At 39.1% G+C, this 71257-nt stretch overlaps 5 protein-coding genes across 9 annotated transcripts in view; 4 read left to right on the forward strand and 1 right to left on the reverse strand.

Annotated features, from left to right (window-relative positions):
- Window positions 1-14848: 14848 nt before the first annotated feature.
- On the forward strand, window positions 14849-31701 carry parp4 (poly (ADP-ribose) polymerase family, member 4). The gene is made up of 34 exons (XM_087267686.1): window positions 14849-14971; window positions 15235-15374; window positions 15561-15756; window positions 16146-16260; window positions 16375-16453; window positions 17837-17935; window positions 18046-18204; window positions 18296-18433; window positions 18517-18675; window positions 18860-19011; window positions 19112-19243; window positions 19740-19838; window positions 20008-20191; window positions 20289-20430; window positions 23408-23550; window positions 23809-23940; window positions 24026-24112; window positions 24222-24386; window positions 24460-24497; window positions 24621-24699; window positions 26066-26203; window positions 26320-26527; window positions 26674-26744; window positions 26815-27002; window positions 27092-27191; window positions 27274-27444; window positions 27980-28060; window positions 28304-28384; window positions 28490-28585; window positions 28894-29013; window positions 29117-30397; window positions 30490-30592; window positions 30886-31018; window positions 31093-31701. Exons 2-34 carry the CDS (start codon window positions 15249-15251, stop codon window positions 31292-31294), a joined length of 5397 nt encoding a protein of 1798 aa, XP_087123812.1. The 5' UTR covers window positions 14849-14971; window positions 15235-15248; the 3' UTR covers window positions 31295-31701.
- A 154-nt stretch (window positions 31702-31855) lies between these two features.
- On the forward strand, window positions 31856-44625 carry LOC147842336 (protein mono-ADP-ribosyltransferase PARP4). The gene is made up of 34 exons (XM_087267685.1): window positions 31856-31940; window positions 32203-32342; window positions 32647-32842; window positions 33069-33168; window positions 33303-33381; window positions 33502-33600; window positions 33711-33869; window positions 33961-34098; window positions 34182-34340; window positions 34525-34676; window positions 34776-34907; window positions 36187-36285; window positions 36378-36561; window positions 36659-36800; window positions 36898-37040; window positions 37426-37557; window positions 37646-37732; window positions 37842-38006; window positions 38080-38117; window positions 38241-38319; window positions 38396-38533; window positions 38696-38903; window positions 39050-39120; window positions 39191-39378; window positions 39468-39567; window positions 39651-39821; window positions 40356-40436; window positions 40546-40626; window positions 40732-40827; window positions 41120-41242; window positions 41346-42686; window positions 42779-42881; window positions 43174-43306; window positions 43381-44625. Exons 2-34 carry the CDS (start codon window positions 32217-32219, stop codon window positions 43571-43573), a joined length of 5436 nt encoding a protein of 1811 aa, XP_087123811.1. The 5' UTR covers window positions 31856-31940; window positions 32203-32216; the 3' UTR covers window positions 43574-44625.
- A 4376-nt stretch (window positions 44626-49001) lies between these two features.
- On the reverse strand, window positions 49002-53384 carry LOC147835301 (uncharacterized). The gene is made up of 2 exons (XM_087267689.1): window positions 52944-53384; window positions 49002-49556 (listed from the first exon to the last, which is right to left on the reverse strand). Exons 1-2 carry the CDS (start codon window positions 53382-53384, stop codon window positions 49131-49133), a joined length of 867 nt encoding a protein of 288 aa, XP_087123815.1. The 3' UTR covers window positions 49002-49130.
- A 10679-nt stretch (window positions 53385-64063) lies between these two features.
- Window positions 64064-68675, forward strand: vtcn1 (V-set domain containing T cell activation inhibitor 1). Its single transcript, XM_087267690.1, has 5 exons — window positions 64064-64249; window positions 64341-64405; window positions 65185-65544; window positions 67313-67567; window positions 67824-68675. The coding sequence occupies exons 1-5, from the start codon at window positions 64218-64220 to the stop codon at window positions 67931-67933; spliced, it is 822 nt and encodes a 273-aa protein (XP_087123816.1). The 5' UTR covers window positions 64064-64217; the 3' UTR covers window positions 67934-68675.
- Window positions 68676-70649: 1974 nt separating this feature from the next.
- The window catches only part of trim45 (tripartite motif containing 45), an 11803-nt gene continuing 11195 nt past the window's right edge, over window positions 70650-71257 (forward strand). For all 5 annotated transcript variants that reach the window (XR_015499335.1, XR_015499333.1, XR_015499334.1 and 2 more), the window contains exon 1: window positions 70650-71192. Coding sequence is in view for 2 of the 5 variants with exons in the window: in XM_087267687.1 (XP_087123813.1) it covers window positions 70744-71192 (449 nt within the window). In the remaining 3 variants the exon portion in view is untranslated. The remainder of the gene's footprint in view (window positions 71193-71257) is intronic.

Raw genomic sequence — 71257 nt, forward strand, 5'->3', positions numbered from 1 at the left:
AAACATTTTAAATTGCCGTTATCTGGATTCATTTTGTGTCAAAGCAACAAGAAATACGTTAACTGTATAGCCAACAAAGATGGATGTTGGGCTAATTGTGTTAAGAGTTGAGAAAACTTGTTAAATGTACTGAAAAAACTGTCATAGCCAGTGTAAAAAACATATATGTTATATAGAAATGTACTTTTGTTCTTTAAAACATGCTATGGCAGGATTGTCTACCATTGGTTAGGCTATTTTTGTGTGACAGAAGACTACTGCTAACACTCAGCCATGAATAATTTGTAGTAAAGGTAAAATACAAAAGAGGACATGACTTTTAAAGCTAAAATAAAGGACTGTCCCAGGACAAAACGAGAGGTTGTTGCCCTATATCAGTCATGCAATGATTTATTCAGAACACTGACTCAGGAACAAAATTATTTGTTATTCAGGAGTCATACAATTTTTCACATAACTAATTTAATAATATAAATCAATAAAAGATCCAATTGCAGATCCTGATGTGGTTTTGTTTTAATCAAGGCGAGGTAGTCAGTTAGTTGATAATCAATAATATCATCTTGCTACAATATTATTCTTTTAAAATGTCTGATAAATATGTATGTTCATTCATTCATTTATTTTCCTTCTGGTTGGTCCTTTTATTTATCAGGGTCACCACAGCCAAATGAACCACCAGAATACGTTTTACACAGCGAACGCCCTTCCAGCTGCAACCCAGCACTGGGAAATACCCATACACACTGATTCACACACATACACTACAGCTAATTTAGTTGTCTCTGTTTAGTTGCCGCATGTCTTTGGACTATAGGAAAAACCAGAGCACCTGTAGAAAACACGTCCAAACACGGGGAAAACTTGCAAACTCCAAACAGAATGTCAACTGACCCAGCCGGGGCTCAAACCAGTGACCTTCTTGCTATGAGGTGACATCCCTATCCACTGCGCCACTGTGCTGCCTAAACATCATTCATTCATTCATTCATTTTCTTTTTGGCTTAGATTCTTTATTCATCAGGGGTCGCCACAGAAGAATGAACTGCCAACTTATCCAGCATATGTTTTACACAGTGGATGCTCTTCCAACTGCAACCCATCACTGGGAATTACCTATACACATTCGTCACCCAAACATGTAAATATTAATCATAAATATCAGTTGGACAAGCAGTACAATGACCTTTTCTTAAAACATTTTGTAATTGCCTTTGACTAAATTAATTTTGGGAAACGTATCAGTTTCGCTGAAAATAACAGCACAAATGTGTCCAAATATTTAAATATATTACCAAAATTTACATATTGACATTGACATAATTTGAAAAAAGTTACCTGTTGTTGAATTCATTTGAACCCAACTTTTAGTTCTAGTTTAGTTTTAGTTATTTTGCTTGGAAAGTGGAATGCGTAGCTGTCATAATTCAATGACATTAATTCATACATTTTATTTTATGTTTTGAGGGCACAACAAAATATATTATAAACAAAAACATCCCCAAAAGTTTTGTGAACTATACTGGAAGCTGAATCTGGAATAAAGAATGTTTGTTGGGTTACAAAGGAACGCTGAGGGAATTGTCCATGTTGGCAGGAGCTCTGGCCTGGGGAAAGAAGCTGTGCAGGTGTCGATGTGCCCTAGTTTTCAGGGCATAACTGTTCTCTGTTGTGAAGGGAGACGGTGAAAAAGAAACTGGCTATGCTGTTGACTATGATTTTCCACACCTTCTTTTTCGTCCTACTGTAGATGCTAATGTCTGTGAGTGAGAAGAGCTGGCAGCCAATTATTTCCTCTTAGAGTGCAGTGATTTGGAGCCAAACCAGACGAACAGAGAGGTTGAGAGGACAGATTCAATCACAGCTGGACCAGCAGCCCACATTTTTCTCAGACATGTTGTCTTGGAAAATAGCACATTTCCGACATGTCTGTAAAAAGAAACCTTTTAAGAAGATTTCAGACTTATCAGAGGGTCAAAGCGGCCTTGAACAAAATAAAAGAGAAGAAAAAAAGCAAATACATATACTTTCTCACAAGGGTATTATATTAATTCCATGTAATTATAGAAATTTAAGATTAAGTACACTAAAAGAGAGGATGTCAGTCTACTGCAAGGGGGTTAGATTTGCGCTTGACATTTGTGGGGACCTACAAATTAAACCCTTTCTGCATGTCTAGGTTAATGTTGACAGCACAGTCTGTGGATATAGGTGGGAACACGTTCCCTCCATTCATGCAATTCTATGCCTCTGGTATATTCACAGACAGTTATTGTGGGTTAGAAACCCTACCTAACCCTAGCTATACTAATCCCCTTACCCTTTGTACAGCCCGGGCTCATTGGAAACATCATTCAACCTTAATTTTTCACCAAATGCAAAATTTATTACTCCAGATAATCCTCCTTTTGTTGCATGTTTTAGATGACAAATTCAGTAGGAGGTGCTGTATACATTTTTGCGCATATAAAACGCATTACTCACAGGATGTTTTGGTATACACATCCCTCTCTATGTCAATGTAAAGGCAGAGCTTGTGGTATCCTGAACCACTACTGAACCACTGACCTAAACTTCTCCCTAAAACCAACCAATAGTGTTTTTAAAAGCAAACACAAAAGAAAAGTGCACTGCAACTACAGTTTTACCTTGAATTTACATTGCTTTTATCCCTTTTTTTGGAATTGTGCTTCACTGGACTTGAACATGAGTACTGTAATTCACAAGCATAACACTGTACAAGGTGAGGTATTGAGCAAACTGACCAAAAAAGTTGTTTTTTGGTATTTATTTGGTGTTTGGTACAAAGAGCTGCACAAATTTTATTCTTTATTAATGTCATGGTCCCTGTAAATATGATTAGTGTGAAAGGGTGGGTGGGAGGGTGGGGTTGGGTTGAGGGTTTGTTGGCAGCGTCATGCTGCCCTCTAGTGTTCATTGTACCCATAAACTGCAGTCACCTGTGTGTTGAAGTACATTTTGCAGTTTGAGTAAAAATGTAGGCTGAAGCAGAAATGTCCAATGAGTCTGTTTTGCTTTTAGGTTCAGGAAACAAACCTTAGGTGTTGCTACGTTTTGCCATTATAACATCAATGCTTTAGATCTGTCAGCTGTAAGTCCTTGATGTGAATCTCCCAACCTATCACATCTCACTGGTGATGGTGAAGGTCTTTAAGTGTAGCGAGCTCACTGTCAGGTTCAAGAAGCTAGTTTGATATGATCTGAGCTATGGACATGGTGTGTTGTTATTCTGCTGGAAGTAGCCAGCAAAGGACTGGCAGAATGTGGTCATAAAGGGATGGACAAGGAACCTTTGCCTTATATGACAAATTCTGACCTTGCTATCTAAATATGGCAGCAGATATAGAGACACGTCAGACCAGGCAACCTTTTTCTATTTTTATTTCCAGTCTTAGTGAGCCTGTGCAAATTGATTGACAGGAATGTCATCGGTGTGCTATTTTTCTGCTGCTGTTGCTCATCTACTTCAAGGTTTGGTATGATGTGTGCTTTGTGATGTGGGTTCTTCTGCAGACTTCAGTTATAATGAGCAGTTATTTGAGTTACGGCTGAACCCGTTCATCCATTTTCCACTAATATTTCCTCTTTATTTCCAATAATATTTTTTCATCTGACTTTCATTCATTAATTTTCTTGTCGGCTTAGTCCCATTATTAATCCGGGGTCACCACAGCAGAATGACCTGCCAACTTATCCAGCAAGTTTTTACGCAGCGGATGCCCTTCCAACCGCAACCCATCTCTGGGAAACATCCACACACACATTAACACACACATAGTCAAACACAACGGACAATTTAGCCTACCCAATTCACCTGTACCGCATGTCTTTGGACTGTGGGGGAAACCGGAGCACCCAGAGGAAACCCACGCGAAGGCAGGGAGAACATGCAAACTCCACACAGAAACGCCAACTGAGCTGAGGCTCGAACCAGCGACCCAGCAACCTTCTTGCTGTGAGGCGACAGCACTACCTACTGCACCACTACCTCGCCCATAAAGATCATGCTCAAGAAAAATATTTTGTTAATTTCCTAGTGTTATTCTATTAAAACTTAACTAGACTACTAATGTGCATTGCTGCATTATCTCAATTTTGTGATTTGCACCCTCAGATTTTAAATAGTTTTATCCCAACTAAATATTGTCCTAACAAACCATACACCAGTGGAAAGCTTATTTATTCAGCTTTTGTGTGATGTATAAATATCAGTTTTCAAAACATTGACCCTTTTGACAAGTTTTGTGGTGCAGGGTCACATTTATTCTACAACACTAAGCCGTTTTACAAAATGTGCACAAGACTAAATTGCGCCATTAAAGAAACAGTTCACCCAAAATTGAAAATTCTGCCATTATTTATTAACCCTTGAACTGTTTTTTCTTCTGTTAAGCACAAAAAGGGTATGTTGAATGCCAAAAACCTGTAACCTTTAAACCATGTAATAAATAACCCTTGTTAATGGTAAAGTATGTCCAACATTATTCAAAATATTTTCCAACATTATTCAGAACAAAAACAACAACAAAAAACAACAACCTCAAAATGGTGAGTAAAAGATGCCAATTTATTTCATTTTTGGATGAACTATCCCTTTTAAAACACACAAGTAACCAGGAGAAACATTTCTTACGAGGGTCAACAGCTCCCTCTAGTGTTCAAGAAGCACCAGACAACACAGTATTAGTTCATCCCTTCTAAGAAAACCATTTAAAACATGATCACAGTTGTCTGTTTGATGTCCTAAAATTACAGATGATGTGAAGAGATACTTGGCACTGACCTTTTGCTATTAATGTCAAAGTAATGGATGACGCATTTCTCACAAAAGGGACACTATTTGCAATGAAATGTAAAAAGCTGCATGATGTCCTCTGAGTCATATCATTATCTGAGATCACTGAAGCTTCATTATGTGAAGAGCGTAACAGAAGAGCTTTCCTTTGAAGTACAGACCCTCTCTGACCTTCTGAAAGCCACAACTGTTGACGTGAAGCACAGCATTTTTGAAAGCGCTGAAACTGATTTGTCAAGTTTTGCTTAAGGCAGAGTTAGTTCATTACAGTGAACATGATGTGAAAGCCAAAAAACAGATGTAGGATATTAAGGGCATTGTACTTTTTTAAAGTATGTTATTTTATGCTCTTTATATTTATTTTTTTGTTTGTTTGTTTGTTTTATACAAAAAAGGTTATTTACTTTTGTTTTGATTCTTTTTTTTATGCATGCTGAGCAAAATATGTATATTTTTTTCTAAATATTCATTATTTAATCTAATAAAGCTGGTTTCAGTAGTTTGTAATTGGAACACCATCTGGACCATGTACAGTTGAAGTCAGAATTATTAGTCTCCCTGTTTATTTTTCCTCTGTTTTCTGTTTAACGGAGAGCAGATTTTTTCAACACATTTCAAAACATAATAGTTTTAATAACTAATTTTAACTAAATTTAACTAATAACTTTATCTTTGCCACGATGACAGTAAATTACATTTTACTAGATATTTTTCAAGACACTTCTATGCAGCTTAAAGTGACATTTAAAGGCTTAACTAATTAGGTTAACTAGGCAGTCACGTTTGTATTAAATTTAACATCAAATGCGTGCAATTTACGTTTAAGATTATGATTCGGAACTGAGATCATTTGATGGAGAAGAACAGAGCTCACAGTGATCAGGGATGCGTTCTAACATTGAACTGTATGATTTTAAGCTTGTTTTGTATTACTTTCTTGGCAACAATGAGTTTAAGTCAGGCCCTGTCAGATATTTTATAAGTGAAAATGTACTTTTCTGGTAGAATGTCCCTTATATATTCTGATAGGCACTGCCAATTTAAAGTTAGAGAAATTAAAGATTTAGTGGTTAGAGGTGTTGGAAAAAGACATTTATAATGATAACAACTTGTCCCATATATGTCAGAAACATGTCTCATATATGTCCCCTACATTTAAAGCACATATATGGCCCATATTTGTCAGAAACATATGTCCACATACAGTTGAAGTCAGAATTATTAGTCAGAATTATCGAATTTTTTTGTTCTTTTTTAAATATATTCCAAATCATGTTTAACAGAGCAAAGAAATTTTCACAGCATGTCTGATAATATAGGAATAGAGATAATAGATAGAGATAATAGAGAAAGGCTTATTTGTTTCATTCGGCTAGAATAAAAGCTGTTTTTAATTTTTAAACACCATTTTAGGGACTAAAATCTTTAGAAATGTGTTAAATAAACCTTCTCTCCGTTAAACAGAAATTGGGGAAAAAATAAACAAGTGGTCTAATAATTCAGGGTGGCTAATAATTCTGACTTTAACTGTATTTACCAGAAACATACAGTTAAATTCAGAATTCAGAGTCAGAAGATTTTTTCAGCACATTTCTAAAGATAATAGTTTTAATAACTCATTTCTAATAACTGATTTATTTTATCTTTGTCATGATGACAGTAAATAATATTTGACTAAATATTTTTCAAGACACTTCTATACAGCTTAAAGTGACATTTAAAGATCTAACTAGGTTAATTAGGTTCACTAGGCAGGTTAGGGTAATTGGGCAAGTTATTGTATAACAGTGGTTTGTTCTGTAGTTTATCGAGAAAAAAATATAGCATAAAGGGGCTAATAATTTTGTCATTAAAATGGTGTTTAAAAAAATAAAAACTGCTTTTAATATCTGAAATAAAACAAAAAAATCTTATCAGACATGCTGTGAAAATTTATTTGCTCTGTTAAACATCATTTGGAAAATATTTAAAAAATAAGAAAAAAAAATCGAAGGGGGCTAATAAGTCTGACTTCAACGGTACATGCCAGAAACAAATATGTCCACATATATGCCATAAACACAAATGGCCATATATGTAAAACACATATATATCCCATATATGTCAGAAACATATACAGTTGAAGTAAAAATTATTAACCCCCCTTTTATTTTATTTATTTTTTTTTAAATATTTCCCAAATGATGTTTAACAGAGCAAGGAAATTTTCACAGTATGTCTGATCATTTTTTTCTTCTGGAGAAAGTCTTATTTGTTTTATTTATTTATTTTGGCTAGAATAAAAGCATTTTTTAATAAAAAAAAAAAACATTTTAAGGTCAAAATTATTAGCCCCTTTAATCTATTTTTCCCGATACTCTATACAGAACAAAACATCATCATTTAATAGCTCACCTACTTACCCTAACCTGCCTAGCTAACCTAATTAACTTAGTTAAGCCTTTAAATGTCACTTCAAGCTATATAGAAATGTCTTGAAAAATATCTAGTCAAATATTATTTACTGTCATCATGGCAAAGATCAAATAAATCAGTTATTAGAAATGAGTTATTAAAACTATTATGCTTAGAAATGTGTTGTAAAAAAATCTGCTCTCCGTTAAACAGAAATTGGGAGGAAAAATAAACACGGAGCTAATAATTCTGACTTCAACTGTGTGTCCATATATGTAAAACACATTTATGTCCCATATATGTCAGTAACATATGTCCACATATATGCAAGAAACATATATGTCCCCTACAACACTTGTCCCATATATGCCAGAAACATATATGTCCAAAAAAGTAAAACATATATGTCCCATATATGCCAGAAACATATATGTCCTCTACATGTACAGCACATATATTTACCATATATGTCAGAAACATTTTTGTCCTTATATCCAAAACACATATGTCTTAAATATGTCAGAAACATACAGTAAGTCCACATAAATTGAATAAATAAAACTTAAATGATGTTTAACAGAGCAAGGAAATTTTCACAGTATGTCTGATAATATTTTTTCTTCTGGAGAAAGTCTTATTTGTTTTATTTCATCTAGAATAAAAGCAGTTTTATTTTTTTAAAACCATTTTTGGGATATATATATATATATATATATATATATATATATATATATATATATATATATATATATATATATATATATATATATATAAGCAATATCACATGAGTAGCAGTGTGATATGGCTGTATATCGGCACTGGTGGGAGACTTGCGTTGGCACGAGGCCGCATGTCTACTGCTACGAGTGTGATATTGCGTTTATATAACAGTTTGAAGGCCATAATTGTGTATATAAAAACAAAATCAAACATTCAAACGAGTCTCAAAAACCCTTTTGTATCAGGAACTACTTTCTTCCGCGTTGGATTCAAATCATAAGCTGACAGTTAAACAGCTGAGCAAGCATCTTTTAAACTTTAAACTCTGTAGTATTTGTTTTTTGCTGGCTGTATTTGGGTGGAGTAATACACAAAGGGTAAGGAGGCTGTATGGGTGTTGACATTATTTAAGTATATCACGGCTATCAGCCAATCAGATTCGAGAACCAGACAGAACTGTTGTTGAACTGTTGTATATATATATATATATATATATATATATATATATATATATATATATATATATATATATATATATATATATATATATATATATATATATATATATATTAGATTAGATTAGATTAGATTAGATTAGATTCAGATACAGGAATAAGTTATAAAGTGCAGTTATAGAAAACTATAGTGATATTTACAGATGGATGTACTATGAACATTATATACAGGTTGGATAAGCTATGAACAGATTTACAATATATGAATATATGTGCAGGTTGATATTAATAATCAGTAGTGTGCAGATAGATAAACATGATTACAAGTGTATATGTTACAATATATGAATATATGTACAGGGATAGATAAACATGATTACAAGTGTATATGTTACAATATATGAATATATGTACAGGTTGCTATCAATAATCAGTAGTACGCAGATAAATAAGCATGATTACAAGTGTATATGTATGGTGGGTGTGTACATAATTACAAATGTCCATATGCAGTGGTTATGTACAGTTCAGTAAGTAAACAGTTCAATGTGGTGCAGTGAATGTGCAAATTTTAAACGTGCAAATGTTAAACAGTGCAGTTATTGCGAGGAGTTTAAGTTAGAGGAGAGTGGGTGGTGTATTGGGGGGGCAAAAGAGTCAGTGTGGGGCAGAGTTCAGGAGGGAGACAGCTCTGGGGAAAAAGCTGTTCCTCAGTCTGCTGGTTTTTGTCCGGGGGAGCCTGAAGCGCCTGCCGGAGGGCAGGAGAGGAAACTGTCTGCGAGCGGGGTGAAAGGTGTCCTTCAGAATACTGCATGCTCGGCGCAAACAGTGTTTCTTCTGGATGTCCTCTATGGCTGGCAGTGTCGTCCCTGTGATGCGTTGGGCAGTTTTCAACACCCGCTGCAGTGCCTTACGCTCAGCAACAGAGCAGCTTCTATACCAGACTGTGACACAGTTTGTCAGGATGCTCTCTATTGTGCAGCGTTAGAAGTTCACCAAGACGGCTGATGAAAACTGGTTCTTCTTCAGTTGCCTTAAAAAGAATAGGCACTAGTGAGCCTTCTTGATCAGGCTGGAGGTGTTGGTGAACCAGGAAAGGTCCTTTGAGATGTGGGTCCCCAGGAACTTAAAGGATGAGACAGGCTGAACGGCCATCCCATTGATGTGGATGGGATCATGTGAGCCTGTTCGTCCCTTTCTGAAGTCCAAAATGAGCTCCTTGGTCTTGTTGGTGTTAAGGAGCAGATTATTGTCGGTGCACCAGGTGGCCAGATGCTGTATCTCCTCCCTGTAGGCCGTCTCATCATTGTTGCTGATTAGACCAATCACTGTGGTGTCATCTGCAAATTTGATGATGGTGTTAGATCTATTAACAGGCCTACAGTCAACTGTAAAAAGGGAGTAGTGGAAAGGGCTCAGCACACAGCCCTGTGGTACACCAGTGTTGAGTGTGACGGTGGTGTAGCAGATTTGACCTTATCTAACATTCTGAGGTCTGTTAGTCAGAAAGTCCATAATCCAGTTGCAGAGTGATGTGTCGATATCCAGGTCTCTGAGTTTGATCAGTAACTTGGAGGGTATGACCGTGTTGAATGCTGAGCTGAAGTCCACAAACAGCATTCGTGCATAAGTGTTTTTATTGTCCAGGTGTGTGAGTACAGAGTGCAGTGCTATAGAGACTGCATCATCTGTGCTCCTGTTTCCATGGTAGGCAAACTGATGTGGGTCCAGTGTGGGTGGCAGAGAGTCTTTTAGATGTGCCAGGACCAACCGCTCGAAACACTTCATGATGATGGGTGTGAGTGCTACAGGGCGGTAGTCATTCAGTCATGTTGGGCTGGAGTGTTTGGGCATTGGCACAATAGAAGTGGTTTTAAAGCATGTTGGCACAGCTGCTAGGTTGAGTGACAGGTTGAAAATGTCTGTGAATACCCCAGCGAGCTGTTCTGCACATGCTTTGAGGACACGCCCAGGAATACCATCTGGTCCAGCAGCCTTACGCACATTGATACGACTCAGTGCCGTGGGTACTTCTGAGGAGGTGAGTGTGATAGGTGAGTGGTCGGTGGAGGAAATGATCCTGGTGTAGGGTTCTTTATTGTCTCTATCAAAGCGGGCATAAAAGTCATTTAGCTCGTTCAGGAAGGAGACGTCTGTGGCTGTGGGTGTGGACTGGCTGGGTTTGTAGTTGGTGATGGCCTGGATGCCCTGCCACATGCGCCGAGGATCAGAGTTGGAAAAGTGCTCCTCTAGCTTTAGCTTGTAACAGTGCTTGGCCTTTTTGATGCCCCTCTTCAGATTAGCCCTGGATGTGCTGTAGGCCTGTGCATCCCCTGATCTGAAGGCAGTGTTGCGTGCCTTCAGCAGGAGGCGCACCTCCTTGTTCATCCATGGCTTCTGATTCGGGTATGTGGTGATTTGTTTCTGGGTTGTAACACTGTCTATGTATGTATATATATATGTATGTATATATATACTGACTATGTATGTATATATATACTGAGGTTTCCTAAAATGAAAATCCTAAAAAAATTCTGTAAAACGAGCGAAGCAGTGGCGCAGTAGGTAGTGCTGTTGCCTCACAGCAAAAAGGTTCAAGCCTCGGCTCAGTTGACGTTTCTGTGTGGAGTTTGCATGTTCTCCCTGCGTTCGCGTGGGTTTCCTCCGGGTGCTCCGGTTTCCCCCACAGTCCAAAGACATGCGGTACAGGTGAATTGAGAAGGCTAAATTGTCCGTAGTTTATGAGTGTGTGTGTGGATGTTTCCCAGAGATGGGTTGCGGCTAGAAGGGCATCCGTAAAAACTTGCTGGATAAGTTGGTGGTTCATTCCACTGTGGCGACCCCAGATTAATAAAGGGACTAAGCCGACAAGAAAATGAAAATTAATAAAATTCTGTAAAACAGTGTTTGACATTGCTTTAATTGTGCCCACCACTACAGGGAATGAACGGATTTTGTTACATGATTTATGAGTTGTCTTTGCCTCATTGTTTTTAGTGTTTTATCTAGACTCCTATTAGCTTGGTTTAAAACAAGCATGCACAAATGTGACAATCAAACATAATGGCTGATTGATGTTTGAAGGAGCCGCCTATTAAATGTAAAGTAATACGACAGTAAAGAAAGTAAGTTAAAAGCTGTTTATTTATGTATGCACTGACTCTATTGAGTTAACTTAAAAGTTTAATAAATTGTTGTAACTTGATTGAATCTTTTTTCAATATTAAAATGATTAAATAAGCTAGTGCAGCTTATTTGAGTTTTTAAAGAAGTGTTCTTTGCTTTTGTTTTCCTGATTATTATTTAAAATGTACAGCTTATGTTAACAACATACAATATGACTGCCTTGAAACATGATTTTTTTTACAGTATTAAAATAAAAAAAATAAAAAAATAAATATATATATATATATATATATATATATATATATATATATATATATATATATATATATATATATATATATATATATATATATATATATATATATATATATAGAAATAGGCTCATTTTACAAGTCCCTATAGAGTTAAACAGTTTTGTTTTACCAGCTAAATATAGTTAGCCAATCTCTGGATCCACTGAGAGCACTGTTATTCATTTATTCATTCTTTTTTTTCTGGCTTAGTCCCTTTATAATCTGGGGTTGCCACAGCGGAATAAACCGCCAACTTATCCAGCACATGTTTTACGCAGCAGATACCCTTCTAGCCGCAACCCATGACTGGGAAACATCCATACACACTCATTTACTATACAGACAATTTAGCTTACCCAAATCACCCACACCACGTTTTTGGATATGTGGGGAAAACCGGAGCACCCGGGGGAAACCCACATGCAAACTTCACACAGAAATGCTAACTGACCCAGCCAAGGCTCAAACCAGCAACCTTCTTGCTGTGAGGTGATCGTGCTACTCACTGCTCCACCGTGGCACCCGGGGGCACTGTTAGCTATAAATCATTGAATAGAATTAGACTATTAGATTCTTACTTTAAAGAAAAAAAAAAATGTTTAAATATTTTTCCTTTTTAAATGGATAGTCCACCCAAAAAAATATTTACTCAACCTTTACCAGTTGAACACTCGTTTCCTTGCCTGTATACTTTGGGTTGGGTCGGTAATAGTACACCACCTTTTTTTTAGGACTGTACTACTGATAACAACAATTTCTTTTCATTTAAATAAATGTTGTTTATTGTTTATTGCTTTCCATACATCAAAGAATACTGAACAAATATACCAGTTAAAGCAAAAAAAAAAGTACCACACAGCACATCTGTTTTTATACACTGATGATATAACAACCCATCAGATTACCAATCAGAAGTGTCATGCGGCTCAAAGACTGAAGTAATAATCCTGAAAATTCAGCTGTGATAATGCAAGAATAAACTGCCCAAATTTATACAAATATATTGAACAGTTCATTCTAAATGTGTCTATGTGTGTTTTGTCTGTACACTATTAAACCACTATTAAGCTTTGTTTAAATTTTTAACTAAGATTTTATGTGAATTTGTATGCTGCATTCATCCAGTAATAGCCACTAACACTGCATGCAAATAAGAATGTTAAACCAGTGTTAAGGAATGTACAGTGTGAATGATTTTGCATTAATTCCCAAGATAAATTGTTAAGCAGGGTACATTATAAGCAGCATAACATGTTAATCAAAGTTTATAGATATTAAATAAAATACATGTAACATTGATTTATGGAAAGTTGTTGTTTTCATTTTAAATTCATGAGTTTTTTAAGTTTTTATGTTAGTTAATAGTAATGAGTAACAACTGTTTTTGTAGCAAAATCAAGGTTAATTTGTGGTTTCGAAAAAATATTGTGTGCTTTGATGTATGTGTATTATTCATTCATTCATTCATTCATTTTTTTTTTTTTTGGCTGAGTCCCTTTATTAATCTGGGGTCGCCAAAGCGGAATAAACTGCCAAATCATCCTGCACATGTTTTTTGCTGCAGATGCCCTTCCAGCTGCAACCAATCACTGGGAAACATCCACACACTCTCATTTACTCATTCACACATATACTATGGACAATTTTAGCTTAATTAATTTATTTTCTTTATTAATCTATTTGATGAGATTAAGAATCAAGTTAATTAATCAAAGGTAATTAAAAATGTTGTCAGATTACATTACCTAAAATGCATAATCTAGAACTCCTATTGTCCTTCTCCTTTAGGCCTACATTGTAATAAACAATGCATTACATTTCTATGTGATCAATGGGCCATTCAGTCTCTTGCACAAAACAAATCAATTTCAGTTTAATATGTTATATGAGCCCGTTGTTTTGTTGCATTTTTTTACTCTCAAAGCTCCAGACCACGATTTGAGCTCAAATATTATTTAATGTTATAATAAGAAAATAAAAATGAGCCCCCTAAAAATATTATTAAAAATATTTAGGATGAACCATTGCTTTAAACAGAAGTAGGCTGAATCTGATCACTGTTCAAGAAGTGAAAAATAAAATTGGGTTTCATTAAGTAATTTGGGTTATTTTTAAAACGATTACAATTGTTTAAATATTGAACGTGGTGTTGCCATTCAAATTTGCATAGGCGTCTCTTTATTGATGAAATCAGTTATTTAAATGTTTGCTATAGCAATCCAAAGACCTTTGAAATACTTACTGTAGGACTGTTATCAGCATGTTACAGTGTAACCTACTGTAAAGTCGTAAAATGTTCAACACTGACACGCAGACTGATGTGAGGCAAAAAAAAAGGTGAAAAGATCAAATATCCTCAACTAACATTTGTGAAATTAAAGAATTTCATAATTCAGTTGAAATTCACTGCAAACTTTTCTTTTATCTCCCCAAAATTCTCTAAATTTGTACTGTTATTCATTCATTTTTCATCAGCTTAGTCCTTTATTTATCAGGGGTCGGCACAGCTGAATGAACCACCAACTTATCTACCAGATGTTTTATACAGTGGATGCCCTTCCAGCTGCAACCCAGTACTGGAAAACATCCATATTCACACACACACTCATACACTACAGCCAATTCAGTTTATTCAATTCACCTATACCGTATGTCTTTGGACTGTGGGAGAATCTGGAGCAGAAACCAATGCAAACACGAGAAGAACACCACACAAAAATGCAAACTGGCCCAGTCGGGACTCAAACCAGCGACTTTCTTGCTTTGAGGCGACAGTACTAACCACTAAGCCTCCGTGACGCCCATTTTGTAGGTTATATAAAACAAAACAAAAAAAATATTCACATAATTAGCACGATAGATGTATTGTTTGTTTCTAAAGGTTTAAAAAAGAACAAAAGCTTTAGAAAAAAACTCAAACCTAATCTGATTTAAAGGATTTTTAAAAACAAGTTTCAAAGGTGTATTTAGTAAGGTCGGATTCTGCCACTGGATGGAGCTCGTCATATGTTGTTATCTCAGGGGAATGTAGGCGTGTCTTTACTGTATTTCAGGAAGCATTTCTTTACTGAACTTCACACACCAAATCATTCGCGTCTGCTATCTGTACATATTGCTATATATTCTTAAAATCCTAACGTGTCACAGCTCGTCTAACTTCGTAGACGGTAAGTTGCTCTTTCGACTGCTAATGACATGAGAACAACTCTAGAGATAGATAGCAACAGCAGTTGGATCATTGACTAGGATTTGTGACATGTCTTTAAATAAAAAGAAGGATAATTTAACGTATTTCATGCCAAATAAGTACTATTTTAAAGGTGTTTCTTAATTAGGGTTAACAAGAAAATAGAAGAAATATAATAATTTTAAAGAGCTCATGTGTGATTGATAAGGTTTACTGCAGTCTTTCTTTTCTCTTCTTGTTCAGACACTGACAGCATCATGACAGTGTTTGAAAACTGTACTGTTGTGTTTGATGTGAAGAATGTGCCTTTTAAAGAGAAGCAGAAGCTGAAATCAGCTCTTCTGGAGAATGGAGGAAACATCTCCTACACCATCAACAAAGAGGTTCATTTTTTGATTTCTATTATTCAATTTATGCTTTGTTTAAAAGTTTTAAAACATTTTATACTTTGTTTTTAGTTAGCTGCAATAAGAACATAGGATTTGTATAGATAATGTTCATATTGATTTTCTAAATTGAGTCATCAAAGGGCTGATATGTGGCATGTGACCTCCTTATATCTTCTCCAGTGCTCTTTTGTGGTCACCAGCCATGTGAATGACCTGAGCAGTAACAGGCAGCGCAGCATCCAGAAGCTCCAGATCCCGGTGGTTGGAACGCAGTATGTGTGGAGCTGTGTGGATGAAGGACATCTTCTGCCTTTGACGGAGCATAATTTAACCCCACAGCTGTCATATCCAACCAATGAATCCCTCCCTTCTCCAGGTACAGTAGGAGATTTAACTTCCTCATGTAGGAGTTCATGAACACTGATTGTTTCTGTGGTCATGTTAGCGTAATGTGAACATGAGGTGTGGCTTAGATTTTTATTCATAGCACTTCCTCAGACTGCAGTTGTGTTTAGAAGATTAATTATTAACTTACCAACCAAATACATGTTGCATAGTTTTTTTGAACAGATGTTTGTTTGAAGCAAATTGTATCTATGGTAGCTAAGCTGTGTTTGCTGAAAGGGTGTGGTTCAGTATTTGTATACTGTATGTTTATGTTGCATTACATTTGGTTGAGAAATGTATTTGAGACTGCAGCTGTGATTAAAGCACATTTAAGTGAGATTAAACTATGTAACAATGTTGTTGTCTTTCTCTTTAAAGGGGTTATAGTGTCGACCAAGATACTAGAAAAAAATAAGTTCAAAGGTCAGCCTGATCTCCCAAACGCAGAGGTTGAGATTCTTGAGAAGGGTGGACCTCGTGCTAGCAAATTCAGGTGTGCTTTTGTTCTTTGTCACTGTCACTAGCTGTTCAATAGTTCATTGTTTCTTTAACACTTCTCTTATTTGGATGTGCTTGTTTAACTGATCTTTTCCTTTACCTTTATCAGAGTATACAAAGGTGCTGATCATGACTTGCCTGAATTCCCTTCATTTTTTCAAGTGGCCAAGTACTCGGTTTTTGAAAAGGTGAGCAACTTCATGCATTATTTACATTATCAGAGTCAAGTCATGAAATATAATTTACATTAATATTTTAATAAAAAAGAGCCAGTTGTTGTCACAGTACAAACTTTATGACTTAAATCTTAATAACCTACACTCACCAGCCACTTTATTAGGTACACCTAACTAGTACTTGGTTGGACCCCCTTTTGCCTTCAGAACTGCTTTTATACTTTGTGGCATTGATTCAACAATGTACTGGAAATATTCCTCAGAGATTTTAGTCCATATTGACATAATAGCATCACGTAGTTGCTGCAGAATTGTCAGCTGCACATCCATGATGTGAATCTCCCATTCCACCATATCCCAAAAGTGCTCTATTGGATTGAGGTTTGGTGACTGTGGAAGCCACTTGAGTACAGTAAACTCATTGTCATGTTCAAGAAACCAGCCTGAGATGGTTTGCGCTTTATGGCATGGTGCGTTATCCTGCTGGAAGTTAGATCATTAGATGGGAACACTGTGGTCATAAAGGGATGGACATGGTCAGCAACAATGGACAGGTAGGCTGTGGCGCTGACACGATGCTCAGTTGGTACTAATGGGCCCAAAGTGTGCCAAGAAAATTTCCCACACCATTAGACCACCACCAGCAGCCTGAACCATTGATACAAGGCAGGATGGATCCATGCTTACATGTTGTTGATGCCACATTCAAAGTCCCTAATCCCCTTTCTTCCCCATTCTGATGCTCAGTTTGAACTGCAGCAGATCGTCCTGACCATGTCTACATGCCTAAATATATTTAGTTGCTGCCATGTGATTGGCTGATCAGAAATTTCCGTAAACAAGCAGTTGGACAGGTGTACCTAATAAAGTGGCCGGTGAGTGTATATACCACTTGAACTGTTGGCCTCTGACCGGCCCTACAGATCACTGAGCACCAAACAGGCAGACATTAGAACAGATTCTGCATGTTTCTTTATCAGTATACTGCTCTGTGGATAATTTAAATGAAAAAAGTTTTTAGTTTGTCTAGTGTTGCAAATTGAAGCAAAAAGATGCGCACACACTGTCTGCTCCAGAAATATGACAATTATTAAAACTCCTTTCATTCAGTTCTAATAAACATCAGTACAAAATACTTATATAAGGAACGGTGGGTTTTTCAGCTGTACTTTAGCATTGCAATGCTTTTCTATTATTTTTATACAGTGTAATAATTCAATTCACTATAAATCATACTGTACGTATCAGAGCTCAAAAATAACAATTTATTGACACCAACCAGATAAAATAATTCAGGGGAATACTTAAATTATTAAAAATGACCCCTTAAACACTTCTTTCTAAAAGTGATTATTGTAGCCATCACCAGATTAAAAATGTCTGATTATGTTGCAGGTCAAACCCAAGACTCTGTCTGTTTTGGAGCTCCAGGGTGTCAATGGACGAGCAGGCCAGCAGTATCGTGTGCTGTGTTCAGTGTTGCGTGAAGCTGAGGTTTGCTCTTGAAACTTGTTTATTATTGTAAATTGTTCTTATTTGAGTCTGATTGTACTGTTGGTACTGAATCTTGTGCTCTTGTGCTGATGGACACTCTCTCACTATAGACCGCAGTGGTCCAGGACAAGCTTGTTTTCTGTGAGACGTCTGAAGATGCTGTGGAAGCTTATCTGATGCTGATGAAGGAAATGGAGGCTCAGGGATTCACAAAGACACACACACTTCCTGCTGAGGTTGAGCGCTTGGCATCTTACAGCCTGCAGCAGGTAAACACAAACATCTATTTTTATGCGTGTGATTTATGTATAATGTGTGTTTAATGTGTGTGAAATGTGTGTGTGACTGATTGATTGGCAGCTTCTGCTGGAGGAGAGGCTGAACTGCAGCACATTATCAAAGGAAGTTGGTGTCTTCGTGGAGCTGATTTGGACTGAAGCTCTCGGTTCTCTTAATAACATCCTGACAGTCCCCTTGTCCAGAATCAGCCTCAATGATGTGAGCAGGAGCTTATTTAATCACACACAGTGAATATTCAGATTGTTTACTACAGTGTGTTTAAGGTCTCTGTGCTGTTGCAGGTGAGCAGGGTGGAAGGATTGTTACTGCAGGCACAAAAGACTCAGTATGAGGATGAAGCCAAAGCCCTGCTAGAGGAGGTCAACACACTCCTGCCCCTCAGAATGAGCGACCCTCCATCCAAACACAAGCTTGTGTCTCAGAAACTAGACCTTTGTCAGGTAATGTGTAAACCAACATAGTATTACATTTATTATACCACATTAGGACCATTAAGACTTTAGTATTACAATATACTGCTCATATGAGATATAAGACAATAAGATAATTTACTTGGGGGATTTCATCACGAGGCTGTTGTTGAACAATGAAGACATGAACTTAACATTCTCCTGTGGTCTCCAGCTGATCAGAGATATTGTGAATGTGAGTGAAGCCACTCTGGGAAGCCCGTCCCCTTCGTCTCTGGGAAAGTATCGAGCTCTGAGGTGCAGCATTGACTTTGTTCCACCAGAAAACCCTGAGTTTCATGCAGTTTCTAAACTGCTTCAGGACAGGTAAACTGGACTGTGATGATTTGTGGTATTTTTTCAGGCATGGTTGAAATTTTCATGTATTTACATAACATAAATTATGTTAAACTTATATCACCTACAGGCCTGTTCAGATTAAGCAGATTGTGCGCATCGGCAGAGGGGTGGAGCTTCAGATGTTTAGGGAGGAGTTAGGCAACATTAAGCCCCTCCTCCACTCCACTAGTCCTAGTAGTTTGGTTGGAATACTGTCACGGTAAGAGCAAATCCAACTTATTCTCAATGCGGAAGTGAACTATTTCCTTGGTATGTACATGACTGCGATTAAGCTTATAAGCTAATCAAAAGAAATAACTTGTCATGTACAAAAAAAATTGGCATGTACAATTAAATATGCATTATGAGTCAATGTGATTCACATGATTTACCAGTTGTGGTAGTCAATTAACTGCTATATTAACTGACTATTGGTTAACAGCCAAAAGCCACTGAACTTGGTTATTACTGAAATAGGCAGCTTCATCTGTGTTTTTTTTTATTTGTGCAGTCAGTAAATCACTCAGAGAACTATCCTCTCCTTTCTCTGCTTTTGTGACATTGTGCTCTCACACAATTATGCAGTATTTAGTACACGTACCTCCAAAATCCTGCATGCATATCTGAAATTGTCTGATTAAATAATATATGTAATTAATTTGATTTATTAATAAGTCATTAAATTTATGTACATTTTGATTAAATATTGTGTGTAGAGGTCTGCTGCTGCCCAGGGTTGGAGTTGAACTGCATGGAATTGAGAGGACGGATATCGGGAATCTTGGAGGAGGAATCTACTTCAGTGACTCTCTAAAGTCAGTAGCCTTGTGCATTAATAGCATGTACAGTTTTTCATATTTATAGGTTGTGTTATACCATCATGTCTTAGTATTGCATTAACACATATAAATAATATGATTTTACTTAGGGCACATCTATATTATAGCTTGTTACACAGTGATTCAATAACTTTACCTCTTAAAGGACCAGTGTGAAATACTCCAAGCCCAGTGTAACTGACGGCTCTCGGCTGCTGTTGGTGTGTGAAGTGGCGTTGGGTCGGTGCAAAGACCTGCTGAAGAAAGACACCAGTTTGACTTGTGCTCCTGACGGCTTCCACAGCGTTCATGGAGTCCGCCGCTCACACAACAGACTTTCTGAATTTGAGGTGCTCTTCTTAGTCTTTTTCTGTGTACTTAACACTCTGCTTGTGTTTTGGGATCTAATGTGACCTTTGGGTTTGTGTTTTGCCTTATATTGGACAGGACGATGAGTTTGTGGTGTTTAACACAGAGCAGATCAGACTGAAGTATGTGGTGCAGTTCACTCTGGAGGGGGACGAGTTAAAAGACTTCCAGCCTCAAATCAATACCTTACTGGAGCTCACAGACACACCGACTGACGTCTGTAAGTTTTAAGCAACATCCAGTGAACAGCACATACCATTACCATTACCAGGTATTAAATGTGGGGGATTGGGTTTCAACTAGAGCTGTCAGTTAGGTTATATTTGTTTATACAATTATTTCATGATGTTTTAGCCCATTTGGATGTCAAGTCTCAGTTTTACCTCAAATCCTCCTCTAAGCCTATTCCCCTGCGTAGATACCTTCACCTTAAGTCATTTAGTAGATATTATTATCCAAAGCAACTTACAATCAGGAAGGGATCAATCCATTTATCCCATACTCGCATCAAGTGATAATAATACAAAGCTTGCAAGCTTTAACTTGTAGCCAGTGCAGGGAAATAAAGAGATGTCTGACATGGGCTCTGTAGGGGCTGTTGAAATTTAGCTGATCTGCAGCATTTTGCAGGAACTAGAGTGGTTTTACAAGAGATGATGGGAGTCCAGCTAGGAGAGCATTACGGTACTCTAGTCTAGAAATTGCCTAGCACTTGGATAAGAATCTGTGCTGAGTGCTCAGTGAGGATGGGTCAGATTTTTCTGATGTTGTATTGTGCAAACCTCAATGTGCTCTTTGAAGGGTAACTCGTCATCGAAGGTCAATCGAAGATTCCTGACTGAATTGGGAGGGATAATTGTAGCTGACTTCAGATTGATTTATGAATATTGTTGCAGGGAAAACAAGAAGTTTTGTTTTAGTCAGATTGAGCTGCAGGTGATGGTCTTTTATCCATGTCGAGATGAGGACCCAAGGTATTGCTTTCGGTTGTGGTGAGGAATGTGGACACACAAAGGATCAGAAGCTCCATGCCTGCAATTACTGTATCCATCTGTCCAATTGAAACAAATTCTGCAGGACCTGTATGTGCGCCTCTCAGCACTTTTTTCTGTTTAGAGCTTATGCCTGCACAGGCCCAAATCCTCACAATCAAATTTGAATAAAACATCTATTCTGAACTTTTAAGTATCAATCCAGTATCTTAAGAGAAATAATTGCGATGCATTGATGCATTGAATTATGCTTTAAAAGTGGGGTGATGGATCACAGACTAAATTCTGGATCTTGATCTGTGAAGTCCTCTTCAATGGGGTCAGTGGTGAAATTGGTTCCATTGTTCACCAGCACCCACTCTACGAACACAGTAACGCATCCTTGAGGACTTTCCAAAGGCAGCTTTGCTTGGGTAGTGTTGTTCAGTTCTATAGACTTATCACTTGTGTGTTCCGTGATCTCAAACAAGAGTGATGAGAGTAAGCTCTTTAATAATACAATAAAGGGCTTACATGCACAATATGGACGAGACCTGACACTGACATGGACGACATACACTGGGTAAAGATTAACAAAATAAAAACCTGTGAGCAGATAATTGCATCAGGAAAACAGAACAAAGAAACAGAGGACCAGGCAAACATGTGACAGGTGCCATATGAGAAATGAGAGATACTTGTATTGTAATTAAAAATAGGATACCATGTAAATATAAATACTACTAATAATACAATTATTATTGTCATTCTTATCATAGTGGTTATAATTATTATTACATTTATTTGGGGTTTAGAATAATTATATAATCTTCAATCTGTAGTTTCTAATATGTATAAAAAATGTTGACATGGTGGAAAGAAATCATTTCTTGGGATGATTTGATGCTCTGTACATATTAGATTAGATTAGATTAGATTCAACTTTATTGTCATAAGTACAATGTAACAAAATGCAGTTCAGGTCTAACCAGCAGTGCACTAGCAGCAAGTGCAGGATACAATTATAAATTATAAAGTGCAGTTATAAAAAATAGCGATATTTACAGATGGATTTACTATGAACATTGTATACAGGTTGTTTTAGCTATGAACAGAGATTTACAATAAATGAATATATGTACAGGTTGCTATTAATAATCAGAAGTGTGCAGATAGATAAACATGATTACAAATGTCCATGTGCTGTGGGTATGTAGAGTTCAAATAATTGAATCAGTGCAATATAGTGCAATGAATATGTGCAAATTTTAAATGTGCAAATGTTAAACAGTGCAGTGATTGTGAGGAGTATAAGTTAGTGGAGAGTGGGGGGTGTATTGGGGGTAAAAAGAGTCAGTGGGGTGCAGAGTTCAGCTCTGGGGAAAAAAGCTGTTCCTCAGTCTGGTGGTTTTTGTCTGGGGGAGCCTGAAGCGCCTGCCGGAAGGCAGGAGTGAAAACAGTCTGTGTGCAGGGTGAGAGTTGTCCTTAAGAATACTGCGTGCTCAGCGCAGACAGTGTTTCTTCTAGATATTCTCTATGGCTGGCAATGTGGTCCCTGTGATGCGTTGGACAGTTTGTTGGTGTTAAGGAGCAGATTATTGTCAGTGCACCAAGTATCTCCTCCTTGTAGGCAGTGTCATCATTGTTGCTGATTAGACCAATCACTGTGGTGTCATCTGCAAATTTGAAAATGTTGAATCAGTTCACAGGCCTACAGTCAATGGTAAAAAGGGAGTAGAGGAAGGGGCTCAGCACACAGCCCTGTGGTACACCAGTGTTGATTGTGATGGTGGTGGAGCAGATGTGGCCTGATCTAACATTCTGAGGTCTGTTTGTCAGAAAGTCCATAATCCAGTTGCAGAGAGACATGTCGATATCCAGGTCTCTAAGTTTGATAATTAACTTAGAGGGTATGACAGTGTTGAATGCTGAGCTGAAGTCAATAAACAGCATTCGTGCAGTGCTATGGAGACTGCATCCTCTGTGCCCCTTTTGCCACGGTAGGCAAACTGGTGTGGGTCCAGTGTGGATGGCAGAGAGTCTTTCAGATGTGCCAACCGCTGGAAGTACTTTATGATGATAGGTGTGAGTGCTACAGGGCAGTAGTCATTCAGGCATGTTGGGCTGGAGTGTTTCAGCACTGGCACAATAGAGGTAACACAATACTAATGTAATGTAATTTGTGCTGTTAATCTTTTTTTGTTCTCTCTTATTTCTTATTACTAGTGTCCAGTGATGACAGTGAGGGTTTGGAGTCTACTAAGAATCCTCTGGAGGAGATGAATGCAGGTTTGCTGGACAGCAGTGGTCAGAAACTTCCTCTACAGGCTGTCAATGTGAAGTGCAAACTGATGGACCTGATGGGTGAGGTGTGTTCTTTCTCACAGAGGCAAAAGGATTCCTTTCACACAAGGCAAAATCAGAAAATAGATCTAAAACAACCCCTAATGGGCACATTTAAAGCCATGAGAACAAAAACATTAAAAACTCAAGAGCTTAAATCAAACCCTTTACCAAACCAAAATACCTAAAATATTGTAACTATAAACTATAACTGAATGTTTGTGGGGGGGTGGGGGGGGGGGGTTCGTAAGCTGACTGTAAATTTTTCTCTGCTCTGTCACCAGGTCATCATTTTTCAGACCTACACAAATCAGAGTGCTGTTCCCATTGAAGCAAAGTTTGTCTTTCCACTGGAGGAGACGGCAGCAGTGTGTGGATTTGAAGCCTTTATCAATGGAAAGCACGTCATTGGAGAGGTGCAAATCATTTACAGCTTGTCACGTTCAGCTGATATTTAAAGCTATTTTCTGTTCATTTTACAAGTGTTTCTTTGTGCTGTAGGTAAAGGAAAAAGAGCAGGCTCGTAAGGAGTACAAGCAGGCTATAGAGAAAGGTCATGGAGCCTACCTGATGGACCAGGATGCACCTGTGAGCTCCTGAACATCATTTCCTACAGATGAGCTAGTCATAATAATAACTGCTGTGTGGATGATATGAACAGGAATGTTTGTCTAAGGTCATGTGTTTATGTGATCAGGATGTGTTTACTATCAGCGTGGGGAATCTTCCTCCTGGAGCCTCAGTTTTGATCAAGGTGACGTTCATCACTGAGCTGGTGGTGAGATCGGGCTCTATAGTCTTCTCACTGTCTGGCAGCGTGGCACCATGGCAAGAGAGCGCCGCCCTTAACCAGACAACTCAGGTTGGTCCTTCACTGCTGTCATTTGCCCGCTGTTCATTTCAGTGTTTTGACTGAGAGTTGTGTTGTATTTCAGACAACTGTTGAAAAGATTGGCCTGTCCGAGTCAAAGGGGTGAGAGTCTCAATTGCTGGAAGTTCACTGAAGATTAAACTGCTGTGGAGAAACAATAGAAAAGCTCATTATTTTATGTCACAAACCACATGTTGTTTCTTTAATGTTTTGTTTATTCTTCAGGGAGTTTTCTCTGTCAATGTCCATTGAAATGCCTTATGAGATTATCAACTTAAACTGTTCACACCGCATCAAAACCAAGGTTATTAATTTACTTTTTGTACATTTCCTTACAGAAATACTCTCAACAAAAATATAGATACAACAGTTTTGTTTTTGCTCCCATTTTTTGTGGGCAAAGATCATTTCTATTGTTCACACATTTATCTAAATCTTTGTTATTAAGGGGGGTGGGGGGATCAGAAATCTAGTCAGCATCTGGTGTGATCATTTCGGTCATACAGAGTTGACCAGGTTGTAGATTGTGAGCTGTGTAATGTTGGTTCACTCCTCTACAATGGCTGTGTGATGTTGCTGGATATTGGCAGGAACTGGAGCACACTGTTTTATAGTTCAATCCAGAGCATCGCAAACATGTTCAATAGGTGAATGTCCTTCGAGTATGCTGGCCATGCAAGAACTGGGATGTATTCTGCTTCCAGGAATTGTGTGCAGATTCTTGCAACATTAGGATGTAGATTATCCTGCTGCAACATGAGGCGATATTAGTGGATCCAAGGCACAACAATGGGCCTCAGGATCTCATTGTGGTATCTCTATGCATTCAAAATTCCATCAATTACATGCCGCTGTGTTTGTTCATTAACCCACGTCTGCTCATACCATAACTGCCACCATGGGCCACTGGATTCAAATAGTTGACATCAGTAAACTGCTCCCCCACATTATGTCATACATGGTTTTTGCCATCTGCCCTGTACAGTGAACACCAGGATTTCTTTGTGAAGAGAACACTTCTTAAAAGTGCCTTCAGATGTGAGCGGTTGCCCACTCAGGTCAGTTATGATAACAATCAGATTGAGATCCCAAGGAGGACAACAAGCATGCTTGAGAGGTTTCCTGACAAAGTTTTTGACAGTTTGTGCAGAGATTCTTTGGATATTCAAACCGATTGTTACAGAAGCTGTCCAGGTGGCTGGTCTCAGACTAGGCTTTACATGTGGTCTGCGATAGTGAGGCTAGTTGATGTACTGCCAAATTCTCTAAAACATCTTTCAAGATAGCTTGTAATAATTAAGTGCACATTCAGTTCATGGACAACTGCTCTAGTGGACATTCAGAATGCCAATTACACACTCTCTCAAAACTTGTATTGTGGCCAGCCTAAGGCACACCTGTGCAATAATCATGCTGTCTAATCAGCATCTTGATATGCCACACCTGTGAGGTGGTAGGAATATCTCAGCAAAGGAGAAGTGTTCACTAAAACAGAGATAGACAGATGTGTGAACAATATTTGACAGAAGTAGACTTTTTATGTACACCGAAATGTTTTAGATGTAAAATGTGAGCAAAAATGAATTGAATTTTTGATGAGTGTACTTTAACGTAAAGTACCAGATTCAGGTATGAACAATATGAACAGTACTAATGTCTTTCCTGTTCAGATGACCGACTGTAAGGCAGTGATCAGCACGGTACCAGGACAGACTCTGGGACCTGATGGGTTACAGGTGTCCTTTAGTCTTTCTAATATTCACATGCCCAGGATGTGGGTTGAGAACCATCCAGAAAAAGACAGTCAGGTAAAGAAATTATCAGACACATCTGTCATGGTTGTCTGTATTTCGCCCAATCTTGCTGAACATCATGAAGTAATCTAATCAAACTAAGCATGAATGCATCCATCTGATCCCTGCAGGCCTGCATGCTGGTGTTTTATCCAGACTTCAAGTCAAGCGGTTTGTCTCTTTCTGGAGGATCGTCCAGTGTGAGCGATGTGGTCATTCTGCTGGACTCCTCCAGGTCTATGCAGGGAGAAGCGATGCTGAACGCCCGCAGGATTGCCCTTCAAGTGCTCAAATCTCTGGACCGCTCACTGAAGATCAACATCATCTCTTTCAGCACTGGTTAGTGTTCACTGAAAGCATCTGATATTCTCTCACTGATCATCATGTCAACATTTTCAGTTCATCATTAATCTGTGATTTGTCTGAGAGATCATGTGTGCATGACTGTTTATCCCAGTTCTCAATTCTAATGTGTGTTTAAACAGATTACAAGGAAGCTTTTCCTGCACCGGTGCCCTTAAATGAGGCATCTGAAGCAGCCAGGAAGTTTATTATGGTGAGTAAAGTTTAATGAGAGTCAGAGTTGACTGTGATTGTGTGTATCAGTGTATTTGTCCTGTCTTCAGTCGTGTAGCGGCGCTGGTGGCAGCACTGATCTGTGGCGGCCTCTCCGGAGCCTTAGCTTGCTGCCCCCCTGCCAGGGCATGAGGAACGTCCTGCTGCTGTCTGATGGACATGTTCAGAACCAGCCTGTGACTCTACAGCTGGTCAGAGAAAACTCCTGCCACACGCGTCTCTTCACCTGCGGACTCAGGTCTGCCTTTAAACAAGTCTCTCTGTGTTTCTCTTCGTCTGACAGTGAGTTTCTGAATCTAAAGTTTGCTTGTGTTTGTCTTTGTCTAGCTTGACCGCTAATCGTCATATGCTCAGAGCTTTGGCTCAGGCAGGTGGAGGAACATATGAGTTTTTTGACACAAAGATGAAACACACTTGGGCAGAAAAGGTGATTTATGCTGTTGTTTTTGTTAATTTATCTCTTCATTGTTTCTGAGGCTGGAGCTGAACAGATTTGCTGGTGGTTTCAGGTGCGCACTCAGGTTCAGCGTATGGAGTCTCCAGGCTGCAGATCAGTGGCGGTGAAGTGGCAGCAGTTTAATCCCAAAGCGCCTCCTCCTGTTCAAGCTCCCTCACAGCTTCATGCCCTCTTCAGTGACTGGCACACTCTCGTATACGGCTTTGTGCCGCACTGCACTCAGGTGGACATGCTTCACTGATGCTGATGTTCTGTAAATACTAATGTATAATGACACGATATCTGCTGAGATTTGTCGGTCACTGCAACATTTTAGTCATTATTTTATTATTTGTTCAGTATTGCAATTTGAGTTGGTGAGATTAATTTAAAATGGTCAATGAACTGGTTCAAAACTCTGAATCAACAGTTTACAAAATCCCTGAATGTTATTCATGAGGACTGGACATCTATTACTGTAAATGTACTAATATAGTATCTAATACAGTGTCATGAGTGAAAATAATGAAATATCCTGCATATAATTGTTAATTTACAGGAAATGTGGAAAATATTTAGACAATTTTTATTAAATTTGGTTATTGAAAACCTTGTGAAGCAATCAATATTGGTAACATGAATAAGAAGGTTGTAAAAGAAATTTGGATGTATAAATGGAAATTGAATGTGAAAATAATAATACAGTAATCAATATGCAGCTGATTTCATAACTGTTTGCCTGTTTATAGTTTATAATTGTGTAATAATTATTCTTTAAGGCCACATTGTTTGGTGATTTGAGTGGGCAGGAGATCAAAACAATGGTTTCCACCACAGAACTGCAGAAGACGAAGGGAACTGTGAGTGAACATCTGAAATACTTCATATAATCTGAAACGACATAGAGTGTTTGAGGATTATGTGCATGTGTGTGTGTGTGTGTGTGTGTGTGTGTGTGTGTGTGTGTGTGTGTGTGTGTGTGTGTGTGTGTGTGTGTGTGTGTGTGTGTGTGTGTGTGTGTGTGTGTGTGCATGTGTGTGCGTGTGCGTGTGCGTGTGCATGTGCGTGTGTGTGTGTGTGTGTGTGCGTGTGTGTGTATATAGTTCCTTCACAAGTTAACAGCAAGAGCGATCATCAGAGACTATGAAGATGGCATTCTAGGCAACAGTGAGGCAGAACATGAGGTACAATATTTAACTGCATGTTCCTGTTTTAATATAACCAGCATTGTAACCTAAATTATGTGATGTGCTTTCTTTTCTTTCTTGATTTGCTGTTTTCCCTATCAGGAGAAGAAAGCAGAGCTGAAGTCCTTCATCATTGAGCTCAGTAAAGAGTTCTCCATCTTGTCTCAGTTCACAAGCTTTGTCGCCATCGAAGAGCGGGTACAGTATGATTACTGCTAACTAACAGTGTTTAGATCACACACACACACTCTTATACACCTGGATATGGCCAGAACATTTACTCTAATACTGACACTGATTTGTTGTAGGTAGGTTGCTATTCAAATATACCAGTTTACACATAAATAATATATTAATAATAATGAAAAAGTAACCATCTGGGCAGACAGGTCGTCACATGCTCTTACAAAACGGCTGAATTTTTCTAATAAAATGTTGTGAATTAATGAAGAATCAAACTGAACACTTATAAATGGAAAATGAATGTGCTTATTTGCTCTTTGCAGGAGGCAAATGAGTTTGACACTGGATTCACAGATATTCCTAAACTCATATCAGAGGAGGATGTGGACATTCTGCCATATATGGGGTGGACTGAAGCTGCTGCTGCTGAAGATGAAGAATTGGTAACAACATAAAGAGTCGTGTGGTTTAACAATCACAGTTGGTTTCATTAGTTTTTAGCTCTTCAGTGTCCACAGCAATAATTTGAATGCATTTGTTTTTCAGATGGAATTAGCGGAAGCAAGTGATTATCTTTGTGCGAAATCCAGTTCAGAGGACTCACACAGTCGCTGCTCAACGTCTTCTGATGTTGGTTTTGCTCTTCAAGAAGTCACTCCTGATTATTTATGCTATAATTCGGAGGAGGAATGTTTTGATGATCTGGTTGTACCCCCTTCTCCTTCGGTGCCCGTTCGTGATTTACGTTCAAGAGCATTTCCTCGGTACGCTGGCTCAGCAGGATTTCTCGGCCGTTCTCTTAGCAATGTTTGCAGTATAACAAGTGGTCCTCCCCCTCCCTCTCACCCTCCTCCTTCTCGTCCCCGCTTGTGTGACATCTTAATAGAGGGTTCCAATCTTCAAGCCTCTGAAATATGGGAAAAGTCACTGGATTCTTTCTCCATGACTAACAGGCCTCCTCCTCCTGCTCCTCCTCCTGCTGGTGCTCCAGGAGCTGCTCCTCGTATTCAATCCATGCGTCAACATGCAATGCCCAGGTTAGAGCAATTTCTCTCAATGACTCCTTCACCTCCTCTTCCTCCTCCTCCTCCTCTTTTTCAGGCTGTCAAAATGTCTGGAGGAGATTTCATGAGAGACAGTTGTCCTCCTCCTCCTGCCAACCAGATTGCGGCTGCAGGTCACAGTCCTCCTTTTGCAAATAGTATGCCAGTAATGTACACCTCGAGTGAAAGTGCTATCTCTTTTTCTGCTGATGCGATTACCAGTGGGCATCGTGCTCGTCCTCTCCGTGAAGATTTTTTCCTCCCTTCTCATCTTAAATTTGCACAATGCCTGTCGGTGACTCCTGATATTGCTCCTCCTCCTCCTCCTCCTGTTTTTACTCCTCCTACAAGCAGTGACCATGGATATTTTAGCAGGAGTGAATGTTCTACATTTGCTTTTGGTCAAACCGCAGAGTCTATACCTCAAGGCTCTGTATTTGGAGGCTTTGGTGGTTCCCTCCAAAGTGCACAATCTGGTTCCTCAACCTCTGGACTCTTTGGATCATCCCTACTAAGGCAACAAGACCAGGCAATACAAAATCTCCAACTACTCCAGCAAACTGACACTTTGACTCCTGCACAACCTGAGTTGACTCACACTTTAGAAGATTCACCTGTGGTTAAACTTTCGATGATAAAAATGAAAAAAAAATCTAAAGGATTTCACCCATGGGAACAGATGAAAACATGTAAGATGATCTTGGATCAGCCAGTCATGACAGAAGAATTAAGCAGACCTGACACTGCAGTGCCTTGGAATGAGCTGTTTGAGCTTCAGCACGAGGTGTTTACACATCATTTAATGCACTCGACTATATATAAAATGAAAATGTGTAATCAAGAGAATGTGACTCTATTGCTTGTGTCTGGATACAGGATGGATACTGGGAGTGCACTGGCAGGATGAGCAGATTTTTCAACCTGGACGTTGACTTTTTTGCCAACATTTTCCTTAAGGAGAAAGGCATCCAATCTTTAGGTAACATATCTTTTACTGCCTGTTGCTGCTTTGTTTTTGACTGTCTACTGAAATCTTAAGAGATCAGTTACCATTCATGTGTGCCATTTAGGGGCATTATCAGCCTTGTGAAACTGAGGAATAGATACTATATAATAAGATACTATAGAGTGTACTAGATTAAAAAATTGCTTTTGAATATAAAGAATATATATGTGCTTGTTATATACAGACAGGTCTATGTGTGTTTACCTTTGAGTCAGTCAAATGTTTGTGTGTTTAACCCTTGAGTCAGTCAGATGTTTGTGTGTCAGGTGTGAAAGCTCATGCTGATATTCTGAGGCTGCTGGCGACTCTGCTGGTGCTGCAGCTGATCCGGGTGAAGAAGCTGGCGGTGGGACGGCTGCTCGAGTCTCTCCTCCGACTCAAAGAGTCCCAGGAGCCCAGGTACCAGCACGCGTCCTCATAGTGAGTCACTCCAGTATCTGTGCATCCATGACTTTCTGCTCTTCTCCATTCAGACTGATGTACTGGGAGGCGGTGAAGAGGGCCGTGGACTGGGCCTGTCAGACAGACAGACAGTATCCGTGTGTGTGCAGCAGGCTGGAGATCGGCAGGGATTGGGAATCGTCTACACGTCAGCTACTGGGCTGTGATTCTCCACACCCGTATTCTCCTCTCAAACCTGTTCTGGAGAGACGGATGGGTTTTTCAGTCATGTAGAAACTGGAAACACACGTTTTACAGTTGAAATGTACTGTTGCTGCTTTATTTACTGCAAAACAATCATGTTTATCCCCTTAAAGTGTTTCAAAAATATATCTGTACATTTTTTTGGACAGGAGTGATATGATTGTTTTATTGCATCAGATAAAGACTGTTTTTTTTTTTTACTTTGATTGTTTTATGCAAAGATTTGTCTAATGTATAAGTAATTTCTTCTAAATTTCAATATGACTTATTAGACAAACCAAAGATTCCATCTCTGAAACTATGATCATGTTGTTTTATCATTTAAAATATATCAAAATGTTGTTTTGTTGTCAAGTGTGCTTGTGTGTTTTTCTCCTGTGATGTTTTAGCTTGGGGTTGATTAAATGTGTTGCTACAGTAAACATTATTTCAAACACCTTCACTCTCTTTTTAATTTTTTTTCAGTATCTTGAAAATTATACTAGCCATCTGTAACTAGCCTACTGTAGTCTGCCGAGTAATTTAACTGCAGTGGCCACTGGGTGGAGCTCGCCTCGTGTTTATTTCAGGCAGGGGTGGGGGCGTGTCTTTACTGTATATGAGTCAGGAAACTCGTCTTTTACCGGACTTCACACCACATACTAACAATATTAGGATTTCTACGTGTTTTTTCACGGTAAGGTGTTCTTTCTGCTATATTGACAACAATATCAGCTGTTATTATTGCCAGAGTCAGATTATTGCTTTGTCTAATTACGAAGTTAATTTAATAGGAGTGCATAAAGCCTGACTTTTGAGTGAATATTAGAAAAGTAAAATGTCCAGGTGTTTAATGGGATTACCTAAATAAATATAAAGCATTAACTGTAATAGTTACAATATTCACCGTTATTTACTGTAGTTTTTTCTTGTCTTCTGTCTTTTCTCTTCTTGTTCAGACACTGACAGCATCATGACAGTGTTTGAAAACTGTACTGTTGTGTTTGATGTGAAGAATGTGCCTTTTAAAGAGAAGCAGAAGCTGAAATCAGCTCTTCTGGAGAATGGAGGAAACATCTCCTACACCATCAACAAAGAGGTTCATTTTCACATGTTCTATGATGGATTATTTTATTCCATAACACACAATAGGGACAGTTACACAGAGCTAATAATCATGTATGTATAGATCAGCTACTTCAAATTAGACATTTCATGTTTGGCCTGGGCTTTTTTAAGCAGTTTTTTTAGCAGGGTCCTGTGAGCTCCTAAAACAAGAATACAGAAGTTGTACTACTAATCCTTTGATAAGCAATAAATTCATTGAATTTACTTCCTAACTCTTGTGTAATTAGTAACTGTCCAGCTGTCATGTGTCTGTTGACTTGTTTTATCTTCTCCAGTGCTCTTTTGTGGTCACTAGCCATGTGAATGACCTGAGTAGTAACCGGCAGCGCAGCATCCAGAAGCTCCAGATCCCGGTGGTTGGTACGCAGTATGTGTGGAGCTGTCTGGATGAAGGACATCTTCTGCCTTTGACGGAGCATAATTTGACTCCACAGCTGTCATATCCTGGCTCTAAATCCCTCCCTTGTCCAGGTAAAGATTCATAAGCATCATTTAATAAATTCTCTCATTTTCTTGGGTTTGAAGAATGTCAAACATTTGTGTTTAAGTCATAATAGTTTGATAAAAGGTCAGAGAAACAAAAACGATTTCAAGAGTCACACACAGACTGAGTTATTTGTGGACGTGTTTTGTTGTGTTTATGTTGATCGTGTGTTTGTTTTTTGGCTCTGTTAAAATAATGTTTTTCTCTATTAAGGGGTCATAGTGTCCACCCAGACACTAAAAGAACAAAAGATCAAAGGTCATTCTGAAGACCAAACAGAGGTTAAGATCCCTAAGAAGGGTGGAAGTTTCAGGTTTGCTCTTGTTTTCATGTCACTCTCAGTTCCTGAGTATTAGTCAAACGTTTACTTTTCCAGTTGTTTTAAATCTGATTCTCTCGGTTTAGTTATGAAAGTTTATCTGAATGCGTCTTTTCATTTACCATTAGAGTGTACAAAGAAGGTGACAGTGACCTGCCTGAATTTCCCTCATATTTTCATGTGGCCAAGTATTCAGTTTTTCAGAGGGTGAGAACATTCATAGTGCACAAACCTCAATAGCTGACAAAATAAAATAAAAAGTCAAATAAAGGCATTGCTGAAGCGACAGCTTTCTCAGAGCAGTCACAATCATTGATTATGTTGCAGGTCAAACCCAAGACTCTGTCTGTTTTGGAGCTCCAGAGTGTCAATGGACGAGCAGGCCAGCAGTATCGTGTGCTCTGTTCAGTGTTGCGTGAAGCTAAGGTTTGGTCTTGAAACTTGTTTATAATTGTAAATTGTTCTTATTTGAGTCTGATTGTACTGTTGGTACTGAATCTTGTGCTCTTGTGCTGATGGACACTCTCTCACTATAGACCGCAGTGGTCCAGGACAAGCTTGTTTTCTGTGAGACGTCTGAAGATGCTGTGGAAGCTTATCTGATGCTGATGAAGGAAATGGAGGCTCAGGGATTCACAAAGACACACACACTTCCTGCTGAGGTTGAGCGCTTGGCATCTTACAGCCTGCAGCAGGTAAACACAAACATCTATTTTTATGTGTGTGATTTATGTATAATTTGTGTCTAATGTGTGTAAAATGTGTGTGTGACTGATTGATTGGCAGCTTCTGCTGGAGGAGAGGCTGAACTGCAGCACATTATCAAAGGAAGTTGGTGTCTTCGTGGAGCTGATTTGGACTGAAGCTCTCGGTTCTCTTAATAACATCCTGACAGTCCCCTTGTCCAGAATCAGCCTCAATGATGTGAGCAGGAGCTTATTTAATCACACACAGTGAATATTCGGATTGTTTACTACAGTGTGTTTAAGGTCTCTGTGCTGTTGCAGGTGAGCAGGGTGGAAGGATTGTTACTGCAGGCACAAAAGACTCAGAATGAAGATGAAGCCAAAGCCCTGCTAGAGGAGGTCAACACACTCCTGCCCCTCAGAATAATCGACCCTCCGTCCAAACACAAGCTTGTGTCTCAGAAACTAGACCTTTGTCAGGTAATGTGTAAACCAACATAGTATTACATTTATTATACCACATTAGGACCATTAAGACTTTAGTATTACAATATACTGCTCATATGAGATATAAGACAATAAGATAATTTACTTGGGGGATTTCATCACGAGGCTGTTGTTAAACAGTAAAGACATGAACTTAACATTCTCCTGTGGTCTCCAGCTGATCAGAGATATTGTGAATGTGAGTGAAGCCACTCTGGGAAGCCCGTCCCCTTCGTCTCTGGGAAAGTATCGAGCTCTGAGGTGCAGCATTGACTTTGTTCCACCAGAAAACCCTGAGTTTCATGCAGTTTCTAAACTGCTTCAGGACAGGTAAACTGGACTGTGATGATTTGTGGTCTTTTTCTGTCATGGCTGATATTTGCATGTATTTACATAACATAAATTGTGTTAAACTTATATCCCCTACAGGCCTGTTCAGATTCAGCAGATAGTGCGTGTCAGCAGAGGGGTGGAGCTTCAGATGTTTAGGGAGGAGTTAGGCAACATTAAGCCCCTCCTCCACTCCACTAGTCCCAGTAGTTTGGTTGGAATACTGTCACGGTAAGAGCAAATCCACCTTATTCTCAATGTGGAAGTAAATATGGAAAATGTGAGACTAAATATGGATCAGACTGCTTTTATAGAGAGACGTTCTTTGCTTATTTGTGACCCAAAGTGTGCTGCTTTGTTGGGAATCAATATGTTGGTCATAATCGGAATTAACTGCTTTGGTCTTTCATTCATGCATTCTTGCAGAACTTTCTGTATTTGTATAAGATTTGCCATATTTAGTAAATGTAGACTTCAGTCTCTTTATCTGTATTTTTATGACTCTTTAAGCAAATGCTAAAATATTATAGTTTTTCTTGATTGCTTTGATGCAGCCATTAACTGAAACTCCACATTTTCAAACACACAGACCTAAACAGTGGCACTCATGGTCAAAATGACACATTTTGCTTGCAAAACGCACATACCGTATTCAAAACAAAAGCTAGTTTTACCTTAAAACAACGCAACTTGCAAACAAGTATATGAGCTCTTTCAATTAATGACTACACAATGGACAACAAAATACAAAATACAGAACTCAGTGTGAATCCGTGCACCATTGCTTACCATTGTAGCCTATTGCCAATGCCATTTGTTGTCTTTCTATTTGGGCTGTCAAATTTAACTTTTTGCAAAGAATTGGATGCAGAATAAGAAATGCTTTGATTAAATTTATAATGAATTCATGATATTTTTCAAATTGTGGCTGAAAACTGAAATACTTTAAAAAAAGAACAGACAAAAGTAATAAATTACTTTAAATATTAGAGAAAACACTTGTAAACCTATATACAGTCAAATCTATTGGGAGTATAGGACATCGCCACTATTGAGCTCCTCCATTCATGCTGGCACAGAACAAAAAAGACCTTCCACCATTTTTATTGTTTGCAGACTGATTGCTAATTGTAGATTTGTGTGAAACCGAGTGTCAAACCGGTGCTTCAGTGAATTCATACTGATCTTGGTAGTTTCTAATGGTTAGGAATAGATGGTTTTTGTTTGATTACCATAGCTAAAACAATGGAGTTTAGACTGCTTGAATGGCATCTGTGTTAACTGTTTTGAAAAATGGGGGAGAGAATGTGTCAACCCAGTGAGAAAGGGTTTACACATTTGTAAGACCTGTCTTCTGCTCTGCTGGGATAGTGATGAGGAAAATGAAGTGGAGCCTAGTTTCTTTAACCAGGTCAAAGCAAACAAGAAAAGCTGTATTTCTGATTCACTTTATTTGTTAATCAGCTGATGTAATTAAATATTATACATGTTTATAACATGTTATGTGTAGAGGTCTGCTGCTGCCCATGGTCGGAGTGGAACTGCATGGAATTGAGAGGACGGATATCGGGAATCTTGGAGGAGGAATCTACTTCAGTGACTCTCTAAAGTCAGTGGCCTTGTGCATTTCTCATTCTTTTAATAAAATCACTTAACAAGTGCAGATTTATCCCGTCATTAAAATGTTTCTCGATGTTAAAGGACCAGTGTGAAATACTCCAAGCCCAGTGTAACTGATGGCTCTCGGCTGCTGTTGGTGTGTGAAGTGGCGTTGGGTCGGTGCAAAGACCTGCTGAAGAAAGACACCAGTTTGACTTGTGCTCCTGATGGCTTCCACAGCGTTCATGGAGTCCGCCGTTCACACTACAGACTCTCTGAATTTGAGGTGCTCTTCTTAGTCTTTTTCTGTGTACTTAACACTCTGCTTGTGTTTTGGGATCTAATGTGACCTTTGGGTTTGTGTTTTGCCTTATACTGGACAGGACGATGAGTTTGTGGTGTTTAACACAGAGCAGATCAGACTGAAGTATGTGGTGCAGTTCACTCTGGAGGGGGACGAGTTAAAAGACTTCCAGCCTCAAATCAATACCTTTGTGGAACTCACACACGCACCAACTGATGTCTGTAAGTATTGAACAACATGCACTAAATACTGGATGATATGCTGTGATTTGTGCTGTAGAGTTCCTTTCTGTTTCTGTGTTCATCCGTGTGACTTTAGTGTCCAGTGATGACAGTGAGGGTTTGGAGTCCACTAAGAATCCTCTGGAAGAGATGAACGCAGGTTTGCTGGACAGCAGTGGTCAGAAACTTCCTCTACAGGCTGTCAATGTGAAGTGCAAACTGATGGACCTTCTGTGTCAGGTGTGTTACGACAGTCATGACAGAAGTAAAAGAAAAGATTCTAGATAGCAACAATAACATTTGAAAAACTTTTTTTTACACTTATTTTTCTAATCACTGAACATGTGGACAAAATTTCGCCAGAGATCTAATATCATTGCATTATCCCGCAGGAAGTGTGGTGATGTACAGTATATTGAGCGGTTCAATCTACACACTTAAAATAATGTATGATAATTGATTTATACTTTATTATGCATCGACATAGGGAAAAATCATGTCATGTTATACTGTAGACAGGCTGTGGCTTTTCCAAACCTAAATCCCTCAAAATCCTTTAGCCAAACCATTTCGTCTGAACTTATAACTTTAACTGTGAGCATATCTTTCTCTGCTTTGTCACCAGGTCATCATTTTTCAGACCTACACAAATCAGAGTGCTGTTCCCATTGAAGCAAAGTTTGTCTTTCCACTGGAGGAGACGGCAGCAGTGTGTGGATTTGAAGCCTTTATCAATGGAAAGCACGTTATTGGAAAGGTGCAAATCATTTACAGCTTGTCACGTTCAGCTGCTGATATTTAAAGCTATTTTCTGTTCATTTTACAAGTGTTTCGTTGTGCTGTAGGTAAAGGAAAAAGAGCAGGCTCGTAAGGAGTACAAGCAGGCTATAGAGAAAGGTCATGGAGCCTACCTGATGGACCAGGATGCACCTGTGAGCTCCTGAACATCATTTCCTACAGATGAGCTAGTCATAATAATAACTGCTGTGTGGCTGATATGAACAGGAATGTTTGTCTAAGGTCATGTGTTTATGTGATCAGGATGTGTTTACTATCAGCGTGGGGAATCTTCCTCCTGGAGCCTCAGTTTTGATCAAGGTGACGTTCATCACTGAGCTGGTGGTGAGATCGGGCTCTATAGTCTTCTCACTGTCTGGAAGCGTGGCACCATGGCAAGAGAGCGCCGCCCTTAACCAGACAACTCAGGTTGGTCCTTCACTGCTGTCATTTGCCTGCTGTTCATTTCAGTGTTTTGACTGAGAGTTGTGTTGTATTTCAGACAACTGTTGAAAAGATTGGCCTGTCCGAGTCAAAGGGGTGAGAGTCTCAATTGCTGGAAGTTCACTGAAGATTAAACTGCTGTGGAGAAACAATAGAAAAGCTCATTATTTAATGTCACAAACCACATGTTGTTTCTTTAATGTTTTGTTTATTCTTCAGGGAGTTTTCTCTGTCAATGTCCATTGAAATGCCTTATGAGATCATCAACTTAAACTGTTCACACCGCATCAAAACCAAGGTTACTTTTGCTTAATTTTCACTGAATTAAAGGAGCAGATTTAGGTATGAACAGTACTAATGTCTTCCCTGTTCAGATGACTGACTGTAAGGCAGTGATCAGCACGTTGCCAGGTCAGACATTTGGACCTGATGGGTTACAGTTGTCCTTCAGTCCTTCTAATATCCACATGCCCAGGATGTGGGTCGAGAACCATCCAGAAAAAGACAGTCAGGTGAAGAAATCATCAGTCACATCTGTCATGGATGTTTGTATTTCACTCAATCTTGCTGAACATCATGAAACAATCTAATCAAAATATGAGTATAAATATGTAATGTAAGATATAAGGAATGTATAAATATAAGTAAAAATTGCATCCATCTGATCCCTGCAGGCCTGCATGCTGGTGTTTTATCCAGACTTCAAGTCAAGCGGTTTGTCTCTTTCTGGAGGATCGTCCAGTGTGAGCGATGTGGTCATTCTGCTGGACTCCTCCAGGTCTATGCAGGGAGAAGCGATGCTGAACGCCCGCAGGATTGCCCTTCAAGTGCTCAAATCTCTGGACCGCTCACTGAAGATCAACATCATCTCTTTCAGCGCTGGTTAGTGTTCACTGAAAGCATCTGATATTCTCTCACTGATCATCATGTCAACATTTTCAGTTCATCATTAATCTGTGATTTGTCTGAGAGATCATGTGTGCATGGCAGTATATACTAGTTCTCAATTCTAATGTGTGTTTAAACAGATTACAAGGAAGCTTTTCCTGCACCGGTGCCCTTAAATGAGGTGTCTGAAGCAGCCAGGAAGTTTATTATGGTGAGTAAAGTTTAATGAGAGTCAGAGTTGACTGTGATTGTGTGTATCAGTGTATTTGTCCTGTCTTCAGTCGTGTAGCGGCGCTGGTGGCAGCACTGATCTGTGGCGTCCTCTCCGGAGCCTTAGCTTGCTGCCCCCCTGCCAGGGCATGAGGAACGTCCTGCTGCTGTCTGATGGACATGTTCAGAACCAGCCTGTGACTCTACAGCTGGTCAGAGAAAACTCCTGCCACACGCGTCTCTTCACCTGCGGACTCAGGTCTGCCTTTAAACAAGTCTCTTTGTGTTTCTCTTCCTCTGACAGTGAGTTTCTGAAGCTAGAGTTTGCTTGTGTTTGTCTTTGTCTAGCTTGACCGCTAATCGTCATATGCTCAGAGCTTTGGCTCAGGCAGGTGGAGGAACATATGAGTTTTTTGACACAAAGATGAAACACACTTGGGCAGAAAAGGTGATGTATGCTGTTGTTTTTGTTAACTTTATCTCTTCATTGTTTCTGAGGCTGGAGCTGAACAGATTTGCTGGTGGTTTCAGGTGCGCGCTCAGGTTCAGCGTATGGAGTCTCCAGGCTGCAGATCAGTGGCGGTGAAGTGGCAGCAGTTTAATCCCAGAGCGCCTCCTCCTGTTCAAGCTCCCTCACAGCTTCATGCCCTCTTCAGTGACTGGCACACTCTCGTATACGGCTTTGTGCCGCACTGCACTCAGGTGGACATGCTTTACTGATGCTGATGTTCTGTAGATACTAATGAATAATGACACGATATCTGCTGAGATTTGTCGTCATTGCAACATTTTAGTCATTATTTTATTATTTGTTCAGTATTGCAATTTGAGTTGGTGAGTTTAATTTAAAATGGTCAATGAACTGGTTCAAAACTCTGAATCAACAGTTTACAAAATCCCTGAATGTTATTCATGAGGACTGGACATCTATTACTGTAAATGTACTAATATAGTATCTAATACAGTGTCATGAGTGAAAATAATGAAATATCCTGCATATAATTGTTAATTTACAGGAAATGTGGAAAATATTTAGACAATTTTTATTAAATTTGGTTATTGAAAACCTTGTGAAGCAATCAATATTGGTAATAAGAATAAGAAGGGTGTAAAAGAAATTTGGATGAATAAATTAAAATTTAATGTATTAATAATAATACAGTAATTGCTATGCAGCTGATTTCATAACTGTTTGCCTGTTTATAGTTTATATTTGTGTAATAATTAATCTTTAAGGCCACATTGTTTGGTGATTTGAGTGGGCAGGAGATCAAAACAATGGTTTCCACCACAGAACTGCAGAAGACGAAGGGAACTGTGAGTGAACGTCTGAAATACTTTGTGTAATCTGAAACCTTATCAAATGTGCATCAAATGTTTCTGTGCATGTCTTTGTGTGTGTGCGCGTGTGCGTGTGTGTATATAGTTCCTTCACAAGTTAACAGCAAGAGCGATTATCAGAGACTATGAAGATGGCATTCTAGGCAACAGTGAGGCAGAACATGAGGTACAATATTTAACTGCATGTTCCTGTTTTAATATAACCAGCATTGTAACCTAAATGATGTGATGTGCTTTCTTTTCTTTCTTGATTTGCTGTTTTCCCTATCAGGAGAAGAAAGCAGAGCTGAAGTCCTTCATCATTGAGCTCAGTAAAGAGTTCTCCATTTTGTCTCAGTTTACAAGCTTTGTTGCCATCGAAGAGCGGGTACAGTATGATTACTGCTAACTACGAGTGTTTTGGTCACACACACGCTTATACACATTTACTCTAATACTCACACTGATTTTTCATTTGTTGTAAGTAGTTTGTCATTCAACTAGTTTTCACATTAATAATATAATGATAATAATAAAGAAGAAGTAACCATCTGGGCAGACAGGTCGTCACATGCTCTTACAAAACGTCTGAATTTTTCTAATAAAATGTTGTGAATTAATGAAGAATCAAACTGAACACTTAAAAATGGAAAATTAATGTCCTCATTTGCTCTTTGCAGGAGCAGAAAGAGTTTGACACTGGATTCACAGATATTCCTAAACTCATATCAGAGGAGGATGTGGACATTCTGCCGTATATGTGCTGGACTGAAGCTGCTGCTGCTGCTGAAGATGAAGAATTGGTAACAACATAAAGAGTCGTGGGGTTTAACAATCACAGTTGGTTTCATTATTTTTTAGCTCCTCAGTGTCTACAGCAATAATTTGTATGTATTTGTTTTTCAGATGGATTCAGAGGAACCAATGGATTTTTATTGTGATGGTATTGATCTTGAACAAGCTGATTCAGAGGACTCACGCAGTCGCTTCTCAACTTCTTCCGATGATGGTTTTGCTCTTCAAGAAGCCACTTCAGAAAGTTTTGATGACATTGCTTTCTGTTTTCCACCTCCTTGTTCTGCTCTGGCATCCAGGCGTTCTTTACATTTAAAAGCACGTTGTCGTGACGTTGACTCAGCAGGATCCACTGATCGTTCTCTTAGGTTTTATTGTAAAGGAACAGGTGGATCTCCCCCTCCCTCTCACCCACCTCCTTCTTGGGAATCGCTGGATTCTTTACTCATGGAGAAGAGGTCTTCTCCTCCTCCTTCTCCTCTTGCTAGTGCTCTAAGTGCTGCTTCTCGTATTCAATCCCTTAATCGTCGTATAATGCCTAAGTCTATCTCAATGACTCCTCTTTCTCCTTTTCCTTCCCCTCCTCCTTATGCTGATGCTCCAAGATCTGCTCATCGTTTTGAATCCTTGCGTCCTCGTATAATGTCTAAGAAGTTAGAACAATCTCTCCCAATGATTCATTCTCCTCCTCCTCCTCCTCCTCCTCATTCTCCTCGTTCTCATCCTGCCCTCATGTCCGCAACAGTTTTGACGAGAGACAGGCGTTCTCCTCCCCTTGCCAGCCAGATTGCCCCAGTGCCTCAACCCTATCACAGTCCTTTTATTGCAGAACAAAGTCTGCCAGCAATTTACACCTCGATTGAAAGCCCTTCCTCTTCATCTTCTGATGCGATTACCAGTGACTTTTGGAGCTCAGCGCCTCCTTTTAGAGCAGATTCTGTTTACCCTTATCATTGTTCTTCAAGATACATGTCTGCGACTACTCCTCCTCCTCCTGTTTTTACTCCTCCTTCAAGTAGTGATCATGGAGATTTGCGCAGTAGTGTTACAATGGGCTCTGCATCTGCTTTTGCTCAAACCACAGGGTCTGTACCTCTGCTAAGATCTGGATTAAGATTTCGTAGTTCCCTCCAAAGTGCACACTCCAGTACCTCAGCCTTTGGACTCTTTGGATCCTCCCCACATAGGCAACAACAACAAGCAATGCTAAAAAGCCTACAGTCGCTGCAAACTGCCCCTTTGACTCCTGCACAACCTGAGCTGACTCGCACTTTAGAAGACTCACCTGTGGTTGATTACTCATTAAAGAAAAGAATAAAATCTAAAGGATTTCACCCATGGGAACAGATGAAAACACGTAAGATGATCTTGGATCAGCCAGTCATGACAGAAGAATTAAGCAGACCTGACACTGCAGTGCCTTGGAATGAGCTGTTTGAGCTTCAGCACGAGGTGTTTACACATCATTTAATGCACTCGACTATATATAAAATGAAAATGTGTAATCAAGAGAATGTGACTATATTGCTTGTGTCTGGATACAGGATGGATACTGGGAGTGCACTGGCAGGATGAGCAGATTTTTCAACCTGGACGTCGACTTTTTTGCCAACATTTTCCTTAAGGAGAAAGGCATCCAATCTTTAGGTAACATATCTTTTACTGCCTGTTGCTGCTTTGTTTTTGACTGTCTACTAAAATCTTAAGAGATCAGTTACCATTCATGTGTGCCATTTAGGGGCATTATCAGCCTTATGAAACTGAGGAACACAGAAAAACACACGTGTGCCCTTACTTTATGATTATTATAGAGTGTACTAGATTGAGAAAGTGCTTTTGAATATAAAGCTCAACATATTTTAAACTTTAGTGTGCTTGTTATATACAGACAGGTCTATGTGTGTTTAACCCTTGAGTCAGTCAGATGTTTGTGTGTCAGGTGTGAAAGCTCATGCTGATATTCTGAGGCTGCTGGCGACTCTGCTGGTGCTGCAGCTGATCCGGGTGAAGAAGCTGGAGGTGGGACGGCTGCTCGAGTCTCTCCTCCGACTCAAAGAGTCCCAGGAGCCCAGGTACCAGCACGCGTCCTCATAGTGAGTCACTCCAGTATCTGTGCATCCATGACTTTCTGCTCTTCTCCATTCAGACTGATGTACTGGGAGGCGGTGAAGAGGGCCGTGGACTGGGCCTTTCAGACAGACAGACAGTATCCGTGTGTGTGCAGCAGGCTGGAGATCGGCAGGGATTGGGAATCGTCTACACGTCAGCTACTGGGCTGTGATTTTCCACACCCGTATTCTCCTCTCAAACCTGTTCTGGAGAGACGGATGGATGTTTAAGTCATGTGGAAACTGGACACACACTTCAGTCAAAATTTACTCTCTGCTTACTTCAAAGTGTTTGTAACATTATACTGGTTATAACACTGGCCCTAAAGTATATTTGGATGCCTTTGGGCTTTATAAAGTCTCAATTTCATTGCCTTAGAATTATCTACCCAAGTGCTTTTTTCTGCATGTTTTAAGTTTTAATCTTGGGATTCAGTGATATTTTTAGAAGATGTGGTTCATGTTATTTCCTTAAAGCATTAGTTGTGCCAACCATGAAAATTGTAGCTTTAGCGCTAGTCCTACCAGGAAGACCTAATATCACATCACTCATCACAATAAGTTCTAACCAGTAGCCAAGAGACACAAGCAATATATAAGCTTACCATTCATTTCATTCATTTGGTTGCAGAGACTGACGCAGACTTTAACTCACCATCCTCTGCACCATCACCAGGTCGGCCGTGTCCAGGGAGGTAGGCTCCACCCCTGCCTTAGTCCTTGGCAGTCATAGCAGGATCTAAAAACTTCTGATTTAAGCTACAAATGTTGCCTCCGCCAAAGAATTCCTATGTTCTGCTGAATGATAATTTTGTCAAAAAATACTCATGAAATAAATGTAATTAATATCATATTTATCTCCCTGGTCTGTGTGGTAGAACACAGGTTAAGATATTTGAGATGAAATCTGAGAGTGCTCATTCAACATTGTTAGTGTAACAGCTTTTAAAAATGCCTCCACTTGCTTTTCTTTTATGTTCATAGCCCTTAAGTTCTAAATGACCCCCTCTCTGTTCATTGGCTAGTGGCATTATAAACTAGTTTCTTACTGGTCATTATTATTCTCGCAGCCAAAAGAGTGATGAGTGAGTGCTCTTGCAAAATATATGTTTTTGTTGATGTTTTTTATTATTATCATTATTATTCACAATGTATCTTTTTCTTTTTGACTACTTTATAATGGATAATATGCACTCATCATTGCAGGACGCCATGTTAGACTGCTGGAACTGATCACTGTGTTTGTAATCTGTTTACCAGAATAAAACGATCCGTCCAAAGTGTGATTTGGTGTCAGATCTGATCATTACTTTACACAGCACAAAGAAAACCGAGTACTAATCGTCTACAATGGTGCCTTGACCCGGATGGGAGTGAGGTTTACGGGGATGAGCGTAGCGAAGGCCAGCTAGTGAAACGCTTTGCAGGTAAACCTCACTTCTCTGACCTCTAAAGTTGATCTAGCGACAGACGCCATAGCCTCTTGTTGTTAAAGCAACCGACTCCCATGTGGAAAGTCACTGGTTTGATCCCGGCTTGGAGCAGGTTGGGTGGTGTAGGACCGTTGGGGTTACAATGGTGCCGTGACCAGGATGGAAGTGAGGTTTAGGGGGGTGAGTGTAGAGAAGGCCAGCTAGTGAAGAGCTGTGCAGGTAAACCTGAAGACGCTAGAGGCCATGGTCTTTAGCCTCCTTGTTAGAGCAACTGACTCCCATGCGGAAGGTCGCCAGCTCAGAGTGAGTTGGGTGGTGTAGAACTGATGGGGGTTACATTAACAACAGTCCAGAGACATTCAGAAGTCTAGAAATATTTTGTGTTTCAAAAAATGATGCTCACCTTGCTCACCTATGTCTTTAGGGTCCACATTTACCGTGAGCTATACAACATAGTATAGTAAACACTCACACTGATGTGAGAGAGAAGATTTTTAATTTATTATTTGCACACAAAGTGTTTTTGGACTGAGACCAGAGCTGTGAGTAGGAACGACAGTTTATTGTAAGATGCGAACAAGTAATATGGCAAACAGGTAAAGTCTTTCTTTTGTAGTAGGAGTGATGGTGGAGTTGGACATGGAGAAGATCGGGAAACACACAACCAGGAGGGAACCACACGAGGAGGGAAAGACACAGACGGTGGAGATAAACAGGATCTGAACAGGTATACCTGATAGCCAATGGAGAGAGAAGAACCCCATAATTTCTTTGTGCCAGTTATATTGTTTTACATGCACATGCATTTAAAGAACATTTTATATTAGTTTTGATAAAAACATGCACTCACTTTCCATATTAACTGAAATATGCGTTAACAGCTCATACAAGGACCAATGTTTCCTTTACAAATATTATTGAGAACATTCTTTTCGAAAACCTAAAATCACTTACAAAAGCTAACACGTATCCTAATCTCATATATAAATCATTTAAATAAATAATTAATGAGGCTATTTATTAAGAAATGAAATTTAATATTTATTAGGAAATGAAAAAAATCATACTTTATTAATCATATTAGATTATGACGATTATTATTATTATTCATTTAGTCATTCATTTTCATAACTAATCTGGGGTCACCACAGCGGAATGAACCACCAACTTATCCAGCATATGTTTTTTTACGCATCAGATTCCCTTCCTGCTGCAACCCATCACTGGGAAACACTCAAACACTTATTCACATACATACACTACAGACAATTTTAGCCTACTCAATTCACCTGTACCGCATGTCTTTGGACTTGTGGGGGGAAACCAGAGCACCCAGTCGAACGCAGGGAGAACATGCAAACTCCACACAGAAACGCCAACTGACCCAGCCAAGGCTCGAACCAGCGACCTTCTTGCTGTGAGGCGACAGCACTATCTAAAGCTCCACCGCATCGCTCCTATTATTATTATTAAGTAGGATATAAAGTCTACTTTTACAATTTGACACATGTAAACCACTGCAGAAATGTTCTAACCAACAGTCCCATGTCATATACAGATACTTAATAAATAATCTACTATAAACTAAAATCATTAACATATGCTATGTTTTTTGTTTTCACAAGCTTTGGAGACATAATATAAATTATGTAATATTCCGCTTTTAAATAATAGGTCACCTATAGCTTTCACCATGAGCCACGACAGTTCCAAATGACACATTTACCACTGAATTGTTGTTTTTCTTCTTGATCATGATTAAATTTTTGTTTTATTTCAAAACGTAAGTAACCTGTCTGAAATGCTGTACCATCAAGAGAACAATGTGGTTTTGATACATTTTTTTAACTTTAAACTTGATAAGATTTCAATTTGTTGATTTTATGCTGCCAGCGTGTAATATGGTAGTGATTAAAAGTAACAATAACATGCAAATCGTAGAAAATTATCATTGAGCTTTATTGTTTTAAAGTACTGACACAAATAAAATAAAATGTTGATAAATAGTGGCAGCAAGCTCGTGTCAAGATATATTCCTTCACACAGTAAATTATTAGTAAATTATTAGAAAATTCTAAGAATTTTTCACAATCACATTCTAGTTCATTTTTTGAACATCTTGTAATTTCACAATTGTATTAGTAGTTTATGATTATCAAACTATCAGTTTACCCTTTTCAACATTATACAGCTTTTGATTTCTGCTACATTTACAACAAATAAAACAACAAAAAAAGACAATGTCAGACTGATAAATTGTGCTTTTCTACATTTCTATTTTCTAATAAAAAATATTGTAATCAATGTGTAATCAATAATACAAACTCACATTTAAAATAGGGTATTATATGCATATAATATAAAAGTTCAAATTTTTCAAGTTTCACATATAAAAATGTCATGTATGCAACATATTTTTCAAAATATTGCAAAACAAATCATACCTTTTTTCCAGCCATTGCAATTACATTTCTTTACATATTTGTGATTTCAGTAGTTGGGGGGAACATATATACTGTACATGTAAGTGGCCGTTTTTGCAATATTTTATCATTGTGGCAACACCCAATAAAGCAGGGAATAAGCTGAAGGAAAATGTAGTGAGAGAACATTCCATAAATCTGCAGTGGTTAATAATATCATGAGAGCAGATGAATCATTCGAAATGAACGTTTTTGGAAGTTTTTACATTCTTGATTCAACAGTTAGCTGTCGGGAATGACAACCGAGACATTAGCCTAGCAACCTGCATCTTTCAAGCTGTGCTGAAGCCAGTTGCACAAAACGAGTTGAACAAACTCCCGCTTCCAGACTAGGTTTTTTTTGCAAACCTTGCAAGCAGCTAATCATAAAGAAATCATTGCCTTCTCTTCATATTGACTAGACTCCTGATTCTTCTCAGGTGGAACAAAAAGCAAGCCCACCATCCCACAAACATTGGATATTAGAATCATCTTAAACTCGAGCACCTTAAATATCCCATCCAAGGCTCTACAAGAAAGTTTCATGAGGTTTGGCAGCCTTTCCTACATTGAATGCTCAGGGGCTGCTATATCCTAATTGACAGTTTACCTCCAGTTATCTAGCAATTATAATTTATTTATTTATTTATTTTTCTTCTCCCAATTAGTTTTTTTCCTCCTTTCCTTTTTCTTTTATGGGGTGTAATGTTTGTAGCTAAGTGTTATTTTTGTCATTCAATATGTTTGTTGTGGGAAAATCATAATCGTCAATGTGGTTGTGATTATTGAATATTATTGAAATTCACTAAAAGTATTTGAATACAACTTGCAAAGTAATGCAAACTGGTAAAGATCAGGTTAAATTATTTTACATGCTTGATAAACGTTCTCTGTTAACTCAGGATTTAATCCACACTCATTAACAATGGAGCGTGTGCACATGAAAGTGTGTCTTTAATGATTTCTCTCAAGAGAGTAAAGGCAAAGATTAAAGACGAAGTATAATTCAAATGTACTCTTCTTATTTTTATATGTATAGCTATAGTACTGTTTTCATAAATGACGAGTCTGTGACCTTTTTATTTTTAAAATATTAATTTTCCCTTAAAATATTTAATAAAATATCATGATACCTTACCTCCCCCTCGAAATTATTATTTTTTCCTTCTGGTCACATCAGAAGGGGTATCAGTGCGTCTGTCGTTTCTGCTCTGCCTACCTTCATCGATTTGTCAATATTCTTTCATATTGTTAGCAACACGATCTTCCAACGACCTAATCGGTTCCCATAGTACGAAATCATGCATCACCGTAGTAAATTTGTTTATTTATTTATTTATTTTGCAATTTTAGAAACATTTCAATCTGGCAGGCAGCCCCTACCGGCAGACCCCAAGGGATGCTCAAGCACTGATTATGTATTTAATTACATTTAATGTTATCCTTTTTAATAAGATAATGTTTTACTTGATAAGACCACAATAATAATGTGAAATGTGTTTGTTTTAAGTAGCAAAAATGTAATGATTGGGATACAACCTCCTCCTCATTTATCATTATCAGAAATGTAATGACTTCAAACAGTTCAAAAGCCAGCTCTTTAAAAAGGTTTATATATTGAAGCTTGTTTAAATTTAAATGTAAATGTTATAATAATAGTAAGTATTTAATGGCTAAATAGTATTTGAATAAATAATATAATAATAAGTAATGTAATATAAACCAATTATTAGCAACTAAAAAACTATACTGCAAAAGGGTTTTAGGATAAAAGACTTTAATTTGGAAAAAAAAAAAGCAGGCTAACCGTACAGTGCAAGTTACTTGATCAAAACCAACTCACAATCTTAAGCCCGAAAACTCTGAGTTTGCCCAAACATGTATCTACCAGGGTCAATTCCAATACTGGTTTTGTGCAACAGGCCTCAGATCTTGAGAAAGAAGTGATTCATAAAAATCTGGCTTTGATATAGCAGACCAACAATCGTCTACATTTACAGAGATTTCATCTGTTTCTTTCTTAAGCTGGCTTGATCTAATAGAATCGCTGTACTTTGAACATATGCCTTTTACTCTCTCTTTAGCTATGTCTTGCATTGTTTCATCCAATTGTTTGTCCATTTCCTCAGACAGAAGCTCCTCATAGCGGCTTTTGTAGTATGGTTCACTTTCACAGAAGCATTCCTCCAAACACTTATGGCTGAGTGAGATTTCACATGTTACACATTTTTTACATTTTCTACAAAGCAAAAAAAACATGTTGCTTGTTATCAGCCACCATCCAATCAAACCAACAGCTATGCAGGTGTAACCATAAATCTGCAAAGGAAAAAAAGAAAAGAACAATAAAATCAAGCAGACAAATTAGGGGAATTAATAATAATTAAGATTGATATTATCCATAATGCTGTCTTTGAATTATACTCCTTTCACAGTTAAACTATAGTTTCAGGCTTTGACAGGCCACCATAAGCACTGGCAGAATTCTGGCTGACCTGGTGACTGATTTGACCCAGTATTTTTTTTATTCACTTGACTTTTTTATGTTTGGTGTCCAAAAGTATAAACCAAAAACTCTAAATGAAAAGTGTGTTACAATACTCTGACAGTCAGACAACTGCAAATGTAAAAGCTGAAAGGTTGATTCTGCCTCAATGTTCTGCCTTCATGCTGGTCTCAGCCTGAGGACATTTTCCTCACTGGCAATAGTTAAACCCTCTGGTCTGAAAGGTCCACAGCAAAATGCTCCACACTTTGCTATTTCCCATTTTCCGAGAGCACCTTCTATAACTATGCATATTGTGGCAAATTTTTTGTACATTTGGTTTGCTCGCAAGAAGAAGAAACAGGTAAGAACAAATTGGAGTTATGCATCAAATTACTCATTTCTGTTTTATTTAGAGTGACTGTTTTTGCACATTGAGTGTGTAAGACTTCTAAATTGTTTAAAGGTGCAGTAGGTGATCTTCCACAATGCGAACAGCTTAGCATAAATCTCTGAATCACAATCCCTCCCCTGCCTTCCAGAGCCACGCCTCCTGAAACAGGAGCATGCGCACCTTAAAGATGACAGCAAAAGAACCCTCTCTCATGTGTTAAAAGTGACTAGTGCTTGTCCGGCAGCGTGCAGGAATTACACTCATCATTACTAAGCCAAACTGACATGCTATTTCAGAGTGAATATTTAGACTTGCATAGTAAACAATATAGGCAGGCAGAGGCTAGGCAGAATAGCAGTATTTACTTGTGTTTTGTTGTTAAACTAATTAAAATGTACATTATCAATGCTGTAAAAGGTTCCTCATGAAACTGAAAAAGTCTTATCAATCTTTTACCAGAAGATTTTAGTGGATGTACAACACTTCTGTGAAGACATAGCCCATTTGTAACAACAACATCTAACGTTACATCAGCTTTGAGTGGTGTGTATATATATTATGGGGGCGAGGCAGTGGCGCAGTAGGTAGTGCTGTTACCTCACAGCAAGAAGGTTGCTGGGTCGCTGGTTCGAGCCTCGGCTCAGTTGGCATTTCTGTGTGGAGTTTGCATGTTCTCCCTGTGTTCGCGTGGGTTTCCACCGGGTGCTCCGGTTTCCCCCACAGTCCAAAGACATGCGGTACAGGTGAATTGAGTAGGCTAAATTGTCCGTAGTGTATGAGTGTGTGTGTGGATGGTTCCTAGGAATGGGTTGCGGCTGGAAGGGCATCCGCTGTGTAAAAAAAACTTGCTGGATAAGTTGGCATATATATATATACATACAATTGAAATCAGAATTATTAGCCCCTTTTTAATTATTATTTTCTTTTTATATTTTCCAAATGATTTTTACCAGAGCAAGGAAATTTTCACAATATGTCTGATAATATTTTTTTTTCTGGAAAAAGTCTTATTTTACTTCGGCTAGAATAAAAAATAATTATTTTAGTTATTAATTAGTTATTAAGTTTTTTAAAAAGCATTTTTGGGACAAAATTATAAGCCCCTTTAAGCTAACTTTTTTTTCAATAGTCTACAGAACAAACCATCATTTTACAATAACTTGCCTTATTACCCTAACCTGCCTAGTTCACCTAATTAACCTAGTTAAGCCTTTAAATGTCACTTTAAGCTGCATAGAAGTGTCTTGAAAAATATCAAGTAAAATATTATTTACTGTCATCATTGCAAAGAAAAAATAAACAGTTATTAGAAATAAGTTTTTAAAACTATTATGCTTAGAAATGTGCTGAAACAATCTTCCCTCCATTAAACATAAATTGGGGAAAAAAATAAACAGGGGCACAAATATTTCAGGGGGGCTAATAATTCTAACTTCAAATGTATATATATATTGCATCATAACATACTTCCCGAGGTATGGCCACGGGGAATCCTGCTTCAGAAATAACTCCTCTCATTCAGTCATCTTGACATCAAGCACATTTCATCAGAGTTGGCAGTAACACACCAAAAACTTTGTTGTCGAACACCGTAAAACAGAAAGAAGAAATAGTCATTCTTGCCATTATATGGATTTACTTTCATCGGCTATAGACACCGGCCTCACAGCTCCGTAAATGTCTTTCACTTATTGACCTGTGATCTGTAAATGTAGCTTGTGTGAATGCTACTGCGCCACTTTACTATTAAAATAGCTTCTCTACTGAAAAACTATTTGATTTAGAAATTAGCAACACTACCGCCATGCTACTGAGAAATGTAGTTAAGCTAGTAGCGTCACTACTTGTAGCAACACTACAGCCCAACACAACACAACAAAATACAGGCGGTATTAAACTGAAAAAATAGAGCTTTAAAAAAATAGAGCACTTGATCACATTTATTTTAACGTTTAAATCAGCCATAGACACAATCTGCAAGTGTATGTATATATATATATATATATATATATATATATATATATATATATATATATATATATATATATATATATATATATTTATACAACAGTTCTGTCTGTTTCTCAAATCTGATTGGTTGATAGCCATGCGATATTCTGCAATATCAGAACTCCTACAGCCTCTTTACCCTTTGTGTATTACTCCGCCCACATACAGCCTGCAAAAAGCAGACACTACAGATCTACAGTTTAAAAGATGCACTCTCAACTGTTTAATTGTCAGCTTATGATTTGAATTCGGAAGAAAATAGTTCCTCATTCAAAAGGGTTTTTGAGACTCTCCATGTTTGATTTTGCTTTTATAGACACAATTATGCCGTCAAACTGTTGTATAAACGCAATATCACACTCGTAGCAGTGCGATATGGCTGTATATCGACACTGATGGGGGCACCAAGGCACTAGGCCTGCGGCCTCGTGCCAACACACGCCTCCCACCAGTGCCGATATACAGCCATATTGCACTGCTACTCGTGTGATATTGCTCATATATATATATATATATATATATATATATATATATATATATATATATATATATACATATACATTAAAAATTTTATTAAATATAGCTATTACGTGCAACTGTAGACGTCTTGGCTTAGACAGACTTCACATGTAGTCATTCATTTTTACAGTATCTAGTCTATTTCCGCACTATTGAATCTGGTCAACTTTGTGCACCTAGACATCTTAAAATAAATAAAATTAGCAAATTTAGGCAACTTTTAGCTTTTACAGAGAAAGCATTGAATTTAATTGCTATACAGTCAGAGACATTTTATAATACACAGGCTACAACTTACCTGTGAAATGTTTTTGTAGTTTGTAATCAGGGTGTTTTCTTGAAGAGTTTTATGCTCCTTGCAAGGAATTTTAAGTTGTGTGTCGTTTTGTTTGGTGACCATACAAACGTAAAGATCTCCGTCCAAAAGAACGCATCCAGCCCAAAACAGTGCTATTCCAAGAAGCTGGAAAATCCGCGGACAAATACCACAGCAACAAGTCACACAAAACTTTGTTCTGGTTTGTTTCAGTAAGTTTAAAATCACAAACAGAATTACTGGAATAAGGCCAAAGTAAACGCCGACCACATGGTAATGGACCTCTTTTTCGCAGGAGCATGAAAATTGAGAATTGAAGATGTACTGAAAAATGTAAATCATAATAACAACTAGAAATACATCCGCAGCCTGCGACACAGCCAAACGCAGTTTGTCTGGAAGATCAGAGAAGAGGTGAGGCATGGTTGATCAGCTGAAGCTCAGAAAAGCAAAGTCTTAAGTAACTGTTTCTTCATGCCCAAGTCTTAAATGCGTCCTGAGGTACCGGTATATCAGTCAAGATTTCTGCACAAATCATCAAATAGCTTTCTGACGCAATTTTTGAGGAGTCTAAGTTTACCACAGAATAATCAGGTTCCCATTTGGAAACATGAAAGTGGCATTAAGGCATGAGAACCAGCTCCAAAATATGCAGCTTAGTTTCAGTATGAGTGTTTGAGGGATTTTATGTAGCCTATCTCATGATAATGATTATGCAACCTTGGACAAATTTAAAGCCTTTGTTCCTTTACAACAATAAAGAGATCAATTAGTAACAAAAATCTAAATTTAAACACAAACAAACTCTCTGCAACTCCTGTCTTTCAAGTAACAATTCTTTTATATGTTTATAGGTCTGGGGCGGGGCAGTGGCGCAGTAGGTAGTGCTGTCGCCTCACAGCAAGAAGGTCGCTGGTTCAAACCCCGGCTCAGTTGGCGTTTCTGTGTGGAGTTTGCATGTTCTCCCTGCCTTCGCGTGGGTTTCCTCCGGGTGCTCCGGTTTCCCCCACCGTCCAAAGACATGTGGTACAGGTGGTACTGTACATGTGGTACATGTGGTACAGGTGAATTGGGTAGACTAAATTGTCCCTAGTGTATGAGTGTGTGTGTGAATGTATGTGTGGATGTTTCCCAGAGATGGGTTGCGGCTGAAAGGGCATCCGCTGCGTAAATACTTGCTGGATAAGTTGGCAGCTCATTCCGCTGTGGCGACCCCTGATTAATAAAGGGACTAAGCCGACAAGAAAATGAATGAATGAATGTTTATAGATTTGCTTGACTAAAGCACTTAAAACAGTGTCAGTTTATTAAGGCTATTTATATTAGAAAGTTTAGTTTTTCCTTTCTAAAATGCTACTTTTTACTATATAAACAAATTTTTGAGGTTTTATGTATAAAGTGAAATACTGTTCTGAAATATACAAATTCATGATACCAATTTTATAATAATTCACTAATTTATTCAGTAATAAATAAGTAGAACATTCCCAAGCTAGACAAGAGTTGTGAGCTGCATGTGCCACAGTGCCAGTTTCTGGATTCTCTTTGTGAAAAGTGAAGTAAGAGGGTAAAATGTCACCCAATGTCTGGGCTTTCAGGCCACAATTGAAAAAAAAAATCCCACAAAACAGTATTTTGCCAACTTTACAGTTTTTGTTTCATTTTCATATAATTAGTGTTTTAAAGTTGAAGTCTAAGCCTGTTTACTGATATTTAAGCCACTGTGTGAAATCCTTGAATGTGGACATGTCTATATTGTGTAAAATGCTTAGATGTGGAAATATCTATATATGGTCATCACGTTAGAATTACAAGGTTCTATCTGACATTTTTTTGTCAAAATCGAGTTATTGACAAATTCTTATTAAATGACAACTTATTTACATTATCGCATGTTTTTTTTAAGACTTTTTATTTGAAAAAAACAAATGTTACACACATACTGTTTGCTATAGAATGCAAAAACTTAGCTCAATATCTCAAAATCATTCTGAATGCAAATAGAACCTTATAAGTCGATGATAAGGTGACGATATTTGTGAAATTGTGTGCATAAGTGAAAGGTGTAGCTTTTACTTAAAAACTAAATATAATATTAGAATAATGCAAAACAATGACCATTCTTTTTCCTTGCTGCGTAGAATATGATAAATACAAAATATATACACAACCGGTCAAAGGTTTGGGGTCAGTTTTTTTTATTTTTTTTATAAAATTATTATTGAATTATCATTAGACGGCATTTATTAAATTTGAAATAATTGTTAAATTGTTAAATATTTATTACAATTTTAATTTAATTTTATTGTTTTCTTATTGTATGTAGTTTCAAATGAAATTAGTACTCCAGTCATTATTGCTTTTATTACCATTACCATGAATAATAACAATAATAATAATTAATATTAGAGAGATTTCTGAAGGATCATGTGACTCTGAAGACCAGAGTAATGAAGCTAAAAATTCATCATTAAAATCACTGGAATAAATGATTAAATGAAATGATAAACTACTTCTGAACAGTTATTTTATAGTGCAATAACATTTTCACTTTACTGTATTTTTGATTAAATAAATGCTGCCTTGGTGAAGCAGGAGAAGCTTATTTTAAAATATTAAAAAATTGTACTGACCCCAAACTTTTGACCGGTAGTGTATGTTTGCATAGTGTTCTATTAAAAATGCTAACACAGAAAAACTGTACAAAACTGTAACTTTTAGATTACAGAGGCAATCACTGGGGGTATTTTTGTACCTCTTATAACCCATTCAGGAGACATAACTAAGACCTATTGTGGATATTTAAAAATTCAGATAAAAGTCAAATAAAACTACATGCATCTTCTTGTAAAGGATTCAGGCTTTAGCTCTGCACACTTCACAGCACTGGTGATGAACACTAAAGACTTCAAAATCTAAAAGTGACGTTTTGAAATTCGCAGAATTTGAGTCAAACATAGCTTTAGCTTTATATTAATGCAATACTTGAAGAGATAGTTCACCCAAAAATATAGATTTACTCACCCTCAAGTGGTTTCTTAACTTAGTGAGTTTCCTTTTCTGTTAAACACAAAAGAAGACATTTTGAAAAATGTTAAAAACCATTGACTTCCATAGTATTTGTTTTTCCCTATGGATGTCACTGATTAGAGCTTTGCACATTTTTTCAAACTCAAACATTTTTCTGACAAGTGAAGGTTCAGTAAATGATGACAGAATTTTCAGTTTTTGGTGAACTATTCCTTTAAGCATTTTAATATTTCATCTACATTTTGTCACTGACTACTAATTTCTTAATAATTCATTGTTTTCAAAGAATATACAGTTGAGTTCCCCTTCGGTTAGGGAACTCCAGTGCTATAGGTGGATTTGATGTAGAAAATCCACGTATGGGAGGATTCGGTTCAGAAGCCGCTTGTCTGAAAGAGTATTGAATGGGCCAATGAAAGCAATGAATTGGCAGCGTAAGCTTGCGCAGGTGTGCTTCATTGCCAATTATTCCAGCATATACTGTAAGCACACCTGGCGCGAGCAAACGCCATCCTTTTCGCTTCAGAGACTTTCTGATCGAGTCGATGAGGGTTCCTCCTGCTGTGATCCAGCGATACCGAGCGAACGAGAGCATTCTTCCGGTCCAGAGTGTGTACAACGCAGCGGCAGACGGTCGAGCTGGGTTTTCTCCCTTGCCTGGCGATTCTTTGGGTCCGGTCCTCCAGAGCGGTGCGTATAAAGTTGAAGAGAGCAACACAGTCGTGCAGCACGTCCTTTTCAGGACGGCGCTCCGACTGTGCGTTTCTGGATGCTGTGGTTTTCTGTCCTCGGATGATGGGCACGGGCACTGCGTTACATGCTCCAGCATGTTAATGCGCTGCTTCCAGGCAGTTCATGTCGTCATTGCGATGCCATGACTGTTGCGCAGTAAAGATCGTAGCTAGCCTTTGCAAAAGGGCAAACCACCCCAGTTGTGCCCTGCTCTGCAGCGGGCACTCGGGCAGATCTGAGGGCTCAGCGAGAGATAATCCGTCGCCCACGGGCCCGCGGACCTCTCGCTCCTTTAAGCGCTCCATCTAAGCTTCGGGCGGGGGAAGCGATCCGTCTAACAGATGGTAGCCCTTAGGCTCGATGACACCGGAGACCAGACGTCCACCACGGCATCGGAGGGTGGGCTTTCATTGTCCGATGATGATCCAGACCCGCTCGCCCCCTTCAGGCAGGTGAGCGCTGTCAAAACGGATCCTGAAACAGACATGTTAGCTGTGCTTTCCCGGGCTGCTTCGGCCGTGGGTTGGAGATGGTTTATCCCCCAGGTCCGCAGCCGGACTGACTAGAGGGGCGTTCCCTTCATCCCGGAGGTGCACAGTAGGCTCACGCGGTCTTGAAGGGCACTTTTTTTCTGCTCGTGCTGCGTGTCCCTCTACCCTCACCACTCTTGACAGTGGAGTAGCCAGGGGGTATGTGACGATTCCTCAGGTTAAGTTCGCGATGTCTGTCAATCCGCGCGGCGCCTCCTCTTGGAGGGGTCCGCCTCGTCTCCCATCCAAAGCCTGTAAGTTATCTGCTCCCTCGGAGCTAGAGCTTACAAAGCTGCGGGCCAGGCTGCTTCTGCCTTGCATGCGATAGCCACCTACCAGCGCTACCAAGCGCAGGCGATGGCCGAGCTGCACGAGGATAGGTCCAACCCAGGCTTATGAGCTTCACACCACAGCCGACTAAGCTCTTCGGACTACTAAGTCTGCTGTGTGTGCGTTGGGGAGGACAATGTCCACACTAGTAGTCCAGGAGTGCCACCCCTGACTAAAACAAAAGTCGACAAAGTCCGCTTTCTTGACTCCCCCATATCCCAAGCTGGTCGGCGACACCGTCTGCGAATTCACTCAGGAATTCGGGGTGGTGAGAGAGCAGTCTGATGGGTGATATCACCTTCGGCGGGACCATAAGCCCTCTCCGCCCGCCATACCATCCATATCTGCTCCTCGCTGAAGGCGCCCACCTACGAGAACTGCACCGCCCCCGCACATGCCTCTGGCGAAGCGGGCGCATCGAGCACCTCAGAAGCAGGCAGCCCCCTGCCCAGAACGCCGCTAAGTCCGGCAACGGGTCATCTGGACAGGTCATCTGGAGAAGAGGGAACTTGCTCTTTCCCCGCTGGAGGGCGGGGCCCCATTTCCAACGGCACTTTTTACTGCCATGAAATGAAAGGGTACTTTTCCACTTCCCCGGATGTGACAGCCCGAAATCTGCCAGTCTGAGACACTGTGCTCTCTAGCTCGCAGGTTTGGTGCTCTCCGCCAGTGGCTCACAAGCGCTGGGGGGATGGTTTCCTTTCCCCCAGCCCTCGAGCCCCCTCTCCGGAGTCAGGGTGCGGAGCCAGAGCGAATCGCTCTCCAGCTCTTCCGCGGGACCCTCGCGCTTCCCGGATCAGCACACCCGCTCCACGCTGCCCCACCACTGGTACATCAGCCCCTCGCGGTGGCTCATATGCACAATCAGACACGGCTACGCGATTCAGTTCGCGAAACGGCCCCCCAAGTACACGGGCGTGTATTTCACCAGGGTCAACCCCCTGTCCGCCCCTGTCTTGCGAGAGGAGATTGCTGCCCTCCTGGTGAAGGGTGCAATCGAGCCGGTTCCTCCAGCCGAGATGAAGAGCGGGTTCTACAGCCCGTACTTCATCGTACCCAAAAAGAGCGGTGGGTCACGGCCAATCCTAGATCTGCACGGTTTGAATCGCTGTCTTCACAAGCTGCCGTTCAGGATGCTTACGCAGAAGTGCATCCTCCGATGCGTTCGTCCTCAGGATTGGTTTGCAGCCATAGACCTGAAGGACGCGTATTTTCATGTCTCCATTCTTCCACGCCACCGCCAGTTCCTGCGGTTTGCGTTCAAAGGTCGAGCATGGCAATACAAGGTCCTCCCCTTCGGGCTCTCTCTGTCTCAGCGGGTCTTCACCAAATTCGCTGAGGGTGCCTTAGCGCCCCTTTGGCTCGCGGGCATCCGCATACTCAATTATCTCGACGACTGGCTGATTTTAGCCCACTCGCAGGAGCAATTGACTTTGCACAGAGACAAGGTGCTCTGGCATCTTCGCCTATTGGGGTTGCAGGTCAACCGAGAAAAGAGCAAACTCGCCCCGGTGCAGAGGATCTCTTTTCTCGGGATGGAGCGGGACTCGGTCACCATGGTAGCGCGCCTCTCCGGAGAGCGCGCTCGCCTGTAGCTGAACTGTCTGAGGGAGCTCGACAGCAAAATAGTGGTCCCACTGAAATACTTTCAGAGGCTCCTGGGGCATATGGCATCCGCTGCGGCTGTCACACCGCTCGGATTGCTCCATATGAGACCACTTCAGCACTGGCTTCTAGATCGAGTCCCAAGACGCACATGGCATGTGGGCACACACCGAGTCTCTGTTACTGCGCTGTGTCGCCGCACCCTCAGCCCTTGGAACGATCCTTCGTTCCTTCAGGCCGGTGTGCCTCTGGGACAGGCGTCCAGTCATGTTGTTGTTTCAACAGATGCTTCCAACACGGGCTGGGGAGCCGTGTGTCGCGGGCATGCAGCTGCGGGCCTATGGAAAGGTGCCCAGCTGCATTGGCATTTCAATTGCCTAGAGCTGTTGGCAGTGTTCCTCGTTTTTCTGGTGTTGGAGCAGCAACACATGCTGGTCAGGATGGACAGTACGGCGGCGGCAGTGTTTATCAACCACATGGGGGGTACGCGCTCTCGCCGCATGTCTCAGCTCACCCGCCGTCTGCTCCTCTGGTGTCATCCGTGGCTGAAATCGCTGCGCGTCATTCACATCCCAGGTATGCTCAACCGTGCAGCCGATGAGCAGCAATTCACTCTTGAGAATGGAGACTCCACCCCGAGTCTGTCCGGCTGATATGGGCGCGATTCGGGGAGGCCGATCCCTTTGAGTCACTCGAATCAGTATCCTTAAGATTTCTGTCCCTGAAGACAGCTCTGCTGGTTGCGTTGGCCTCCATTAAGAGGGTCGGGGACCTGGAGGCATTTTCGGTCAGTGACTCGTGCCTGGAATTCGGGCCGGATTTTTCTCACGTTATGCTGAGACCCCGCCCGGGTTATGTGCCCAAGGTTTCTACCACTCCCTTTAGAGACCAGGTAGTAACCTTGCAAGCGCTGCCCCCGGAGGAGGCAGACCCAGCCCAGTCTGTTATGGCGATCGGCAGCAAGGAAGTGCGGTGACCAAACAAAGATTATCCCACTGGATTGTGGAGGCCATTTCATGTGCTTATTTGAGCAGAGGTGAGCCGTGTACCCCGGGAGTGCGTGCACACTCCACTCGAAGCGTTGCATCTTCTTGGGCGAGTGCACGCGGTGCCTCTTTAACAGACATTTGTAGAGCTGCGGGCTGGGCGACACCCAACACATTTGCAAGGTTTTACAATCTGCGAGTGGAGCCGGTTTCCTCAAGGGTATTAGGTAACCCTTGGTCATTGAGGAAACAACTCGGTGGGGTGTTGTAACACGCTTGCAGTGCCTTTTTTCCCTAACATGGAGATATGTGCACCTCCCTGTCTGTCAGTAAAGTTCCCCATTCGGTGAGCCCTGCAGATTCCTCCGAGGCCCCCAGCACTGACTCAGCGGAGGAGTTACTTGCTGGCCCACTACGTTAGGTCTGCCCGCTGGTCAGCCCGCGTTTTGGGTATAGGTGCCGGCTATGTGCGATCCCCACTAGGCGATCCCATATGCCTTTTCCGCCACGGTTCAGTCCCCCCTCTCGGGTGGACCCGTGCCTTCCCTATCCGCTAACCACCTTCTTATGCGCACTCCCCCTTCTTAGGGCTATTCCATATGTATTACCATTTTGTCTCCCCCATTGGGAGTGGATGGTCTCCGCAGCGTCCTCCCTACTGGGATTGCATGCTTCCCAACGTACAGTACTGTCGTATTTCCAAGGATTATCTAGACGCTAGCGACTCCCAAAAAAATATACCTATTCCGTAAAACTTCCTTTGAAGAGGGGATAAGTTAGGGCCAAGGGCACGTTGGAGGACCGCGCCTCTCATGATTTGGGTACGTCACACTTGCTTGACTGCCCTCTCATCGGAGACGTTGGTAAGGTGCAGTCATTATGGCGTTTTCCATAGTCTCCCATACGTGGATTTTCTACATCAAATCCACCTATAGCACTGGAGTTCCCCAACCGAAGGGGAACGTTCGAGGTTACAGAAGTAACCCTTCGTTCCCCGAGGAGGGGAACGGAAGTGCTATATTCCATCGCCATAATGACTGTCCCTTAGCTGTTAAAAGTCTCTTCAGCTTAAAAGGATGGAGTTTTCTCGCGCCAGGTGTGCTTATATGCTGGGATAATTGGCAATGAAGGACACCTGCGCAAGCTTACGCTGCCAATTCATTGCTTTCATTGGCCTGTTCAATACTCTTTCAGACAAGCGACTTCTGAACCGAATCCTCCCATACGGGGATTTTCTACATCAAATCCACATATAGCACTTCCGTTCCCCTCCTCGGGGAACGAAGGGTTACTTCTGTAACCTCGAACGTTGTCTGACATTAATAATAGAGTCACACTTTATTTTGATGGTTGGTTTGTTGAATTTAAGTTACACTGCAATTAATTTTCATTAGATTATAAGTAGACTGTTTGGGTTGGGGTTAGGGTTAGTGTAAGTTGACATGTACTTGCAAAGTTTCATATAGTCAGTTAATTGTCTGTTGAAGGAGCATTATCCACAGATATTAAGAAGACAGTATAATATTACTTAAATGGACCAACAAAATAAAGTGTTACCAACGTTGTATAATTTAAACAAAAACAATTCTATCATTTGAAAAAAAAAAATCACTAGGAATAACAAATGGCAGTAAACAGTCAAACAGCTTGCTCTACAACCCTATGTTTTCATGAGCAAAAAATACCAGATTGCAACATCAAGCAGAACAACAAACTGTTTATTAAAGCTAAAAATTAACTGAAGTGAATGGCACAGGAAGTCTTGAGCCACAGGGATGGCCATGTTTGCAAGGAATTTAGTAATAGTAATAATTATAACTCATTTTATTTGTAAATGGTGCCTACAATAAGCATCAACAGCCAAGCTAAAACAAATTAAACAAATAATAAAACACTACCAAACAAGCATTGACAAAACAGGTAAAGGCACAATATCTAATATAAAATAACATGATAGAAAACATGATAAAAAAATTGTTAAAGAAAAGCCTGCTTAAAAAGATGGGTCTTTACACAAGATTTAAAATTGTGAAGATTATCACTGCTCCTTAGATCTAGGGGAAGTGAATTCCATAGCCGAGGAGCCATAGAGCTAGAGGATCTGTTTCCCATTGTGCTCAATCAAGTGCAAGGTGGTACCAGGGTGGAGTTGTTGGTTGATTTAAGGGTGAGAGAAGGGGTGTAGATATGGACAAGTTCGGTGAGATACTGAGGAGTAAGATTATGAAGTGTCTTGAAAGTTAGAAGTAATATTTTAAAATCAATATGATACTTTACTGGAAGCCTGTGAAATTGATAGAGGAGTGGTGTGACATGCTCGTGAGAGATTACACGAGCTGCATGGTTCTGAACCAGTAGGAGTTTACAGAGAAGTTTGGAAGGAAGTCCAGAAAGAAGTGCATTACAGTAGTCAAGACGTGAAGTAACTAATGCATGGGTAAGAATTGCTGTGTTATTGGTTGCGAGAGAAGGGCGGAGACGAGTGATATTATGCAGGTGGAAATATGCCATATGCGTAATAAATTTAATGTGACCTTCAAATGAGAAAGTGCTATCCAAGATGACACCCAAACTCTTTACCTGCACAGAGGGAAGAATTGTGCTATTATCAATGTCTGTTGTAAAATGGTCAGCTTTATCCAAAACATTTTAGTGCAGATGAGAAGTTTTGTCTCTGTTTAATTTTAAAAAGTTAGCTGAAGGCCAGATTTTTATTTCAGCTAAGCATCAGCTCAAAGCAGAACTGGAGGGCTTGGTGGACAGGTAGAGTTGAGTGTTGCCAGCATGGCAGTGAAATTGTATGTTGTATTTTCTCAGAATGTGACCAAGAGGCAGTAGATATATGATAAACAGCAGTGACAATCTGCAATCTTGACTTAAAATCTTTAATTTACACAAACTGAGTACAATCTGCGAGATATGACCTTAACCATAAAAGAGGGGTACCAGAGATCCCTAGTCCCTAGGCAAGACTTTTCAAAAGAACCTCGTGCGAAACCGTGTCAAAAGCTGCAATCAAGTCCAGAAAAATAAGAATTGATAGTAAACCAGAGTTTGCTGCCAGTAGTAAATTATTAGTAATCCTGACAAGAGCATTCTCAGTGCTATGGTTGGGACGAAAACCAGACTGGAAGAGCTCGAACAAATTGTTACCAGAGAGATAGTTATGGATTACTGCTGAATTCATTTACAGTATATAAGTTGTGATGTGAAGTGGACGCTGACAAAGGAGATGCGAATCCAAATGCAGGTTTATTGAACAAAGAATGGTCGGGCAAGCAACAGTCAACACAGAGGTAAACAGATGTAAATCCAGAGCCCTAGTAAAATAACAGGCGAATGGTAGGTATATGCAGGCAGCAGACGCGTCGTAATGTTCACAAACAGTATAACAAGACTTATCAATGAAAGGTGCGCTTGTGCTGTGTACTGTACATACATAGTCCTTGTAATCAGTCCATAATGATCCTATGGCTGTGAGTGTGCACAATCAACCAAATCTGGAACAGGTGCGTGTGAGCGGAGCATGACTGAAACTTGTAGTCTATGTAATTGCGGATTTGTAGTGATCTGCAAGTTTACCAGCTATCTTCCAGGATTAGATCACTGGTATTTGTGACATAAGGCAAGTACATAATAGCTAACTATAAATAAATTACTTTTAATATAGAGTAAAACCTTACTTCATTCAGTAATTGCAGTAAGTAAAATTGTTTTATTTTATTCTTATGACCTGTTATGTAGATGAGATTACACACACACTCAACTGTATTTACAGTAGGTGAAAAGGTTACCAACAATTTGTCAAGCAGTGTTTTATCAAGAGTATCAGGACACACCTCTCAGAGGTAACTAATATTGACTTAGGGAGGAGGTGCTGATCTCCTTCAGTGGAAGCAAAGTTAGGAACTAGTCTGAGGGGATTAAATCGTGCTCGTCCATCTTTGCCTGTTGATTTATTATGCCATCTACAGAGATGCTGAGCACAGCGGTACATCGATTCATCAAATACACTTCATAAAAGTAGACCAGCTTACACCAAAATGGCTTCAATTGGACAAATAATCTTTGGAAGGTAGAAACATGGGCTACTTACTTCTCTATTTCATGTTAAAAAGTTAAGTGTACTGTTTAACGGTTCAATTTTGAATGTGTGTCTTCTGCAGTATGATTTGTCTCATAGTAGTCATGTCTGGAATCATCATTTTCATTTTGGCTATTGCATTTTCAGGTTAGTAAAACTCTTGGTCACGCTTTTTTATTGTACGATTCTCACTATAATAAACCATTATTAACTCTGACTTTTGCCTCAATAACCCCTTAATTTGCAGCTTATTGGGTGTTTTAGAATAAGATCATGCAGAATATGTACTTCATAAGTACAAATAAAAAGCTAATATCGATATAACAGGCATGTAATAATAAGCCACCAGTTAATATTCTTTGTATAGCGCTTTTCACAATAAGTATCATTCTAAAGCAAATTTACAAAAAGTCTGCATTACTACACTACAATATGAGTTAAGATATTGAGTTTCCGAAGGACAGTACATCAGTCAAGCATATACATAACTTCCAAAATATTTAGTGTATGTATACTCAAAAGATGAGCTGCTGAATAAACTTATTTAAATTGAGCTGAAACAACAGGGTTTATTGAGGGTTTATTGGGACTACTTAATTGTTTTACAGTATGTTTAACCTACTTAAATTTGTAAAAAAAAAAAAAAAAATGAATAAGTTATTTTAATTCTTTCCTGTTGTCCCTTTACAAATCGATTGTGTGGAGCCCAACATTTTTTACACTATGTATAATACATTTTCAATTAGATGATTTGATCAAAACAAAAAATAAGACCAAATTGTGTGTATTCCTTAAGAGTTTGTGCTGTAAAAGTGAGAATTGTTCCTTAAACTAAAGTGTTATCAAACTTTCATAGAGTTTGTGTGATTATAAATCTTTTGGACTGTAATTGAAACTAATTATCTATGTGTTTGTTTGTTTCCAAGTGTCCCAAGGCACCGTTGAGAGCATTAGTCCAACTACTGTGGGAAATCTTGATGATGATGTGATGCTGGGTTGCAGGTTTCTTAGTAACACAGGCAATGGACAGTTCAGTGATGTGTCAATTACTTGGCTGAAAGATTCCGTCAGTGGTGTGGTTTATGAATACAAGAACAAAGCAGCCCAGCTTCAGACACAGAACGCACAGTTCAGCAACAGGGCTCAACTGTTCCCAGACTCAATTTCAACAGGGAACGCTTCCCTGCTGCTGAGAAACATAAAGTTGGAGGATGACGGCGTGTACCGCTGCACTGTCAATGCAGCAAAAGTCTCTGGAACTGCCATTGTTACACTCAGAGTAGCTGGTAAATGCTTTCTTTCTTTTTCTTTCTTTCTTTCTTTCTTTCTTTCTTTCTTTCTTTCTTTCTTTCTTTCTTTCTTTTTTTCTTTCCTTCTTATTTTCTTTCTTTCTTTCTTTGTTTCTTTCCTTCAAAGCATATACTGTTTAAAATTGCATTTTTCTGGTTTATTTTTTATATATGCCATTAATCCTTTTTTGAGTAAGTCATTGAATTATACACGCAATCTGTTTGTTCAAAACTAATTCAGTCAGAAACATTATAAAACATTATATACAACAATTATAACCCTAAATCTGACATAGTTGGGACAGTATGAAAGTCGTAAATAAAAAAGAAAGTAGTGATTTCTAAATTTACTTTGACTTTGTATTTCATTTCTGATAACACAACAAACATTATTTAAAGCAACATAGGCTCATTCTGAAAACGTAGCCCTATATACATTTTTGGAGATTGCAAATTATTTAACCAGAAGTACGTATGGCTGGATTTTATCTTTAAAACAAATGCTACAGTGCCGTATGACACTGTTTCTTTCTGCGCTTCGTGCTTGAAAACACTATTGGTTGGGTTTACGAAAAGAGAAGGGTGGGTCAGTTGATTGATCAGTCAGTCATTCAGACAGTCGACAACAGCCTTTGGTGGATTTACTTGAGAACAGCAGGCGTGAATGGCACTCACAAGAGAAATTTGAGATCTCAAATAGCATACACATCGGCTTCTGGCAAATTCGTAAAAACAAAAACTCCAAAAAACATAGCCCCTGGGACGTGTTTGGTGCTCTCCAGAAAGGTATATAGCAGTACAATTTCAGAACGAGCCTGGGTTGTTTTAATGTGTTCCTAATGTTTTGTTTTTTTTCCAAAACAAAAACGTATTCCAATTTTGGTTCTTGAAAGACATTTCTTAAAAAGTTGAAACAGAAAAGCATTTACCACCTTGTAATGTTGCTATTCCTTTTCACAACACGTAAAAGACATTTATGGATTGAAGACACCAAGTGATGAAGTGTTTCAAGTGTAATTTTGTCCCATTCCTCCTGCTAGCAAGTCTTAAGGTGGGAAAAGGGGTATGGGGTCATCGTTGTTGCATTTTAATAGTATCTGTATGCAGCCTTTATGATGAAAGCTGACATTGCATCACTTATCGATGCAATGTCAGACACAATGCACTCAAATTTAGCTTGTGATGTCACCGTGAGGGGTAGGGTTAGGGTGGGGTTAGGTGAGCCCATTAAAAAGCATTTTTCTGCAGGTCTGCATCCAGACCCCTCTTTTGCATTTTGCACATTAAAATGCGGCCCACATTCTCTATTAGAAACAGGTCGGGATTGCAGGCAGGCCAGTCAAGTACCTGTATTCTTTTCCGCCATAGCCAGGACTTTGTAATGTGTGCAAAATGAGGTTTTTCATTGTCTTGTTTAAACATGCATGGGCGTCCCCCTGGAAAAGAAGACACCCTATCGGCTACAAAAGCTCCAATTAATGGTGTAATGAAATCACAACTTTCTTATTTATTTGCGTGTCAGGTTTCCTGCGTTTAAACCGTCCTAACTTTTTCTGAATTGTGCTTGTATTAGTCGAAGAATGGTACAGTATGTAAAAAGAGAAATGTGTCTGAAGTCATAAGAGAGTGCGTAAGATGGAAACTTTACTATCCCGTGAGGATTTGTGAATTCCGATTAAAAGATATGAATGATTTCTGTTTGTAGCATAACATGGCAGATATAGGATATCTGTGTATTAACTCAGATCTGTGTGTTTATTTGAAGCTTTTTCAGCTCCCACATTTACTGAACTGACCAATGGATCTCTGTCTGCCGTGGCAACTAAATGGTTTCCTCAGCCAGAGGTGAACTGGTACAATCAAAGTGGGCAGATTTTAAACAGCAGCACTAGTTTTTTCAACATTGCAGGAATCATACATGTTTCTAGTCTGCTTCAAGACCCAGTAAAGGAGAATGAAAGTTACCGATGTCTCATCCAGAACTCTCTTGTGGTCGCTGTCTCAGAAGCAACTGTCACAGGTAAAATAGTCTACAGTGGAAAAAATAAAAACGATGAAACCAATTATTAGGAAGGACTCACCCATATTAATAACATTTACACAGAGCACTGCATATCAAATCAGGTTTGTTTAAAAAAAAGATGTGATGACAGATTGGACACTTTGGACAAACAAACTGGTTGTGACTCATTAACTAGAATGACACATGTAGATCATGAGTTACACAGCACTATGTTTCTGTTATAAACTATTTCTTTATCTTTACTGTTTCTCAGCACACAAAGTGGTGCAGAGCACATACTTCATTTTCAATGCTGCATCTACAAAAAAGTCATCTTTACATCTACTGGTCACAGTCCTCATTCTTCTATATGGAGTCCGGTAGACAAGTCTCTCCAGCAATGGTCAAGCTGATCAATTATAAAGGACTGTATTTATCAGCTGCTACAGACTGGAATATGTTGTACTGAATACTCACACATTTTAAATGGTGACTTTTCCAACTGGAAGAAGATCTAGAAACCTGTCAAATACCCATCAACAACAAAAATATTTGATAAATCCAACGCTATATACAATTTGCCTATTCATCAATGACTGTCAGGTTTAGGGGTGGGTTTGGGTGCTACGCCTTCTTTTTTAAGTCATACATTTTTTTTACGATTAAACTCGAACGATATAAAATAACATAAAATAGTTATTTTTCCTCTTGAGATAAATTCTTTTTATTTCATGAACACACATTTTACACATGGTAAAATTATTTATCATGGACTATTTTACATACAGCTAAACTGTTCTTGGAAATAAATGAATTACCATTTGCACCACTTTGTACTTTTTCAAATTTTATAATTATTATAATATAGATTTAAAATTTCATCTATAAGGGGATAATAAATATGTTTAGAAATTAATTAAGGATAAGAAAGTAAGACTTAATGACAAAGCCCTGTAGTTAATAACATTAGTATATGTCTAATGCGTTCAATAATCTTGGTTCATGTTCATTTTAGCATAACTGCTGTAGCATCAAAAGGTGTGTCTGTTATTACTGTGCAATAAACCTGTGAGAGACTAACATTAAACATTTGTCTATTTATAATGTAATAAAACATTAAAAACACTGTTGTAAATTGAATGAATGTCTTTGTTGATGTAATGCAGTAACTAATACTCATTAAAATGTACTCACTATTTACTCCCCTTCAAGGGGTTTCCAAACCTTATGAAATATTTTTTTTCTTTTCTTCTGAACATGATAAGCTTATTTCCCAGAGTTGGGTTGCAGCTGGAAGGGCATCCGCTGCGTAAAAACTTGCTGGATAAGTTGGTGGATCATTCTGCTGTGGCGACCCCAGATTAATAAAGGGACTAAGCCGACAAGAAAATGAATGAATGAAACGATAAGCTTATTTGAAGAGTGTTAGAAATCTGTAACCATTGACTTCCATAATAAGAAAAACAAATATTATGTTAGTCATTGATCTGATTTTCAGCATTTTTCAACGAAAGAAACTCAAACAATTTTCTGACAAATGAAGAGTGAATAAATAATGACAGAATTTTCAGTTTTCTGTCCTTTAAGGGACCTTACTGTGTGTTACAGATAACAAAAGACCTTTATACAAAGGGATAGTTCGACCAAGACTGAACGTCTGCTGATAATTTGCTCACCGTTTACCATGGTGTAAGTGATATACTGCTATAGAAACTGCTAAAATCTGTAGAGTGATGTTGAAAATAATGTGCAGTTTATTGCACGGTGAACATTTATTTGTTTCCAAGACCTCATTGGATTGTTAGAGAGATTATTAACATAGATTTTTTACTCCCAAAATGACATTAGCTGTTAACTTGCATTTTATGAGATATCAATGACCAGCTAAAAAAAACTTATTTTGACATACATTTTAATTAAGAGACAAAATGTCATCAACATCTTGGATGGATGATGGTGAGAAAATTAACAGAAAATTATCAGTTTTGGATGAACTATTCCTTAAATAGCTTTTTTTTTTTTTTTTTTTTTGCAATAACGATAGGCAATATAAAACAAATAGAAATACAAACAGATAGAAGTATTTTACTAGCAATACAAATATCTTTTTGCAACAAGAGAAAAGTAACAATTTTAAAGAAATATAACAAAGGTAAAGCAAAAGAAAAACACTGAGAAAGAAAGAAAGAAAGAAAGAAAGAAAGAAAGAAAGAAAGAAAGAAAGAAAGAAAGAAAGAAAGAAAGAAAGAAAGAAAGAATGAAAGAAAGAAAGAAAGAAAGAAAGAGAAACTAAAAATAAATAAATGAGGGTACATGAAACAAGAAAACAAATGAATGCAGACTAAATAAAGCACATGTTTTTATAAGTTTTAATTGTGGTCTTGTTATAAGACTCTGTGATGGTTTTTAAGTACAGTTCCAATTCTCGTTTAAAAAATTAAAAATTGGCTTGCATTGAGTATATTTGCACTTGTGTAAAAACTTATATTGTGTATAAACGAATGAATAAAATTAAGTTGATGCAAAAAGTTGAGTTAAGGAATCGTTTTTCTTTAATGTAAAATCCCCAAAACAACATGTCTATAGCTAAAGAAAATTCACCACAAATCTTTTGGAATCCCTTTAATAGCTGTCTAACCATAATAACCCTGTCAACAGAAAAAAAAATCAAGCATTTAATATTACAAAAAAATTGTATCAGGGTTCATTGAATACATTAGAAAAAGTCTATGGTGTAAAGGGATTAATTAAATCTCAGCATGAAACAAAATAGCATAATCGTTGCACTTGGATGTCTTGATCTATTCAAATTTTCTTTTGTAAAGGGAATAATTTATTACCTTTCAATTCAGCATGAAATAAAGCATTAAAAACTAACTGCCTTCAAAAGGGTCAGGGGCAATCTTTAGCTTGTTTCGATCTGTATCCAGCAGATGGGGACACCCATACTTCCGAGTGCTTTTGATGTCTAGGGGTTCTCTTTTTTACACGACTGGTCTGATTTCAAGACACGCCTCCAAGCTTGTACGCGTAACATGATTGGACGGCGATACACATTCTCAAATAACATGAGAAAGTTTCTCAAAGTTTGGTGGGTGCTGCATTTTTTAGTAAACATCAACAAAAGTAGAATACTGCTGTCCTACTGAAGACGATTAGCCATTTTAAAGGTCATTGTTTAAATAGCCTAAGATATGTCACTTTGCAAAGAGAAGGGAGACATAGCCCAGAGTAAAAGTAATGGGGGCAGCTTGAAGAAGTCAAGAGCGGTCTGCGGGGTTTGTAATCGGATGTACCGAGAGCCTAAAATCCTTCCCTGCCTGCACACGTTCTGCGCGGACTGCGTTCGCCAGCTCGAGCCCTTCTCGGTGCGTCGCGTGAACGGGGACCGACGCTCGCCCGGTGAAGACAACTCTGGCTCTGGCTCCACAATCCTATGTCCCCAGTGTGATTCAGAGGTGGATCTGCCGCCGTCGGGTGTGGATGGGCTGACCACTGATCACCTTGCGCTGGACGAGGTTTTCACGGAGACACTGGTGGTGAACAACAGTGTATTGTGCGACTTGTGCAGCGACAGCGACGCGGGGAAGCGCTGTGAGGTGTGCTGTGTCAATCTCTGCGACTTCTGCAGTCAGGCCCACAGGTTAGTTTAATCACTGACTGATTTATTCACCCAAGAAATCCGACGTGGCTAACGTTATATTTCCG

This window comes from Danio rerio, chromosome 9 (assembly GCF_052040795.2).
Source record: "Danio rerio strain M-AB ecotype USA chromosome 9, GRCz13ab, whole genome shotgun sequence".
Classification (NCBI taxonomy): domain Eukaryota; kingdom Metazoa; phylum Chordata; class Actinopteri; order Cypriniformes; family Danionidae; genus Danio; species Danio rerio.

Coding starts and splice junctions, on each gene's coding strand:
- parp4 (XM_087267686.1), top strand. CDS start 15,249: ATGACAGTGTTTGAAAACTGTACTGTTGTGTTTGATGTGAAGAATGTG. Junction 18,205..18,295: donor CATCTTACAGCCTGCAGCAG/GTAAACACAAAC, acceptor ATTGATTGGCAG/CTTCTGCTGGAGGAGAGGCT. Junction 28,061..28,303: donor TGCAGAAGACGAAGGGAACT/GTGAGTGAACAT, acceptor GTGTGTATATAG/TTCCTTCACAAGTTAACAGC.
- LOC147842336 (XM_087267685.1), top strand. CDS start 32,217: ATGACAGTGTTTGAAAACTGTACTGTTGTGTTTGATGTGAAGAATGTG. Junction 32,343..32,646: donor CCTACACCATCAACAAAGAG/GTTCATTTTCAC, acceptor TATCTTCTCCAG/TGCTCTTTTGTGGTCACTAG. Junction 40,828..41,119: donor TTGTTGCCATCGAAGAGCGG/GTACAGTATGAT, acceptor TGCTCTTTGCAG/GAGCAGAAAGAGTTTGACAC.
- LOC147835301 (XM_087267689.1), bottom strand. CDS start 53,384: ATGCCTCACCTCTTCTCTGATCTTCCAGACAAACTGCGTTTGGCTGTG. Junction 49,557..52,943: donor ACTACAAAAACATTTCACAG/GTAAGTTGTAGC, acceptor TTTCCTTTGCAG/ATTTATGGTTACACCTGCAT.
- vtcn1 (XM_087267690.1), top strand. CDS start 64,218: ATGGCTTCAATTGGACAAATAATCTTTGGAAG. Junction 64,250..64,340: donor GGACAAATAATCTTTGGAAG/GTAGAAACATGG, acceptor TGTCTTCTGCAG/TATGATTTGTCTCATAGTAG. Junction 65,545..67,312: donor TGTTACACTCAGAGTAGCTG/GTAAATGCTTTC, acceptor GTTTATTTGAAG/CTTTTTCAGCTCCCACATTT.